Source organism: Mesocricetus auratus, unplaced genomic scaffold (genome assembly GCF_017639785.1).
Source record: "Mesocricetus auratus isolate SY011 unplaced genomic scaffold, BCM_Maur_2.0 Super-Scaffold_4256, whole genome shotgun sequence".
In the NCBI taxonomy this organism is placed as follows: Eukaryota; Metazoa; Chordata; class Mammalia; order Rodentia; family Cricetidae; genus Mesocricetus; species Mesocricetus auratus.
Window position 1 is genome coordinate 94,930,469 of NW_024429182.1, and position 64,013 is coordinate 94,994,481.

The 64,013-nt window shown below is 36.6% G+C and overlaps 5 protein-coding genes across 5 annotated transcripts; 1 reads left to right on the plus strand and 4 right to left on the minus strand.

Moving 5' to 3' along the window:
- Nucleotides 1-1,686: 1,686 nt before the first annotated feature.
- On the minus strand, nucleotides 1,687-2,649 carry LOC101832372 (olfactory receptor 52Z1-like). The gene has a single exon (XM_005074150.1). The coding sequence runs from the start codon at nucleotides 2,647-2,649 to the stop codon at nucleotides 1,687-1,689; it is 963 nt and encodes a 320-aa protein (XP_005074207.1).
- A 16,221-nt stretch (nucleotides 2,650-18,870) lies between these two features.
- Nucleotides 18,871-19,820, minus strand: LOC101832111 (olfactory receptor 52Z1-like). Its single transcript, XM_013116276.2, is given in 2 exon segments — nucleotides 18,871-19,388; nucleotides 19,391-19,820. Coding segments are annotated over 2 exon segments (948 nt in total).
- A 17,713-nt stretch (nucleotides 19,821-37,533) lies between these two features.
- Nucleotides 37,534-38,499, minus strand: LOC101831853 (olfactory receptor 52Z1-like). The gene has a single exon (XM_005074149.1). The coding sequence runs from the start codon at nucleotides 38,497-38,499 to the stop codon at nucleotides 37,534-37,536; it is 966 nt and encodes a 321-aa protein (XP_005074206.1).
- Nucleotides 38,500-51,571: 13,072 nt separating this feature from the next.
- Nucleotides 51,572-52,525, plus strand: LOC101836367 (olfactory receptor 51A4-like). The gene has a single exon (XM_005074099.1). It carries the CDS (start codon nucleotides 51,572-51,574, stop codon nucleotides 52,523-52,525), a length of 954 nt encoding a protein of 317 aa, XP_005074156.1.
- A 2,053-nt stretch (nucleotides 52,526-54,578) lies between these two features.
- LOC101836113 (olfactory receptor 51I1-like) lies at nucleotides 54,579-55,523 on the minus strand. Its single transcript, XM_005074098.1, has one exon. The coding sequence runs from the start codon at nucleotides 55,521-55,523 to the stop codon at nucleotides 54,579-54,581; it is 945 nt and encodes a 314-aa protein (XP_005074155.1).
- Between the last annotated feature and the right edge of the window lie 8,490 nt (nucleotides 55,524-64,013).

The following is a 64,013-nucleotide window of genomic DNA, read 5'->3' on the forward strand; positions in this document are numbered from 1 at the left end:
CATGGTAGCTTCCCAGGGCTTTTTTTTTCATCTTTAAATAAAAGAAGTTAACAAAGAAACAATGAAAAAAAAAGGACCACTACCCACAAATGCACACGCACACACAGACACACACACAGAGATAGAGAGACAGAGATAGAGATAGAGAGACAGAGAGAGATAACAATACATAAACAGAGAAAGAGACAGACAGACACACACACACACACACACACACAGAGACAGAGACAGAGACAGAGAGAGAGAGAGGGAGAGAGAGAGAGAGAGAGAGAGAGAGAGAGAGAGAGAGAGAGAGAGAGAGAGAGAGAGAGAGAGAGAGAGAGAGAGATGCATTCTCCTTGTCTCCTGGCTTGTCTGGGTTCTGAGTGAACCATTCAGTCACTGACTCTCAAGCCCCTTCCCGCACCTGGGATCAGGAACATTCATTTTCTCTCTGTGCCAATGCAATTGCTTTGAAGGTAGACAGTTGCAAAGAATGTCTCTTGCTGAAATCTGTTTTTGTAAACAGAACTCATTTTAAAACAAGATTTATTTATTTTTACTTATATGGAAGTGTGTACATAACTCATGTGTGTGGGGGCACTGGTGGGGGTCAGAACAGGGTACTGGATTCCTTGGAGTTACAGGTAGTTCTGAACCATCCAAAATGTGTGCTGGGAGCCAAACTCCAATTTTCATCAAAATAGCAAGTATTTTTAACCTCTGATCTTTATTTCTAGTCTCTGGCCATTTACCTAAAACTGTATTAACATGGCTACTCAAGAGAAAACTGAAAACAAAAACCCAATTCTCAGGGAAACATTTAGACCAAAGCTTATTAATAATCATATAAAACTAAGATAATCGTTGTAAGTATATTTTCTCTTCTTCATTATGAGCATTCAGAACAAAATTAAATTGTATCTACCAAATTTGTTAATACTAGGCATTTCTGTGATATACTATTTCAAAGTTCCCCACAAAAACCTTAGGGTTATAATGGGTAATTCAAGGCATGATGCCATGTACTATATTCTGAAACAAATCTCCCAGCTAGACATTCCTTATCCTGAAGTCTCATACTAGAATATCATTACAAATATATTATTCTTGCTTGATTTGATAACTTATGTTATGGAACTGGTGGCAATTTTCTAAGAAATTAATTTTGAGAATGTCAAATTTATGATGATATTAACATAATTTTGTCTTTAAAACTTTGTTTTCACTGAATTCAAATATAAAAACATACAAATATATTTGTTGAACAGAGTGAATGATTCTGTGAGTAAATACATATCACTGTGGACTATGCTGAATAAATTAAACATTTCTCTCTATGCATACTTTGCATTTTAGAACACTAGAGAAACCAACCACACTTATTAATTACATATTTTGAACAATTTTATGAAGGAAAAATGTATTAGATATAAATAGATGTCATAAAAACTAGTTTGACTTTTCAATATAAATTCTGGATAATTTATCACATTATTAATTACTTAATTAGACTAGCACACAATAAACAATAATACTGATTTGAACCAAAGCCATAATTATAAAGAACTTAACATCGTTTTTTTACTACAATTGCTATTTAATTGCATCTTAATGATATAAGAATGTTTTCACTAAATCATCAGATGCTCTTAATTTTTAATGTTTTTGTGAGAAAACAAAAGAAATAAGTTGCTTGGTTTTATGTCAACGAAGTACTTTATTCAAAGAAAAGACCTGAACAAATCTCTCCTTAATTTGCTTTGTCTTCACTCCATAAATGATGGGGTTGAGGGAGGGTGGGAGAACCACATAGAGGTTAGCAAGGAGGATGTGAACATGCGCTGGTATGCTGTGACCTCCAAAACGGTGAGCAAGGGAAGAAAAGAAAACTGGTGTATAAAATAGTAGGATAACACAGACATGAGAGCCACATGTACTCAGAGCCTTGAGTCGGGCATCTTGAGAAGGAATTCTAAACACAGCACAGAGTATAAGGACATATGAGATATTGATCAGTATCACATCTAGGCATATGGAAAATAGAGCCACAACCATCCCATAGTAAATATTGACCTTGATACTGTCACAGGCCAACCTGGCAATGCCCATGTGTTCACAGTATGAGTGATGAATGATGTTCCTCCCACAGTAGGTGAGCCGATAAACAAGGAAGATGAGGGGAAAGCATATGAAGAAGCCTCTAGTCACCGATGCAGCGCCCATTCTGCTGATGACAGATGGGGTTAGAATGATGGTATATCTTAGTGGATAGCAGATGGCCACATAACGGTCAAATGCCATGGATAGCAATATACCAGACTCTGTCACAAAGATGAAGTGGAGAAAAAACATCTGGGACACGCAGCTAGCAAAAGAAATGCCCCCAGCCTGGAACCAGAATATTGCCAATACCTTTGGAATGGTAACTGTGGACAGAAAGATATCTGCCAGGGCCAACATTGACAGGAAAAAGTACATAGGTTCATGAAGACTATGCCCAGTGGAGATCAGCAATATTAGGAATGTATTGCCTACAACAGCTACTATGTACATTGAACAGATGGGGATGGAGAGCCAAATGTGTGTGTCTTCTAGTCCTGGGATCCCAATCATTTTGTACCAGATGTCTCTGAGATTGGTGTAATTTAATGAGGTTGAAGATGTCATCTTTTATTCTGCTGTCTAATACTGCAGATAGTGATGGAAAAATTAGGAATTATGATTAATATTTGCCCTAATTTCTTGAGAAAGTAATCCAAAAATTGCTTGAGATGAGATTATCAAAAAAGAAAAAATAATAAAAATGGAAATGATTTTTCAGTCAATCATGATTAACAGATAATAAGGCAGGAACATTTTATGAAAATGAAAATAAACCCATGTTTTGTATTTATATTACTGGCAAAAGTTAAATCTATACTATTTGTAAAAAACTTAAATGTATTTGACATGGATTCTGGAAACTTTTATCAACAATTTACATTAACATTAAAATGAAAGTTTGTGAAAGACTTTTGTCTGATTGATAATTATTAGTGATTGATCACATTTTTCTTTTCTAGAGTTTTAAGATGTAGTCAGGACACAATCATGGCCCTTTGGAAGATGAGCTTGATACTGGTGCCTTAGACCACGTGGTCATCCTGACACCCTAGGTCATGCCCTTTTGGATACGAAGACTATTGAGTCAATGATAACTAACCTCCACACTTTAATATGAAACACTTCATCAAGGAGTTGCTCTCTAGTTTCTTTAGCAATCTGTATAGAATGAAATGAAACCAAGACTATACGTAGTCCTTACTGTGTATAATCATGCATTAGCTTACCATTGTGATTTCACAGCTATGCTCTTTTGTTTTATGTGATTATAATCTGTGTGTGCTTCTGGTGAATAGCCACTAATCCTATTATAACAGTATACCTTGTTCTCTCTTGCAAGCATCATACCTGTACCACAAGTCCCGCATATCCTTTTTAAAATTTCCTTTGTGCATTCTAGCATATGTCTTGACTTTGCTGTTAATTTAATAATTTTACCTAATGTCACAATACCTCCTTTATATTAATATTGTTGTCACCATAATTAATTAATGTGTCTTCAGTATTGTTGTGTTGAATTAATTTTGAAATAAAACTCTTAAACCATCATGAGTAAATTTCAAAAGAATTAATGAGGCACAGGTCATCTTATGTTGACAAGTATTGGTAACATGAGAATTTAAACAGCAGAGAGATGCCAGACAGGAGACCTTTAAGAGGATCATCATTAAGTAAAAAAAAAAAGCAGAACTGGATGGAGTCAAAGCATTTTGGGAAATTTTCTTTTTCTTGATTTAGGCCAGAGAAATGAGTTGTCCATGAATTTTCAGAAACAATGGTGAAGAGACAATTACAGAATTAAAATTATATCATAAGAAAAATTAAATGGAAATGGGTTTTGTACTTCTATTGAGAAAAAATTCCAGAAAAACACAAGGGACAAATTGGAAGATTTTCAAAAACTACATGCTTGATCTAGCTCTTTTAATAAAACAAAAGCAAATACTAACTTCAAAATGGTTTGTAAACAATATGGCTTCTAAAAGAGATTGAAATCAATTTTATAAAGTGTTGTATGGCACAAAATACCTATTAATAAATCTTTATCTATTAGTAGTGAAATATCTAGAAGACATGATACATAAGACTTTATTTTTCTGAGGTAATATCTTGCTTTACGTCCAAGACTGCCTTAATGAAAACTTCCTCTCTTGTCTTTCCATATGCTGAGATTATAGAAGTTTGTAAGCATGCACAGTACCAGAAGAATTATTTTTAGTAGAACTAAGGTCATTTCAACAGGAAAAGAGATTGCACAGGTTCATCTAAGATCCAGCAGGTACTCATTCCCTTTGGGATACAGGAACAGTCCACCATAATGACAAATGGATCTCATCACAGGAAAAGAACAGCACTTTAACTTGTAGTTAATGTGTATCTGGGTGGACTGGTAAATAAATCTTCAAGATGGGAACTTTGGTTGTATCAAAGAGTAGTGATCTAATTTGTTCAACTGCAACTATTGATAGCATATGCTATTTTAATAGCCAAAAATAGACTTCCCTACCCAATCTTAGATCAACTAAAACAGCTCTCATGGTAGAGTGCAATATGACAAGCAGGCATGACATGGCAGACACATAGTCTCTTCCATTTGAAGTAGGGCACACTTAATCTGAGACTAACAATGAGGAGATAGACTCTGAAGGCAGCAGCCATCAACTCTCCTGCAGAAAACACTGTATGTTGTTACCTCCTCTATGCTGCAGTTCTTGACTCCCAGACGTTTTGTGAGATAGGTTGTCTGTCCTGATAGGTACCTAGAACTCATAAAGGGTCTGATCATATAGCTTTTACAGTCTCAAGAGATTCAAGACTCAGTGGAGTTGAGGAAAACAAGAAAGTATTTATAGTCCCATAAGTACTTTCATTAAAGCAAAACAATCAAGCAAATGAACAAACTGACTGAAAACAAAAGCCATGCTGATTGTTTAGCTTGTGTGAGAACATCATTCTGAGACAGCATGGATAGACTAACAAAATCTCTATCAAAGGCAACAGCCCACACTATGACTGCTCTAACAGAAAGAGTAAAGAAAGGTCAGAAAATGTTGCGGTCACAACCTGCTGAGGTGAAAGTAATGCATAAATTTATCATCATCTGTTTCCTTTGTGTTGTGAGAATCAACCTGAGAGTTCAGTGCATATAGGTAAGTACTATGCCACTGAGCACACACATAGTCATCATTCAGGAATTCTTTCCTGTGTTCAATTTGAGTATACCATATCTATATCCTGACCTACCTAACTCTTTACCTGTCTACAATTTAGTATAAGAACAGATATGTAGGGAAAACACCCTGCACTATCAATCTGAATGGCCTTAGGACATCTTAGTTTAAAACATGTTCCTATATATCAGTTATTTAAACCCTTAAAATATCCAGTGTTATTATTTTTCCACAAAGTAGGAAATGGCATCAAAACTCAGAAATTCATGAATCATAATTCACCTGCACAAATAGCAAGTAAACAAAGTGAAAATTATGCAGACCACTTTGCTGAATATTGTTTTTGTAAGGAAACACTACAATCAGTTAAAATTTAGGGCGTTCTGGCTCCAAATGATATGACAGACTTTGAAGATCCCCCATGGAAGGCCTCACTCTCCCTAGGGAGCACAAAGGGGATGGGAGAGGGAGTTGATGGGGAGCAGGGGAGGAGAGGAGGGAGAGGAAACTGGGATTAACATGTAAAAGAATCTTGTTTCTAATTTAAATAAAAAAGGAAAAAATTAGAGCAATCAATAAAATAGAAATTAATTCTTTAGTATAGCAACAAAACAACCTATTTGAAATTTGAAAGCATTCAGTATATTATTTCTTTCATGAGAAATCTATTCAAATATTATTATATGGATTGTCACTGATGAATTTTACTTATGCTAGATGATGAAGAGTTAACAGTATATCATGCGTGATCCAGAATCACAGATTTATAAAAAAGACTTGAATTTGATTGGGATGGCAGAAATGCATATGAGAATGCTTAAACAAGATTACAAAGATTAACACCTCCCCAGTGAGTAAAGATATATGGAAGAATTTGGATGTTTCCTAATTATAAATGTTTAGCCTTTCTACTCAATTGTCAACAATAAAAGGAAATGGCAAACAATTAAATATTAGAAAATTATATTAAATTACAAATTCAAAACACAGCAAAAGGAGAGTGAACCAAAGCCTCTTAGTTAGATCTTTTAATAATCTAAAATCCAAATAGATTTGATAACTATTGGCTAATATAAATAAAATGTTAAAATTAGTTAAAATTAATTTCTATAATTAAATATTCAATGAAAAAACCTTCCCATAAGATTTAATTTTTTGGTTCTGTTTCTCCATTATAGAAGAATTCTCTAACTTAGAACAACTGATATATTTTCAGACTCAGGCCACACAAGCTCTACACTAATTGGAGCAAGTACCCAGAAGCTGCTGTGCTCTGTGTATGCAGATAAACCACTTACTGTTCTTATAAAGCTGAGAAATGTATTTTGAATTTATTTGACAACTTGTCAAAAGAATATTTTTTCATGTCATTAAATGGTATTTTTCTGAGGTCACTATACCTGCTTAGAAGGCTAAGTAGTTGTACATATAGGTAGGGGCATTTGTTTGACCAGTCCCTCATTGTGTGTAGGCCTCTCTGTAAAACTGTTTCACGTCTCCCTTTAGTCATAGTTATGACAGTCACCCAGCCACTGCTTTCTTCCCAGGGTCCTCATACAGTGATCTCTTCCTTTTGCCACTAATTCTGCCCCTCATTCTTTATTGTGTCCATGTGTGACTTGTTTTCAGAAATCCAAATTTTTCTACCCAGGTCATTTACGGATGGTGAAGTAGTTCACAAGTTGATGGTGTCAGTGTACTGAAGAAACAGCCAGGTAATAGTGCATTAACAGACAGGTTTTCGTTTGTTTGTTTGTTTTTTTTTGTATTTGGGGGGAAGGTTTCCTGTTTGTAGCCAAGGCTCTCTTGAAACTCTTTGTAGAACAGGCAGGCCTTGAACTCATAGAGATCTGCCTGCCTCTGCCTCCTGAGTGCTGGGGTCAAAGGAACAAATTCTTTAGGATTATATTGCATGGAAGATTGTATTTTATTTCATTTTTCTTGTTAAAATAAAATATAGTACATATAATAATAAATTATAGAAAGAGCTCTAGACCTGAACAGAAAGAGTAGAAGCCTAAATATTATGAACACTATTCATGCATAATGTTTTAGACAGTAAATAACATATAAGTACTTTTGCTCTTCCAATCCTTTATAATGAATCCTTGCATATATAGATCTCATGGGTCTTCTATTAAAATTTTAAAATAATGATTTTATTTATTCTTTCACATTCTTTCCTCCCAACTCTTCTGAGATCATCCAATTTCTCTCCCCCTTCTCTCCTGCTCTGTCTCCCTCTTTATCTCATATAAAAGATATACTTATAGAGTCACTTGGAATTAAACAAACAGTCCTGGGCATGGGGATTGCTCTGGCATTGATCAATATACAAGTAGGGGGTAACTGACTTTTCTTCAAAAGCAGTCAGCTTCTCATAGCTCCTTTGTATGTGTAGGACTTTGTGCCCACAGACCCCCTCCTGTGCATTTTTTTTCCTGATTCACAGAACCAAAGTATAGTCAAGACTGTTTTCTTTTCTTCCCATCATTACAATGCAATCAAAGCTTTAAGTAAAATGAAAGGACTGAACAAAACAGTTTTGTTTTTTATTTAGAAACAATCTTATTTTACATACCAATCCCCCATTCCCTCTCCCTCCCATTCTCTCATGCCCCCACAGACACCCCCAAACCACCCCCATCCACTCCTCAAGGATAGTGAGGCCATCTATGGGATATCATCATTTGGGGATGGACTAGGCCCTCCTCTGTGTATCTGGGCTGCAATAGTATTCCTCCATAGGTAATGGTCTCCCAAAGTCCATTTGTGCACTAGGGATAAATACTGGTTCCACTGTTAGAGGTCCCATAGACTGCCCAGGCCTCCTAACTGGCACTCAAATTCAGAGGGCTTGGTTTGGACAATGTTGGTTCCCCAGCTTTTTGAATGGGGTCCCTGTGCTTTCACTAGGGCAGATCAGCTGTTTCTGTAGGTTTCTCCAGCATGGTCTTGACTCCTTTGTTCCTCCCTCCTCCCTCTATACAACTGGATTCCAGGAGTATGGCTCAGTGATTATCTGTGGGTACCTGCTTCTGCTTCCATCAGATACTGGATGAAGGCTCAAGGGTAGCAATTAAGATGGTCATCAATTTCATTATAGGGGAACAGCATCAAAGATGGCCATTCCACTATTGCCTACATTCTTACTTGGAGTCATCTTTGTGGATCTCTGAACATTTCCCTAGTGCCAGATTTCTCTTTAAACCTATGCTGGCTCCCTCTATTATAGTATCTTTTTTCTTGTTCTCCTCTATTTTTCCCCACACACTCAGTCTTCCTAATCCCTCTTGTTCTCCTCCTCCCTCCTCTTCTCCCCTTCACTTTTTCCTGCATCCTCCCTCTTCCCCAGTGCTCTCAATTTGCTCAAGAGGTCCTGTCCATTTCCCCTTCTTCAGAGGACCATGTATTTCTCTCTTAGGGCTCTCCTTCTTTCCTAGCTTCTCTGGTGGTATGGATTGTAGGCTGGTAGTCCTTTGCTCTATCTCTAATACCCATACATGAGTCAGTACATACCATGCTTGCCTTTCTGTTACTGGGTTACTTCATTCAGGAAGGTTTTTTTCCAGTTCCATCAATTTGCCTGCGAATTTCAATTTCTTTGTTTTTTTTCCTACTAAGTAATAATCCATTGTGTAAATGTACCAAACTTTCTCCATTCATTCTTTGGTTGAGGGACACCTAGGTTGCTTCCAGGTTCTGGCTATTACAAACATCACTGCTATGAAGATAGTTGAACATATGTCCTTGTTATATGAATAGTCATCCTTTTAGTATATGCCCAAGAGTAGAATTGCTGGATTTTGAGGTAGACTGATTCCCATTTTCCTGAGAGACCACTATACTTATTTCCAAAGTGACTGTACAAGTTGACACTCCCACCAGCAGTGGAGGAGTGTTCCCCTCTCTCCACATCCTCTTCAGCAGAAACTTTCATTGGTGTTTTTGATTTTATCCAATCTGGCCAGTGTAAGATGGTATCTCAGAGTTGTTCTGATTTACATTGCCCTGGTGGCTAAGGATGTTGAGAACTTTCTTAAGTGTATTTCAGTCATTTTAGATTCCTCTATTGAGAATTCTCTATTTAGTTTCATACCCCACTTTTTAACTGTTTGGTGTTTTGATATCTAGCATCTTGAGTTCTTTTATATATTTTGGAGATCAGCTCTCTGTCAGATTTGGGGTTGGTAAAGATCTTTTCCCATTCTGGGCCGCTGTTTTCTCTTGTTTATTGTGCCCTTAGCCTTACAGAAGATTCTCAGTTTCAGAAGGACTCATTTATTAATTGTCGATCTCAGTGTCTATGCTACTGGAGTTATGTTCATGAAACTATCTCCTGTACAATTCATACAAGGGTACCTGCCACTTTCTCTTCTAAGAGGTTCAGTGTGGCTGGATTTATGTTGAGGTCTTTGATCTATTTGGATTCAAGTTTTTGCATGGTGATAGATAAGGATCCATCTGCAGTCTTCTACATGTCAGCACTTAATTATGCCAGCACCATTTGTTGAAGAGGCTTTCTTTGTTCCATTGTATATTTTTAGCTTCTTTGTCAAAGATCAGGTGTGTGGGTTAATATGTGGATCTTCAATTCAATTCCATTGGTCTATTGTTTATTTTTTGTACCAATGTCAAGCTGTTTTCAGGACTATAGCTCTATAATTGAGTGTGAAGTCAGGGATGGTGATGCCTCCTGAAGTTCCTTTATTGTACAAGGTTGTTTTGGCAATCCTGAGTCTTTTGTTTTTCCATATAAAGTTGATTATTGTTCTTTCAAGTTCTATGAAGAATTGTGCCTGTATTTTGATGGGGATTGCATTGAATATGCATATTTCTTTTGGCAAGATTACCATTTTTACTATGTTGATCCTACCCATCAAAGAGTATGAGAGATCCTTCCATTTTCTGGTATCTTCTTTAATCTTTTCCTTATTTGGTTAGTGTGACCCCAAGATATTTTATGCTGCTTTTGGCTATTGTAAAGTGTTATGTTTCTCTGGTTTCTTTCTCAGCCCTTTTAACATCTGTATATAATAGGGCTACTGATTTTTTGAGTTAATCTTGTATCCTGCAACTTTGTTGAAGGTATTTATCAGCCATAGGAGTTCTCTCGTAGATTTTTTGGGGTCCCTTATGTAAACTGTCATATCATCTGCAAAAAATGAAAGTTTGACTTCTTCATTTCCAATTTTTATCCCCTTGATCTCCTTTTGTTGTCTTATTGCTCTAGCTAGAATTTCAAGTACAATATGGAAGAGATATGGAGAGAGTGCAGAACCTTGTCTTGTTCCTGATTTTAGAGGAATCGAGTTGAGTTTCTATCCATTTAGTTTGATATTGGCTGTTGGTTTGCTGTATATTGCTTTTATTATGCTTAGGTATGTTCCTATTATCCCTGATCTCTCTAGGACCTTTATCATGAAGGACTTTTGGATTTCGTCAAAGGCTTTTTCACCATCTAATTAGATGATCATGTGTTTTTTCTTTTTCAGTTTGTTTATATGGTGAATTGCATTGATGGATTTAATATATTGAACCATCCCTGCATCCCAGGAATGAAGCCTACTTGATCGTGGTAGATGATTTTTATGATGAGTTCCTGGATTTTATTTGCCAGTATTTTATTGAGCATTTTTGCCTCAAAGTTCATGAGGGAGATTGGTGTGTAGTTCTCTTTCTTAGTTGTACCTTTGTGTGGTTTAGGTACGAAGCTAATTGTAGACTCCTAAAAAGAGTTTGGCAATTGTTCTGCTCCTATTGTGTGGAACACTTTGAGGAGTATTGTTATTAGCTGTTCTTTACTTTTTGGTAGAATATTCAATGAAACTGTCTGGCCCAGGTTGGTAGACTTTTGATGACTGCTTCTATTTCAGAAGGGGTTATATGTCTGGTTAAATTGCTTATCCATTCTTGATTTAATTTTATTAAGTGATATCTGTCCATAAAGTTGTTCATTTCCTTTATATTTTCTAATTTTGTAGAGAACAGGTTTTCAAAGTATGACCTGATGATTCTCTGGATTTGCTCTGTGTTGATTTTGTTAATTTGCATGCTCTCTTTTCACTGTTTGGTTAGTTTGGATAGGTGTTTATCTTATTTATTTATTTTCTCGAAGAACCAACTCTTTGTTACATTGAATCTTTGTATTGTTTTCTTTGTTCCTGTTTTATTGTTTTCAGCCCTCAATTTGATTATTTCCTGGTGTCTACTCCTCTGGGGTGAGTTTTCTTCTTTGTGTTCTAGAGCTTTCAGGTGTTCTGTTAATTCTCTAGTATGACTATTGCCCAATTTCTTCATGTGGGCTCTTAGTGTTATGAACTTTCCTCTTAACACTGCTTTTAAAGTTTCCCATAAGTTAGGGTATGTTGTGTCTTCAATTCTCATTGAATTCTACCAAGTATTTAATTTCTTTCTTTATTTCTTCCTTGATACAGGAATGGTCTAATTGTGCATTCTTCAATTCCCAAGATTTTGTAGGGTTTCTGCAATTTGTGTTATTGAATTCTAACTTTAAAGCATGGTGACCTGATAAGATTCAGGGGTTATTCCAATATTTTTCGTATCTGTTGAGGTTTGTTCCTTTTCCAAGTATGTGGTGCTGAAAAGAAGGTATATTCTTTTATGTTTGGATGGAGTATTCTATAGATGTCTGTTCAACCCAATTGGACCATAACTTCTGTTAGTTCCTTTGTTTCTTTGTTAAATGTCTGTCTGGTGGTCCTGTCTAATAGTGAGAGTGGAGTGTTGAAGTATCCCACTTTTAACTTTAGTAATGTTTCTTTTATGAATGTGGGTGCCTTTGTATTTGGGTCATAGATGTTCAGAATTGAGACTTCATCTTGATGGACTTTTCCTGTGATGAATATGAAATGACCTTCTTTTTCTCTTTTGATTGATTTTAATTTGAATTGTAAGTTCCTAGATATTAGGATTGCTAAACCAGTTTGTGTCTTGGATATTTGATTGGGAAATCTTTTCCCAACCCTTAACTCTCAGGTTCCATCTGTCTTTGAAGTTGAGGTGTGTTTCTTGTATGCAGCAGAAGGATGGATTCCTTTAATGTACCCATTCTTTAAACCCTTGTCTTTTTGTAGGGGAGTTACTACCAATGATATTGGGGGATATTAATGACCATTGCCTTTTAATTCTTGTTTTTTTGGATTTGTTGTTTTTCTTTGTATGGTGTGTGGATTTCCCCCTCCTCCTTATTCTGTTGGTGTTTGGTAAAGCCTATGTTTTTGTAAGTTTAGTTAACTTCCTTGGGTTGAAGTTTTTCTTCCAGTACTTTCTGTAAGGCTGGATTGGTGGATATGTATTGTTTAAATCTGGTTTTGTCATGTTTGTCATGGAATGTCTTGTTTTCTCCATTTATAGAGATTGCAGGCTATTCTGGTTATAGTAGTCTTACTGGCATCTGTGGTCTAATAGTGTCTGTAGAACATCTATCCAGGACCATCTGGCTTTCAGAGTTTCCATTGAGAAGTGAGGTGTAATTCTGATAAGTCTGTCTTTATATGTTACTTGGTCTTTTTCCTTTGCTGCTCTTAATATTATTTCTTTATCATGTATATTTGGTGTTTTGATTATTATGTGGCAAGGTGACATTTTGTGCTCCAGTCTATTTGGTGTTCTGTAAGCATCTTGTACTTTCATAGGCATGTCCTTCTTTAGGTTGGGAAAGTTTTATTCTATGATTTTGTTGAATGTTTTCTGTACCCTTGAGCTGTACCTTCTTCTATACCTATTATTCTTAGTTTTGGCCTTTTCACAGTATCCCTTATTATGGTAAGGATTTCTTGGACTTAAGATTATTTTGGTCAATGACTCTGTTTCCTCTAGTGATTCTTCAACAGCTGAGATTCTCTCTTCCTTGTCTTGTATTCTATTAGTTATACTTACATCTGTAGTTCCTGATCATTTACCTAGATTTTCTATTTACAGAATTGCATCATTCTGTGTTTTCCTTATTGTTTTTATTTCAGCTTTGAAGCTTTGAACTGTTTGAATTGTTTCCTTCACTTATTTGGTTGTTTTTTATTCCTTGACTTTTCTTGCTTTCTTCAAGAGATTTATTTATTTCTTGAGTTTTTTTGGGGTTGTCTTTTACTCCATTTCCTGTATTTTCTGTTTATTTTTCTTCCATTTCTTTAAGTGATTTTTTCATTTCCTCTTTGAGGGTCTCTGACAAAGTCTAGTGTGTTGGAGTTCCTAAGTAGGGTCTCATCGAAATCTGGACACAGGGGATGCAGAGTAAAAGCAACTGTATGTCAAACTTTATTTTTGTAGAACTTTAATAATAAGCTCATGCAAGATGTCTCATGATCTCAAACCCACAATACCACACAAGGCATCAGGAGATGTCTCCCCCCATGAGACAATGTCTCTACTATATTTAAAGTACTATGTAGCAACATGAACTTCCCTATATCTATAGAACAATAGAGCAAAGTTCACTGACCCTGAGAGGCACTTCCTTACCTTGAGCAGTATATTTTGGCAGATCATTTTAAGCATGTCAGCAGAAGTATCTTTCCAGCTATTCTTGGTGTTCCAAGTCACATGCTATAAACTACTCCTCATTGGACCCAAAATGAGCCTTCACCTCGCTAAACCAGCTTTTAAGGTCCTTCTCTTCTGCTTCACCTGTGCTCATATGTTCAGGTCTTGCTGATGTAGAGTTCCTAGATTATGGTGGTGTCATATTGGTCTTTCTGTTGTTGAATGTATTATTATACTGTCGTCTTCCTTTCACTTCTTCCAGTGGGTATAGATGGGGTTACCCTCTCCTCACATCTGGTGGGTGTAGGTGGACCAAGACTTTGATGCTGGCAACCCTGGATGATCTGGCCTCTCTTGGAGCTCTCCTCATGTGGAGGGAATTGGCGGGCCAAGACTGAGATATGGGCAGACTCCAGATGGTCCAGCCTACTAAGATGTGGGCAGACTCTGAATCACAAAACAGAGTGTAAGATGGACACAGACAACCTTTTTACACTCAGAAATTTGATTTATGTTAAAAAGACAGTTTATTTTCTGGAAACTGACACTTCATACTTCATGCTTGTATGAACAGGAATAAACTCAATATTAGGGAATTCATAATTCTGCAAAGGAATAATATTGCAGCAGTATTATTTAACTCCAACTCAAAAACCACATGAATAATTTTGTCATAAACTTAGACATTGATCCTTTTGCTTGAATCTGTTGTTATGGTCAATGTAGCCAGGAATGCTGAGAACACCGCACGGAATGTGGCTAGTTTAACAGGTACAATATACCAGAGTATGCATGAAGAACACTGCACAGAGCATGGTGAGTATTCCCTGTGATGTAGTCATTGTTTTGGTGGGTCACCTTTAGCAAATGAGCATAACTCACTGCCCCAGATTCTAATGAAAATTTGTGCATATTAGAAATTAAAGCTGAACTTCTGTGTACAACTATATTTGAATGAGTTCATTGCACTTAACTCACACATGCTTTCCTGGTGGGAATCAAATTATCACAGTATCTACTCACTTAGCTCTTTCTCAATATTCAATGCATAGCTTAGAAGTTCATCTTGTTTAGGTTCTGGAAGGTGACCTTGGAGAAGGGCTAAGCAGAGCCTCTTGAAACTGCCCTCCAGTGATACCGCAGGCTCATCAGTGGGTGCTGAATGTGTTCAGCAGTAACTATCACAACTGCATGTATAGAGGACCCTGTGGAGTCTGCTAAGCTCTGACTGCAGGATGCTGACCTCAGCCTCAAGCACTGACATGTTGCCAACTTGTACCTTTTTGATTTATTCCTTAAATTTCTTATATTTTCTTTTGGTGCTGTGATTAAAACAACTAGAAATAGATTAACCCTTAAGATACTAATTTTAAAGCTTATCATGCATAACCAGAGAGCAATTAATTTAAGTACTTCCCATAGAGCCTTATTTTTCCCGTACACTCTATTGCATCCCCTGTGAAGTATAAAATGTTTCAATTTGGCTGAGAAAAGTTCACATATTTCAGTTATGCTGAACTCTGGGGTGTTTTGTGTCTTGGCCCTCTAGTCATTTGCTCATATACAAACAAGGAATTGGCATCCTGATAACCTGGATAATGTACAGATTCCTATTTTTGGACAGTCTGTTTTCCGCAGGTTTAGATCCTCAGTGATTAAATTCTCAGCAATGATAGTAGTGACCATAGAAGTCTTTCTAATTTTTATCAATTCCAAGAAGTTTCTTAGTAGATATCAACTTTGTTGAAAGACTTCTGTAGGCATATATTTCATTTGTAGAGTTGGGCAAATGTTTTGAATATGTATGTTTTGAATTTTGAAAAATATAGAGTGTGATCTAAATTCTTTTTTGTTATATATATATATATATTATTTTTAAACTTAAATTTAAATTAGAAACACGGTTGCTTCACATGTCAATTCCAGATCCCTCTCCGTTTACCTCCCCTCCTCCCGTGCCCTCCCATCAACTCCCCCAATATCCCCTCATTTCTCCAGGGAGGGTAAGGCCCTCCATGGGGGTGTCCATAGTCTGTCATTTCATACAGGGCAGGGCCTAGACCCTCCCCAAGAGTTCAGGGTAAGAGTGCATCTCTCATTGTTAGATGGGAGTCCAAATTCCATTTGTATACCCAGGATAAATACTGATCTACTACCCAAGGGTCAATATTACCTAGGCCTCCTCACTGACACCCATATTCAGGGGGTCTTGATCAGTCCCATGCTGGATTTCCAGGCATCAATCTGGGTTTCAAGAGCTAACCCTTGTCAGGTCAGCTGTTTCTGGGGGTTAAACCAGCCCAGTCTTAACCCATTTGGTCATCAATCCTCCCCCTCTCTCGCCGGATTTCTTGAATTCAGCTCAGTACTTAGCCATAGGAGTCTGTTTCTGCTTCCATCAGCCACTGAATGAAGGTTCTGTTTCCCAGACTCTCTCGCCATGGGATTGTAGGCTGGCACCCCTCAGATCTATGTCTAAAATCCATATATGAGAGAGTACATGCCATGTTTCTATTTTTGTGATTGGGTTACCTCACTCAGGATGGTTTCTTCTAGTGCCATCCATTTGCCTGCAAATTTCAGGATTCCATTGTTTTTTTTTCCTGCTGAATAACACTCCATTGTGTAATTGTACCACATTTTCTCTATCCACGCTTTGGTTGAGGGGCATCTAGGTTGCTTCCAAGTTCTGGCTATCACAAATATTGCTGCTATGAACATAGTGGAACAGCCATCCTTGTTGTATGAATGGACATCTTTTGGATATATGCCTAAGAGTGGAGTTGCTGGGTCTTGTAGTAGGTTTATTCCCATTTTTCTGAGGAATCTCCATACTGATTTCCAAAGTGGCTGAACAAGTTGACACTCCCACCAGCAGTGGAGGAGTGTTCCCCTTTCACCACATCCTCCCCAGCATAAATTGTCATTGGTGTTTTTGATTTTAGCCATTCTGACAGGAGTGAGATGGTATCTCAGAGTTGTTTTGATTTGCATTTCCTGGATGGCTAAGGATGTTGAGCACTTTCTCAAGTGCTTCTCAGCCATCTTAGACTCCTCTATTGAAAATTCTCCATTTAGTTCTGTAGCCCACTTTTTAATTGGATCCTTTGGTGTTTTGGAGACTTGCTTCTTGAGTTCTTTGTAAATTTTGAAGATCAGCCCTCTGTCAGATGTGGGGTTAGTGAATATTTTTCCCAATTCTGTGGGCTGCCTTATTGTCTTGCTGACTCTGTCCTTTGTCTTATAGAAGCTTCTCAGTTTCAGGAGGTCCCATTTATTAATTATTGTGTGATCTAAATTCTATAGCTATATATACATTTTCCTTGTCCACTTCTAACAGATAGAATGCAATAAATATTGTCAAACAGCCACCCCAACTCCATTGTCTTTTAATACTTGCCCAAAAGGAAAGTCTAAAAATATTTCCTGTAAGTAATGAAAAACTACAACCAAAAAGTTAAACACACTTTAAAGATACAATGAAATCAAGCAAATCTAAACTGTACATAATGCATTGGATAACTGAATATTCGATATAGATTGTATAACATTATAATAATTGTATTTAAGGTTATAATTTTAGGAAGAAAACAGTAATATCTACCTAAATGACCATGAAATAATACAGTAATAATTTAATATATCTTTTGTAAAAGAGAAAATTCATAGAGTATTGTTTTAAGTTTATCTTGGCTAAAATCTTACCTTAAATATTTCTACAATGTGTCATTTTAATTGGTCTTCTTTAATTTTATGTAAATACGACACATATGTTGGTCTATATGGGTCTGAGTTGATGCATCCATGTATTTGAGATCATATAACATATATCATTTTACATTAACTCATTTCTCTGTAAAAGATTCAAAGCTTAATTTCCATAAAATTGCTTAGGTCCAACTTCTGTTGCAATCCTACTATACTAGAGTTGTAAGAAACATCTTAAGAAACAGGCACAGGAGATTCATGACAGTATTTTTTAGTTCACCTTCACCTTCAGTGCTGTGAGCACGCACACACATTAGAGAGCTACATATGTATTTGAGTGACTATTTGAGATCATTCTATATTTATTAAGTTTGTTTTCTTATGTGCCCTGACATCTTAGCATTGCATTTACTTCCAAAGGGATACCATTTACTACTGTTCTTAATTGTAAATATGCACAATGATGAAAACTCTGCAGTCCACACTGCCTTTTTTAATAATCAAGAGGGGAACTGCAAGTATTTCGTTTATTTAGGGAGAAAATGTTTGATTAATTTCAATAGTTCAATTAATCAATTCATTAATGAGGTTGAATTATCTCTATTGCAAACTCCAGCTCTTACTTTTAAAGTTTTAAATGTTGCATGCTCTAAGATTGCTTGAGAAAGGAAGAGAAACAAAAGTTTCCTTCTGATGGAAAATTCAGTATTCAGGAGATACAGACTAATTTTCAATTAATAATAAAATAATAGATACATTAGTTTCATCTTATGCTTGACACTTGTGAAGCTAAATATTCAAGAGCCCACGAAGAGTAATAGTCATAGCAATATCCAAACATTTAAAATTCTAATCCTGAACTACTCAAAGCATATATGATTAGGGACGAAGCCACACTGCTAATGAAGTATTATATTTTTATATTCCCCCATTTTACCTTCTCATGGGCACCCTTATCTGTTGAGAGGACTGGATGGGGGAGGTAAGGGTCATCCAGAGGAGGGATGGGTGGTAGAACTTTGGTTGGAATGTAAAATAAATTTTAAAAAATAAATTTAATAAAAATAATACTGACAAAAACAGTAAAACAATAGAGGACAAAAATATGGCAGGATGATAATGAACATTTGGTTTTCAATTGCTTAGTTTGTGAGTATGGGCTCTATTCTTAGTTCTTCTGGAGATATTACAAGTGACCTGAATATAGAGCAGAAATTAAGCTATCTCAGACTACTTTTTTTCTAAACAAGAGACAAATAATAAATAGGAACTCAACATTGTCCCTTTTACTTCAATATTACTATCTTTCTCACTTTCAATGCTGCCATGACATAAGAACTCAGGAACTACTTTAGATGTATGTAATTTCTAGAAAAAAATTTAAGATGAAACTTAACTGTTTATGTCAAAAACATGCCTTTCTGAAAGAAAACATCTGAAAAATCCTGTCTTGAATTTGCTTTGTCTTCACTCCATAAATGATGGGCTTGAGAGTGGGAGGTACTACCACGTAGAGGTTAGCAAAGAGAATGTGCATGTGACGCAGTATGCTATGGCCCCCAAAACGATGAGCAAAAAAGGTAAAGAGAGAAGGTGTATAGAACAGAAGGATGACACAGACGTGGGAGCCACACGTACCCAGAGCCTTGAATCGGGCATCTCGAGAAGGAATTCTAAATACTGAATGAAGTATAAGGATGTAAGAGATGATGATAAGCACAATGTCTAGGCCTATGGAAAATAAAGGTAAAGTCATTCCATAGTAAATATTGACTTTGATATTGTCACAGGACAACCTAGCAATGCCCATGTGTTCACAGTATGAGTGGTGAATGATGTTTCTTCCACAATAGTTGAGCCGATAAACTAGAAAGACCAAGGGGAAACAGATGAGGAAGCTTCTAATCACAGACACAATGCCATTCTTGCAATGACTAATGGGGCTAGAATGGTGGTATACCTTAGTGGAATGCAGATGGCCACATAACGGTCAAATGCCATAGCCAGCAGTATGGCAGACTCTGTCATCAACATAAAGTGGAGAAAAAACATCTGAGACACACAGCTAGAAAAAGAAATGCCACCAGCTTGAAACCAGAAGATGGCAAGAACCTTTGGTGAGGTCACTGTAGATAGAATGATATCAGCCAGGGCCAACATGGAAAGGAAAAGGTACATGGGTTCATGAAGACTGTGATCAGTGAAGATCAGAAATATTAATAGGGTATTACCTGCAAGGGCCACTATGTACATTGAACAAATGGGGATAGAGAGCCAAGTGTGTACATATTCTAGCCCTGGGATCCTAATCATGGTGTACCAGATGTCCCTGAGGTTGGTGTGATTTGAAGACATTGCCTTCTCTTCCCAGTCCTCTGTCCTCAGATACTGGAGCTTGGAAATGAAGAAAAATTGAAATTACAAAATGTATGGATTTTTTAGATTATCATGCAATATCACTTTGTGGAACTTATTACATGGGTTGGCACACATGATTCAGTGAATGCTAGTCAGTTATAGCTCATTAATGGGAAAATAAAAACGTAAGGTCTTGACAAAAGTGATGATTATAATGAACAGAATAAGTTTTAAATATTGAAGTGATGGTTAGAAACTGTGCTAAACTTTTATGTTTAAGATCAAATACACAAATCCATGGATGTGTTAAAGGTTTTCCATATCATAGCTGGTTTTGTTCAGTTGTTCATTTCTTGATTCCTAATAAAAATACTCTTTACTGAAGTTCTAGAATTGTAGTGGTCAGGATACTCCTTACTGTTTTCCTCGAAGCACAATACTACTGCGATCCATGCTAACCATCATCCTGGTACTCTAATATAAACATTTGAGTAAAGTGAATGTTTTTACTTACTCTAGCAATGTACTTCTAGAAAGTATCAGAAATATATAAAATCTTTGATTTGCACAGTCTTATATTTACTAACTGTAAAATTGGAATGTTCTTGATTTACATCACAATCCATATTTGTTTCAGCTTAAGCAACATTATGCAGCACTAGCATTTTTTAGAACTAAGTCAGTATATGATGTGCTCTTATTTTCTAAGCACCACTTCCCCCCACAGGGTGCCACCTACATTGACTTTTTTTCTTCCATTAAATATTCTAGATCATGTTTAAATTTTAGTATTTTCTTCTTTATTTCAACTTCTCATCAAACATGAACAAAGAGAAAGGAAGAAATTAATTCAGAGAAAACAAAGTGACAAAATAATTAAGTCACAAAATGAAATAATTATTGACCAGACCAGGAGCATCTTATGCTAAATTAATAATTGAATATAGATCAGCATATATTCTACTTCAAATATCTTTCCCTATGGAAGAACTAAAGTACATTAATGTAAACAACCACATTTCTAGTTAGGTCAGGATCAGAATGGTAGGAGACATTCATTTGTGCATTCATGACAGAAATATATGTATTCCTTATCAAGGGCAAGTGCACAAAAGGTAATGGCTGGGTTTTAATATTATGTGTTTATTGTGAAAAGTGGTAAAAATGAAAGGCTAGTCCTGGAAAGAATAAGAGAGATGAATAAAAGGTTTCTATCAAGAATATATATCACTTTACACACAGAGACAGAGCTATGAGAAATAAGATATCATCTGATTGGATAAGTAGACTGTGACCATAAAGGTTCAGAGTAGGGCTGGAAGATGAAGGGTTTTTTAAATTTAGTTTTCTGTATTAACTAGTTAATGAAATTATTATTACAAAATACTTGGTGTGTTTATTATGTTTTATCATTTCAATGAATTCTCTTCTTTTTTTAACTTGAGGCACATTACACTATCTGTATCTGTCTGGCCTGACACTTGCTTTCTATGTAGATCCATGTTTCTGTCTTCTGAATGCTGGGATTAATGACATGTGGCCCCTTGCCTTGCACATAATTTAATTATTTTCTTTTTTTTTTTTTTTTTTTTTTTTTTTTTTTTTTTTTTTTTTTTTTTTTTTTTTTATATTAATATTTTTTTTATTTTCCATTTTAAATTTAGATAAGAAACAAGGTTGCTTCACAAGTCAGTACGAGGTCCCTCTCCCTTTCCCTCCCCTCCTCCTGTGCCCACCCCCCATCCCCCCCCGTTATCCCCTCATTCCCCCAGGGAGGGTGAGGCCCTCCATGGGGGTGTCCATAGTCTGTCATTTCATATAGGGCAGGGCCTAGACCCTTCCCCAAGAGTTCAGGGTGAGAGTGCACCTCACATTGTTCTATGGGAGTCCAGAGACCGTGTGTATACTTGGGATGGGTACTGATCTGCTGTCCAAGGCTCAATAGATTACCTAGGCCTCCTCACTGACACCCAGATTCAGGGGGTCTTGATCAGTCCCATGCTGGATTCCCAGGCTGATGCCTGGGATTCAAGAGTTAACCTTTGTCTGGTCAGCTGTTTCTGGGGGTTCAACCAGCCCAGTCTTAATCCCTTTGATCATCAGTCCTCCCTCTCTGATACTGGCTTTCTTGAGTTCAGCTCAGTACTTAACCAGCCAGTAAATGAAGTTTCTGTTTCCCAGACTCTCTGGCCATAGGATTGTAGGCTGGCACTCCCCAGATCTATGTCTAAAATCCATATATGAGAGAGTACATGCCATGTTTCTCTTTTTGTGACTGGGTTACCTCACTCAGGATGGTTTCTTCTAGTGTCATCCATTTGCCTGCGAATCTCATGATTCCATTATTTTTTTCTGCTGAATAGTACTCCATTGTGTAGATGTACCACATTTTCTCTATCCATTCTTCGGGTGAGGGACATCTAGATTGCTTCCAAGTTCTGGCTATTACAAATAAAGCTGCTATGAACATAGTGGAACAGACATCTTTGTTATATGAATGGGCATCTTTTGGATATATGCCTAAGAGTGCAGTTGCTGGGTCTTGTGGTAGGTTTATTCCCATTTTTCTGAGGAATCTCCATACTGCTTTCCAAAGTGGCTGAACCAGTTGGCACTCCCACCAGCAATGGAGGAGTGTCCCCCTTTCACCACATCCTCTCCAGCATAAATTGTCATTGGTGTTTTTGATTTTAGCCATTCTGACAGGAGTGAGATGGTATCTCAGAGTTGCTTTGATTTGCATTTCCCGGATGGCTAAGGATGTTGAGCACTTTCTCAAGTGCCTCTCAGCCATTTTAGACTCCTCTATTGAAAACTCTCTATTTAGTTCTGCAGCCCACTTCTTAATTGGGTCCTTTGCTGTTTTGGAGACTTGCTTCTTGAGTTCTTTGTAAATTTTGGAGATCAACCCTCTGTCAGATGTGGGATTAGTGAATATTTTTTCCCATTCTGTGGGCTGCCTTTTTGTCTTGCTGACTGTGTCCTTTGCCTTACAGAAGCTTCTCAGTTTCAGTAGGTCCCATTTATTAATTGTTGATCTCACTGTCTGTGCTACTGGTGTTATGTTCAGGAAGCTGTCTCCTGTACCAATTCTTTCAAGGGTACCACCCACTTTCTCTTCTAAGAGGTTCAGTGTGGCTGGATTTATGTTGAGGTCTTTGATCCATTTGGACTTAAGTTTTGTGCATGGCGATAAACATGGATCGATCCGCATTTTTCTACATGCCAGTCTCCAATTATGCCAGCACCATTTGTTGAAGATGCTTTCTTTATTCCATTGTATATTTTTAGCTTCTTTGTCGAAGATCAGATGTTCGTACGTGTGTGGGTTAATACCCGGATTTTCAATTCGATTCCATTGGTCTGCCTGTCTATTTTTGTGCCAATACCAAGCTGTTTTCAGGACTATAGCTCTATAATAGAGCTTGAGGTCAGGGATAGTGATGCCTCCGGACGTTGCCTTGTTGAACAGGGTTGTTTTGGCTATCCCAGGATAGCCAAATTTAATTATTTTCTAATGGAAATAATGCATTTGTCTTTTTCCTTGACTTCCAAATCACACACTCATACAATTAATAAACTTACACTTTGACCCTCATTAATAAATACTAAATTTCATAATGGCACAAGAATGTTTATAGCATATCATTTTTCCTTTTAAGTAAAAGGCATCAGTGAGCATTGATGAGAAGAAAGATATGGTGACTGATAGTTATTCCTCTTCTCTAAGAGTTGCTAGATGGTCTAAGACTAAGCAGGACCAGAAACATGACATCGCCAACACAGCAGGGTAGACAACTGAGTTTACATAGTCACATGAAAGAATGGATTTTTGCATTTTGTAACTCAGTCATGAAAGACAGTCTATAAATTATCTTGAAGTAAGCAATGTAGAAAAATAGCAATGCCATTAACCAATATAAGAAGTAAGGTGAGAATTTCAGGAATTAGAATAATAAACCAAGTGTATTTTTATTGAGAAATAATAGAGAAATTTTTTGTTTCTAAAAGGAACTAGATGGATGAATTCAGAAGGCTGTTTTAAGCCTTCATAATTGCTCTGTAAAGAGAATTCTCCCTTAGCTATATATTCCTCTGGCTTGGCTGATGCCATCACTATTGTGGCCTCCTAATATTCTCACAGTTCAGCCTAATAGTGGTTTTTATCTTATTTTTATTATTACATGGCTATCACCATCATAACCCATCATTATTAGATTTATCTTCAAAAGTACTATATTGAAAACAGGAATAAGAGGAAAGTATGAAATCATGGTCAGTGTTTATAAAACTTTCAAAGGATTAATGGGGCCAGGCTTTCTTGCACTGCAGTGTTGGAAATGTCATATGCATGACAACAGTAAGTCACCATGACTGGTGACAGTGAGAAGATAATCATTTAAGTGAAGAAAGGATTAAAGGACACTGGGCATTTTCTTTTAAAACAAAAGAGATGAAAGCCTCAGATTTGTCTGTGTCAGAAGAACTAAGTGATGAAAAAATTTAAAGGAGGATCTGAACAGATATTTTTTGTGAATTAGAAGTATATTTCAATGAAAGACAATTCAATGAATATGGGTATTCTACTTCCTTATTTGAAACAAAATGAAATACAAGAAAATAGTAAGATTCGTGTGTGAGATTTTTGGAAATACTACAATTGAAACACATATTTACAATAAAATAAAACAATATTTATTTATTCCAAATCTTATAAGAAAAATAACTTAAAAATGATCTACCATAAGACAATACCCAATGACTTCTATAACTCATTAGAAATATATTTTTCATCCATTTTAATTGCTACTGTATTCATTACAGCCAGATTGGAAACAGTTTAGATGTCCATCAACTGATAAATAGATAACAAAAGTATGCTACATTTACATAATAGTGTGTTATTATTCAGCTGTTTAGAAAAATGAAATTATGAAATTTGCAAGTAAATGGATAAAGCTAGAATCAATTATCCTGAGTGAGGTAATGCATACTGCAAAAGAATGCTGCATGTTTTCTCTTATATATGGATATCAGTTTTTTAAATCTTTATATGTGTGTGTGTGTTTCATTAGAACAACAAAGAGGTTAGATCACTATTAAGGTACCAAGGGTTAGGAGGGAATCTTCCAAGAAAGGGCAAATAAAACATGCCACCATTATAAAGAGGAAACTATAACAGGAGAATTAAATGGAGAGGGTGATGGCAGTATAGGGTAAAGGAGGGAATACGGAGAAAGACAACTGAAACTATAGGCCTCTAGAAGGCATTGGGCCATACTGTTACAGAGACTTCCTAAAATACATACATATATGAAAGAAATTTTAAAAAGTCACCATTTAATGGTGTATATATTGCCCCAAGTAGACATTTTATGCCACCAAGTAAGACTCCCAGTGATAGAATGGCTACATCTTGTTTCTCTGTTGCCCAAAGATGCCCCATAAACCAAGTCCTAATCCTCACAGGCTAATGCCAAGACTGATGGTTAACCTCTACAACCTAACAGCAATTCACTTTTGCTGAAAATGCCACTCACTTATACCATCTAACAGAGAAATTAAGCTGGTGTCTAAATGGAAGCATCACCCCTACTGACTAGTTTCCATGCTACTGAGGGTAAAAATGCATGCTGCTATAGTATACAGCTAATCACGAATAGCACCCAGCTGCACTATCCTATGACCAACTACAGGGACCTGCCTGCAAGATATATTGATGCCATAGTGGCACACATGTTATGGGAGTATACAAACATGTTTGATTAGATTAATACACACTTTGTGAGATGGAACCCATGTCTGACATTTCTGAAGTATCTAAGAACTCGAGACACAATAGGTTATGGACCCTAGGGGAAAATGTATTGCTATTATTCTGCTAAAGTAACATAGCAATGCAATGACTCCTAATGATATGTTGCTATACCCATATGTCAGTACATTATTCAGCCTGCATCAGAGAAACTTCTTAATTCAGTTGATGGTAATTAACACAGAGACTCACAACTGGGGACAGTTCAGAGAGTAAGAGACTTTGGAGTAATAAGGCCTAAATAGATGTCTTTATAAAACTGTTTCTTCCAGGCTCGGGAATCTATGAGAAAGAGGAGTTATAAAGATTGTAAGTACTATAGGTGATGGATGACTTCAAGAAAACTACATCTTCCAGGCAAATAGGACTGATACATCTATGAACTCGTAGAGACTATAACAGGATGCACAAAACTGTAAGGGCTAAAATCAGAGAAAATCCCAGGAATGAGAAGAACAAATGAACACAAAGTTCTACCCATAACCAAGAAACTAATTTGTACCTGTCAGAAAAGGGGAAATGAGTTTTCTTTAAGAGAATGACACTGGCTATGTCAACCATATTTTATGGCAGGCCTCTTGTCCAGACGTTGGCCAACACAAAGCAAACTATATTTTTTTGTGAGTACTAGTTTAGTTTTAGACATCATTTTCTTTGGGTGTGGCTTTTTTGCCTTATTGTTTTTGGTTGATTTTCATGGTGTCTTTTGTTTGAATTTTTATGGATAGAGGGGTGGAGGAAGATCTAGGAAAATTTTTGGAGGATAAAGAATATGATAAAATATAAAACATAAAAATTTTAAGTAAGCGAGACTAGGAAGGGAGAGGAGGCTGGGAGTCCAGGGAAGCAGCAGTTCTTCCAGCAGCGTCAGGTAAACAGGCCAGCTTCCTGGCCTGTGCTCCAGTGCCTGCAGATCGCCTGGGACCTGCACAGAGCTCCCAATCCCGGCGGGAGCCAAGCACCCCAGACTCCGGATCTTCGCTCACACCAACGAGACCAGGAAACCAGAGGACCCAGGGAGACCAGGGGAGTAGCTGTTCTGGATCAAGTACAACAGGACCCAGCATAGGGTCCAGGGGACCATGTAAGAGGATAAGCGCCCCAGATTCCTGTTCTTCTTCTCCACCCACGGGACCAGCATTCAGACAAGGAATAGAAGAATCACCAGATTATTGGACTTGCTAGCACCCACCAAAAGGGAACTCTGGTACCCAAACCAGTAAGGGGCTCTTTCTGCACCCACTAGAAGAAGAGATGGGAAAGAGACAATACAAAAACACAGTCAGCAACAGAAAAACAAATATGACACCGCCAGATTCTAGAGACTCCACACCAGCAAGACCCCAACATTCCAATGCGGAAGAAGCAGAAGAGAACGACCTTAAAAGCACTTTCATGAAAATGATAGAGGCCCTAAAAGAGGATATTGGAAAATCCCTCAAAGAAATGGAAGAAAAAACAAACCAAAAAATGCAAGAAATGGAAGAAAAAACAAACCAAAAAAGGCAGGAAATGGAAGAAGAAATGAAGCAAAAATGTAAGAAATGGAAGAAAAAACAAAGCAAAAAATGCAAGAATTGGAAGAAGAATCATACCAAAAAAGGCAGGAAATGGAAGAAGAAACAAAGCAAAAAATGCAAGAAATGGTAGAAAAAACAAAACAAAAAATGAAAAAAATGGAAGAAGAAACAAACCAAAAAAGGCAGGAAATGGAAGAAGAAACAAAGCACAAAATGCGAGAAATGGAACCAAAAACAAACCAAAAAATGCAAGAAATGGAAGAAAGAACAAACCAAATAATTCATAAAAGGCAACAAACGGACGAACAGATAAACAGAAAATTGCAAGAAGCAATGCAAACACTGCAAGGGTTGAAAACTGAAATAGAGTCATTAAAAAAAACACAATCTGAAGAAAGGCAGAAAATAGAAAAGCTGGTCAAACAGACAGGCACTACCAATACAAGCATTACCAACAGAATAGAAGAGATGGAAGAGAGAATCTCAAGTGTTGAAGATACACTAGGAGAAATGGATTTATCAAACAAAGAAAACCTTAAATCCAACAAATCCTTAACACAAAACATCCAGGAAATATGGGACACCATGAAAAGACCAAACCTAAGAATAATAGGTATAGAAGAAGGAGAAGAAATCCAGCTCAAAAGGGGCAGAAGGCATATTCAACAAAATCATAGAAGAAAACTTTCCCAACCTTAAGAAAGACATTCCAATGAAGGTACAAGAAGCCTACAGAACACCAAATAGAGTGGACCACAAAAAAAATTCCCCTCGCCACATAATAATCAAGACCCCAAACATACAGAATAAAGAAAGAATATTAAGAGCAGCTAAGGAAAAAGGTCAAGTAACATATAAAGGCAGACCTATCAGAATTACACCTGATTTCTCCATGGAAACTCTGAAAGCCAGAAGGTCCTGGATAGATATTCTACCTACACTAAGAGACCACGGATGCCAGCCCAGACTACAGTACCCGGCAAAGCTCTCAATCACTATAGACGGAGAAAACAAGATATTCCATGACAAAACTAGATTCAAGCAATATGTGTCCACTAACCCAGCCCTACAGAAAATTTTGGAAGGAAAACTCCAACCCAAGGAAGCTAACTATAACCAGAAAAACATAAGCATTAGAGAATCTCTCTCTACCAACAGCCAAAAGAACAAAGGGGTGAAATTCCACACATAATTCCACCAACAACAACCATCGCAAATCGAAGAAGGATGAGCAATCATTGGTCATTAATATCCCTCAATATTAATGGCCTTAACTCACCCATAAAAAGACACAGACTAGCAGATTGGATTCGAAGACAGAACCCTTCCTTCTGCTGCATACAGGAAACACACCTTACCCTTAAAGACAGACATTACCTGAGAATTAAAGGTTGGGAAAAAATTTTTCAATCGAATGGACCCAAGAAACAAGCCGGGGTAGCAATCCTAATATCTAACAAACTAGACTTTAAAATAAAATCAATCAAAAGAGATGAAGGAGGTCATTACATACTCATCACAGGTGAAACCCACCAAGAGGAAGTGTCTATTCTGAACATCTATGCCCCAAATACAAAGGCTTCCACATTCGTTAAAGAAACATTATTAGAACTTAAATCTCATCTAAAGCCCCACACAGTTATAATGGGAGATTTCAACACAACACTCTCACCACTAGACAGGAATACCAAACAGAAACTCAACAAAGAAGCAAAAGGGCTAATAGAAGTAATGACCCAACTGGGATTAACAGATATCTATAGAACATTTCATCCACATAAAAAAGAATATACCTTCTTCTCACCACCACATGGAACCTTCTCAAAAATCGACCACATACTTGGCAACATATCAAACCTCAGCAGCTACAAAAAAATTGGAATAACTCCATGCATCTTATCAGACCACCATGCTTTAAAATTAGAATTCAACAACAACACAAATTGCAGAAAACCTACAAACTCATGGAAATTGAATAATGCTCAACTGCACCATCTCTGGGTCAAAGAGGAAATAAAAAAAGAAATTAAAGACTTCCTCGAATTCAATGAGAATGAAGACACAACATACCCAAATCTATGGGACACTTTGAAAGCAGTGCTACGGGGGAAGTTCATAGCACTAAGTGCTCACATGAAGAAACAGGAGAACAGTTATACCAGAGAATTAACATCACAGCTGAAAGCTCTAGAACACAAAGAAGCACACTCCCCCAGGAGGAGTAGACGCCAGGAAATAATCAAATTGAGGGCTGAAATTAATAAAGTAGAAACCAGGAAAACAATACAAAGAATCAACGCAACGAAGAGTTGGTTCTTTGAGAAAATCAACAAGATAGACAAACCTTTGTCCAAACTTACCAAACAGCAGAGAGTGAACACGCAAATTAACAAAATTAGAAATGAAAAGGGGGACATAACAACAGACTCTGAGGAAATCCAGAGAATCATTAGGTCATACTTTGAAAACCTGTACTCCACAAAATTCGAAAATTTAAAGGAAATGGATGACTTCCTGGACAGCTATCAATTGCCAAAACTAAATCAAGAACAGATAAGCAATTTAAATAGACCTATAACCCCTATGGAAATAGAAGCTGTCATCAAAAGTCTCCCAACCAAAAAAAGCCCAGGTCCAGATGGCCTCAGTGCAGAATTCTACCAGAAATTCAAAGAACAGCTTATACCAATTCTTCTCAAAGTGTTCCACACAATAGAAGCAGAAGGGTCTTTGCCAAACTCTTTCTATGAGGCTTCAATAACCTTGATCCCCAAGCCACACAAAGATACAACTAAGAAAGAGAACTTCAGACCAATATCCCTCATGAACATTGATGCGAAAATACTCAATAAAATACTGGCAAATCGGATCCAAGAACACATCAAAACAATCATTCACCACGATCAAGTAGGTTTCATCCCAGGGATGCAGGGATGGTTCAACATACGAAAATCCAGCAACGTAATCCACCATATAAACAAGCTGAAAAACAAAAATCACATGATCATCTCACTAGATGCTGAAAAAGCCTTTGACAAAATCCAACACCCCTTCATGATAAAGGTCTTGGAGAGATCTGGGATAACAGGGACATACTTAAACATAATAAAAGCTATATACAGTAAACCAACAGCCAACATCAAACTAAATGGACAGAAACTCAACGCAATTCCTCTAAAATCAGGAACAAAACAAGGCTGTCCACTCTCTCCATACCTTTTCAACATGGTACTTGAAGTTCTAGCTATTGCCATACGACAACAAAGGGGGATCAAGGGGATACAAATTGGGAAGGAAGAGGTCAAACTTTCACTGTTTGCAGACGATATGATAGTTTACATCAATGACCCAAAGAACTCTACCAGGGAACTCTTACAGCTGATTAACATCTTCAGCAAAGTGGCAGGCTACAAGATCAACTCAAGAAAATCAGTAGCCCTACTATATACAGATGATAAAAGGGCTGAAAGAGAAATCAGAGAATCATCACCCTTTACAATTGCCACAAACAACATAAAATACCTTGGGGTAACGCTAACCAAACAAGTGAAAGACCTGTATCGTAAGAACTTTGAATCTTTAAAGAAAGAAATTAAAGAAGCCCTCAGAAAATGGAAAGATCTCCCATGCTCTTGGATAGGTAGGATCAATGTAGTAAAAATGGCAATCCTGCCAAAAGCAACCTACAGATTCAATGCAATCCCCATTAAAATCCCAGCACAGTTCTTCACAGACCTTGAAAGAACAATAATCAATTTTGTATGGAAAAACAAAAGACCCAGGATAGCCAAAACAACCCTGTTCAACAAGGCAACGTCGGGAGGCATCACCATCCCTGACCTCAAGCTCTATTATAGAGCTATAGTCCTGAAAACAGCTTGGTATTGGCACAAAAATAGACAGGTAGACCAATGGAATCGAATTGAAAACCCGGGTATTAACCCACACACGTACGAACATCTGATCTTTGACAAAGAAGCTAAAGAATAAAGAAAGCATCTTCAACAAATGGTGCTGGCATAATTGGAGACTGGCATGTAGAAGAATGCAGATCGATCCATGTCTATCACCATGCACAAAACTTAAGTCTAAATGGATCAAAGACCTCAACATAAATCCAGCCACACTGAACCTCTTAGAAGAGAAAGTGGGTGGTACCCTTGAACGAATTGGTACAGGAGACAGCTTCCTGAACATAACACCAGTAGCACAGGCAGTAAGATCAACAATCAATAAATGGGACCTACTGAAACTTAGAAGCTTCTGTAAGGCAAAGGACACAGTCAGCAAGACAAAAAGGCAGCCCACAGAATGGGAAAAAATATTCACTAATCCCACATCTGACAGAGGGTTGATCTCCAAAATTTACAAAGAACTCAAGAAGCAAGTCTCCAAAACACCAAAGGACCCTATTAAAAAGTGGGCTGCAGAACTAAATAGAGAGTTTTCAATAGAGGAGTCTAAAATGGCTGAGAGGCACTTGAGAAAGTGCTCAACATCCTTAGCCATCCGGGAAATGCAAATCAAAACAACTCTCAGATACCATCTCACCCCTGTCAGAATGGCTAAAATCAAAAACACCAATGACAATTTATGCTGGAGAGGATGTGGTGAAAGGGGGACACTCCTCCATTGCTGGTGGCTGTGCCAACTGGTCCAGCCACTTTGGAAATCAGTGTGGAGATTCCTCAGAAAAATGGGAATAAACCTACCACAAGACCCAGCAACTCCACTCTTAGGCATATATCCAAAAGATGCCCATTCATACAACAAAGATGTCTGTTCCACTATGTTCATAGCAGCTTTATTTGTAATTGCCAGAACGTGGAAGCAACCTAGATGTCCCTCACCTGAAGAGTGGATAGATAAAATGTGGTACATCTACACAATGGAGTACTATTCAGCAGAAAAAAATAATGGAATCATGAGATTCGCAGGCAAATGGATGACACTAGAAGAAACCATCCTGAGTGAGGTAACCCAGTCACAAAAAGAGAAACATGGCATGTACTCTCTCATATATGGATTTTAGACATAGATCTGGGGAGTGCCAGCCTACAATCCTATGGCCAGAGAGTCTGGGAAACAGAAACTTTATTTAGTGGCTGATCGAAGAAGAAGCAGACTCCCTTGGTTAAGTACTGAGCTGAACTCAAGAAAGCCAGTAACAGAGAGGGAGGACTGATGATCAAAGGGATTAAGACTGGGCTGGTCTAACCCCCAGAAACAGCTGACCAGACAAAGGTTAACTCTTGAATCCCAGGCATTAGCCTGGGAAGCCAGCATGGGACTGATCAAGACCCCCTGAATCTGGGTGTCAGTGAAGAGGCCTAGGGATTCTATTGAGCCTTGGGCAGCAGATCAGTACCTATCCCAAGTATACACACGGACTTTGGACTCCAATAGAACAATGTGAGGTGCACTCTCACCCTGAACTCTTGGGAAAGGGTCTAGGCCCTGCCCTATATGAAATGACACACTATGGACACCCCCATGGAGGGCCTCACCCTCCCTGGAGAAATGAGGGGATAACGGGGGGGGGAGGGCACGGGAGGAAGGGAGGGAATGGGAGAGGGACCTGGTACTGACTTGTGAAGCAACCTTGATTCTTATCTAAATTTAAACTGGAAAATAAAATAAAAAAAAGGAAAAAAAGTGAAAAAAAACAAGTAAAAATAACTGAACAAGTAAAGAGTGTAAGCTGAGGTCTGGAAAAAAATTTTTAAGTAAGTAAATAAAAACTGAAAAATCCAATGCTTCTAAAAGGGACCTAATTGAGAAAAAATATTGTGTAGCACAAACAATAATCCATTAGAAATGAGGGATCTATGAGATGATAAAATGATGGTTTTGTTTTGTTTTGCTCTGTAGGTAACCAATAATCCTGGATCAAGGAGCAATCTACCAGAGAGACAGGATACTACCCCAGGAAGAGCACAGTTATCTAGCAGAATAAGGATATGTATGTAAATGGGTCAATGAAAGTCAAATGAAGTCAAATGAAAAAGTGTGTCTTTGGTCAAGAAAACATTTTATCCTATGAATTTTATACTGGTTAGGTAAGGAGTTCTGTTCTTACTCCTTCCAATTTGTTTACTCTCATTCATAGTCAAGCCTCCTTATTTAGAGTTTCAGCTCTTATTGTCACTCTAGTAATTTCCTCTCATAAGTACTGGGAATCCTGAAGTTAAATTAATGTGTGTTAAAATGCTACACTAAAACTATTGGATGTTCAGGAATGAATTGGTGATGGAGAGTGTCTTAGATACTGTTAATAAAATTGGATGCTGAGGTAATTAGCAGATACAGCATGATCCTCAGAGTTCTTACTTCAGGCTATGTTCCTCACCCTCTGTCATTTCTTGCTGATCTGAGTACTGCCCAGAACACCTATGCCTCAATGGCAATTTACATCACTTCTCCTTGAGCTACTGCTATGCTCATGAAGGTTACAACCTTCTGCAACTTTGAGGGGAAAGGTCATAGATAATCATAAGCAACTCATTTTACAAACCCCTAACCCACCTTCCAGTGATAGCCACATCAATCAATCTTGATCTTGCTCTTTTTTATTTAAAACATATTTTTCATTTTACATACTAGCCCTAGTTCCCTTTCCCTCCCTTTTCTCCCACCCTCTTCCTCCCCCTTCCTCCACCCATCCATTCTTTAGAGGGGATAAGATCTTCCTTGGGGAGTCAACAAAACCTGCATACTAAGTTGAGGCAAGACCAAGCCCCATTCCCCTGTTTCAAGGTTGAGCAAGCTATCCCATCACAGGGAATGAGATCCAAAAAGCCAGTTCATGCACCTGGGTTATTTCCTGGTGCCGTTGCCAGCTATCCCCCCCCCCTCAACAGATCAAGTCCCATAACTGTCACCCACATTAAGAGGGTCTAGTTTGGTCCCATACAGGTTCCCCAAATGTCAGTCCTTAGTCTGTGAAACTTGATATTGTATTTTTTAAGAATAAAATTACATTGAAGGGAGGCCTTATCATTTCTGAGGAGTGGATAGGAGGGCGGAGTGGAAGGAAAGTAGAGGGATTGAGAGGAGAGGAGAGGAGGGAGGGAGAACTGAGATTGGTATGTAAAATAATAAAGATTGTTTTATAAAATAAAAAATTAAATGCAATTCAATTTTTAAAAAAAATTCCTCCCGCCGGGCGGTGGTGGCGCATGCCTTTAATCCCAGCACTCGGGAGGCAGAGGCAGGCGCATGTCTGTGAGTTCGAGGCCGGGCTGGACCGATAGCCTCCGAAACAATACAGAGAAACCCTGTCTCGTAAAAACCAAAAAAAAAAATCCTCCTATGTTACAGTATTGCTAATTATACTTCTGTACCATTTGCTTTATTTGTCATATTTCATCTTTCCTACCCATCATCACAATTCTATGCTGCTTTGAAACAAATATGATGTGTCAAAAACAAGTGAATAAAAGCAAAACAAATTAGCACAATGAATAAAAACCATCATGAAAATCTCTTAGAAGTTCAGCTCTTCTTGTCTGGAGAACTGAGCCTCCTCATTTCACCAGGATTCCTTTTGTGCCTTTTATTTTTCTTTTTTGATGAAGGGAGAAGACAACCCATTTCCTGTTTAATTTCTAAAGAACCTGAAATCTTAAATTATAAAACTCAATGTAATAAGTAAACCAAACAAGGGCTTGTGGTGTAGAATCAGGTACAGACTGTGATTGGCTATGGCTGAAACAGAAGAGGCCCACATTTTCCCTCTACATTTTCTCATTTGGAAACAACTCATCATTACAGTCTGGGGAAACTTTCTGTTATGGATAGTATATGTTACAAAAACATAAACCGTATTTCAATGAAGCCTTCATCTGATTGAAAGAACATTCTGGGTAGATGTTCTGCCACCACCATCTATACTAGATACTGTTTCATGAGGGCGAGACATGTTCCCTTTCCTTATCCTGCTGCAGCTAAAGGAACTTTCTTAAAGAAATGCAATAGCATGAGCAGGCATGGCTGAAAAATGTGACATTTCTCTTCTTAGAAATCAGGATGACACACAGGGACCACTGTCTAAAAGAAGTAGTCACCAACTCTCTAATATGAGATTCTAGACATGCTTATCTTTGTTCTTAAGGTAAGCAATGTGTACTCACTGATGCTATGTGAGATAGATCTTCTCTCATGGATTTAGGTACATGAACTCATCCACACACAGGTTATATAGCATTGTCATTCCCAAGAAGCATAACCCTCAGTAGAATCGAGGTGTCTAGGAAAATTACCCATGGGCTTATGTGCATGTATATTTCATTAAAACTATATACCTAACCAACTATCCAAAACCCAAAATACAAATAAACGAAAACACAAAAAAGAAAGACTAAATGGTGGATTAGGGTCATAGGAGATTATCATTCATATGCAGTCTTCAGGGATTAACAAAAATATCCTTCCTGCACTAGCAAGCTACACTGTGACTATTCTCCCTCCAGAATGACCTAAAACAGGCTGACCTAAAATATGTTTATTTTTAATATTCATCATGAATATCCAAATAGCAATTAATTAAGGACTATATCCTAAGTATTTTTCACATCTAAGACCTTTAAAAAAGCCTTACCTCTGTTGTTTCTGCAAACTATCCTGTGTCTTGTGAGTTATAAGTTATTTCAACCTGATTGGGAAAACTCACTTATTTGGGCCAAATAGAGGTGAGTATTTTTCTGTAGAGATACATGCATCTTCCTGTCTCATCACTGACAACTAATATGGTTCAAAAGGGGCAATCTCTGTCTGTCTTTCACAAGAATCAATAGTCCTAAATTATTGTCCTTTCAGTGAGGAACAATTCTAAGTAAAGAATTAGAACATAAATGCAAAAACACCAGCAAATAAAAAGGTTAAATGATTTATTAGGTGATTAGACATTTGACAAGAATGAGAACATATGTTAATGAGTGTATATAAGATTCTACTATATGAAGGAAAACAACAGGAATATTTACAGAATAGTGGGATAGTATAATATTACCACAATGTATCTGTTATGCAAAGGAGACAATCCACAGAATTTAAAGTATTAAACTTATTTTCTACTAAAATGGTTCCTTAAAAATTTTAAACTTGTAATGAAATTGTATTTAATATTCCTTATTTTATGCAAATAAAATAAACATATTGTTTCAAATGGATATATGCATTCCTATATACACATGATTTTATCCATATTTGCTTATTTTTCTGAAAAAAATTATAGGATTGTATTTTAACAAATTCAACATGAACATTTATATTTTTAGTTCATGCTTATTTTCAATGCTGTGAACGTTGAATTTGCTAAAGTAGTTTTACAAGTGAATATATGAAGCTCTTCTATATTCAACTAGTCATCATTTTTAATGTTCTCTAACATCCCATCATAATTTTTCTATGATAAGCACCTGTTACTTTTACTGCTAATTGCAATAATTGCTCTATGAAAATTCTTCAGTTTACAGTGCCTTTGCAACCTTCACATTTATTTACAGAGAAAATTGGGGACTTTGTTTTATTTCAACTGTTGTAAATAAAACAAAGTGTTAATGTGGTTAAGATTTCTCTCTCACTCTGATAGTCCTTATCCTGTATGTACAGTGAAGATACATAACATTTCATGATCTAAGATTATGTTCTGTAAAAGAAAATAATACAATAAGGAGTAAAATCTCTAAGATTATCATACTCATATTCATTTTTCAGTTACCACTACTACTATTACTAATAGACAAAATTATTATTTTCATATTATACCTGGCACTAGTTGAGGAGTTTTATGTAAGACGTTCCTGTCTTTTTATCTATCCATCCATCTCTAAATACAAAATAGAGATGAACAATAATGACAGAAGACTAAATATAATGACTAAAATCAGACATCTTAAATACAAAACTTGAACTTGAAACCCAAATGGTCAGTGACTGATCTAGTGTGATAACTGCACAGGAATAATGTCTTAGACATGTAGCACCTTTCACTTCCCAGTTTTAGAAAAATGGGATGAAATGACAAAAATATATAGGATTCTGTATCCACTTGTTTGGTGTCTGAACAAGGGCTATATCATTTATTTCCCTGTTTTATATGTTAAAATAAAACTAAAAGTTTTTGAAATATATAAATATGTATGTTTTAACACAGACAAAAAATAGTACATGAAATAATGTGTCCTCATTTAAGTGTTGTTCTGAACAAGATGTAATCTGAGTAGAATTCACCTTTGTCTTGATTGCCCAAAATTGCCATAATGACCTTCACTAATGCTCTCTTGATTTAACATTTACATTGTCACTTCAGATACTCATGAGTCTATAGTTCATGGAAAAATTATAAAGAACTGACCAAGATGTTTTGTTTGTGTCAACAAAATGTCTTGCTTAAAGAAAAGATTTGGATAACCCTCTGCTGAATTTGCTTAGTCTTCACACCATAGATAATGGGATTGACAGTGGGTGGTACTACCACATAGAGGTTGGCAAGCAGAATGTGCACATGCAGTGGTATACTGTGACCCCCAAAATGGTGAGCAAAGAAAGAAAAAAAAGCTGGTGTGTAGAACAGGAGAATAACACAGACATGGGAGCCACATGTACCCAGAGCCTTGAGTCGGGCATCTCGAGAAGGAATTCTAAACACAGCAAGAAGTATAAGGACATATGAGATCATGATCAGTACTACATCTAGGCAGGTAGAAAATAGAGCCACTATAACCCCATAGTAAATATTGACCTTGATACTGTCACAGGCTAACCTGGCAATGCCCATGTGTTCACAGTATGAATGCTGAATGATGTTCCTCCCACAGTAAGTGAGCCGATAAACAAGGAAGATCAGGGGGAAGCAGATGAAGAAGCTTCTAGTCACAGATGCAATACCTATTTTGCTAATGACTGATGGGGCTAGAATATTGGTGTATCTTAGTGGATAGCAGATGGCCACATAACGATCAAATGCCATAGCCAGCAGTATGGCAGACTCTGCCACAAAGATGAAGTGGAGGAAAAACATCTGTGACACACAGCTAGCAAAAGAAATGCCCCCAGCTTTGAACCAGAAGATTGCTAACATTTTCGGTGTTGTGACTGTGGACAGAAAGATATCAGCCAGGGCCAACATGGAGAGGAATAGGTACATGGGTTCATGAAGGCTTCGTTCTGTGATAATCAGGAATAATAGCAGTGCATTACCTGCAATGGCCACTATGTACATTGAACAGATAGGGATGGAGATCCATATGTGTGCATCTTCTAGTCCTGGGATCCCAATCATGCTGTACCAGATGTCTCTGAGATTGGTGTGATTTAAAGTAGTTGGAAATACTGTCATGTTTACTTTGTCTGCTAGTTCTGGACCTGCTAAGGCAAAACAACAACAACAAAACAAAAACAAAATGAGAAGAAACAGCCTTGGTTATTTTATTAGATTAAATGTGAACCCTCACAGTTGGCTAAAATTATTATCTTATGAAATGTTAATCTCTTGCAATTCAGACGTCTTTAACAGGAAAGTAACCAAAGTTTTATAAAGCTTTGCTAATTGGAAAATGCTACAATGTTAATTATAGATACAAACTTTAAGGTAGCTTGACATTGAGACCACACCACTAAATGCCTTATGTTTTCTTCTTTGCTTAAGACTTATGAGGCTCCAGGAGGCTTTGCCTATTGTTATTCAATTCCCCTATTGTTCACTTATTATGTTCAAACACAGTTCTCTTCTTCGAGTTCTAAAGATGTAGTTTTCAGAAACCTGTTGTCTTTGGAGAGGTCATAGCTATTGAATAAGTGTTAACCACTACATACACAGTATTTTTTATTTAAATTAGCAATAAGCTTGCTTCAATGTGATTCCCAGCTCTCTCTACCTGCCCTCCTCCCCCACGCCCCCGCCAGCTCCCCCAACCCCCCCAATCCCCTCTCCATTATTGTAATGTAAAACTTTTAGTAAAAGAGTTGCTTTTTTCCTTACTTAAACAATTTATTTAACAAACCAATGATATAAAAATACAGGTAATCCTTGTTTTGAAGAATGCTATAACAGTTTTGTGTTTTGATACTGGATCTGTGTGTTCTTTTTGGCATGACAGTAGTGCACAACGCTCCAGCTAAACCAGGCGTCTGACCTTTTGTCTTCTCTGGGCCATTGTGAATTACAAAGTTCATGCTTAAGAACTGTGCAACCAAGTTTCAATAAAATCACACACAAAACACTGTCATCGTGTTTTAAGCAATATTATGAGCGTCAATTGGACCACAATCAAAACTATGCATGGCTATGTAGTTTGTAGATCATGACTTGAACACAGTGGTAACAACCACTGAACTGAGTGAGCACTTATATATTTCACTATTAGAAGTCAGCATGCATACTCTTTCACACACGAGTTTTCTTTCTCTCTCTATCCTCACCTGTTTTAACTCTTGTTCACACACTTGCATTCTAGTTTATGTTTATATTTCATCTTATAAACACATTTCAATGATAATGGAGAAAAAGCTATAGAAAATAAGAAATTGTTGAATCGTAAGCAAATAAAGGAATCAAAATAAAAATCTTAAATTCACTCTAGTATGGTACTATGTTGAAGAGATAATCAGATATAGATCATAAATATATTCAATTAGAAAGATTTCATTCCTGTCAGAGAACTGAAAGCATAGACAAACAACTATTTCTCCAAATAAATCAGAATAGAAATGTTTGGATATATTCAATGTGTCAATAAAATAGAATAAAAATTCATAAAAATATTGTCATTAAATCTATTTATCAGAGACACTTCTGAGTTACAAAGGAAAACCTTGTCCTTTGGAAGGAGAACAAAGTCAAATGAAAAGCATACTAAGGGCTAAACAAAATGAGACATAGGATTAGACACATAGATTGTAACCCTAAGCTTCAGATAGATGGCAGAATGTATGGCTTTTGGTTTAATCCTCGATGCTAAGAATGATTTATTAAACCTTGAGGAAATACAATATATATTATGTTGTAATGCAAATAATGTTTTATCATTTCAAAGTAAAGTTGTCAAAGGGACTATGTGCTTCCTTTTGTTCTTTTCCAAGTACATACTGATACATTATGTAACAACATATTTTACATTTTATTTTGTTAACGCATCCTTTGATTTAATGATAGTTATGAGTATGTTTTCAGCATATAACATAACAATTTTTTGTTGAGTAAAAAGTTGTTCCAGTTGAAGGGAAGATAAATGGAATTACTGCTATTGCTTCCCATTAGCAATAAGGATGACTCAAGAGACCGAAAATAACAGAACCATGGCATTGACACCAAAACAGTGTTTTGGTAGATGTGTGTATACGCAAATGCATAAGATAGAAATTTCTTTGCAGTGGCCGGGCGTTGGTGGCGCATGCCTTTAATCCCAGCACTCGGGAGGCAGAGGCAGGCGGATCTCTGTGAGTTCGAGGCCAGCCTGGTCTACCGAGCAAGTTCCAGGACAGCCTCCAAAACAATACAGAGAAACCCTGTTTTGAAAAAAAAACAAAAAAATTTCTTTGCAGTAAATTAATGTGTGATGAATAAAGCTCATAAATTATTTTAGCACAATTAGGAAGAATGTAGTGACACCATTAATTAACATAGTAGTAAATTGAGACTTTAAAGGAGTAAGTTGTAAAGTTAAGTTGTCCTTTTAAAAGAATTGTTAGGTTCCTATTAATTTTGTTGATAAACAGAAGCATTTTTGCTTTTTATATACTGTCACCTTCATGAAAATATTGATTATATCTAATTTAAAGGTTATATAAACTGATTAACTGCCTATATGAACTGTTATTTAGCAGATGTTTATGGAGTTCACTTTTTTTGCACAGCATGTATTACACTGTGAAGAATATTAAAAGACAGGGCAAATAACAGCTTGGGTTTCAGACTCTCAACTTACTGTATTAAAGTGAGGTTGTGACAATGGTTATGTCCTTGGGTTGACACATGATTAAATGAGGGTGACTCTTGTGAGGAAGTAGGAAAGTATATTTTGGTTATTCAATAAGTAATCATTTCTACAACTGATGCATTAATCATACCAGATAGAGATAATAGAAGCCAAACCATATGTCAGATTCCATCCTATCGTTCTTAATCAGGAGCAAGACCATTTGTGGCTTTGAAGGTTCAGAATTCACCCTAGGACTATTCTAGGATCTATCTTACACATACTAAGGCTATCAGTCCATTGGAGAAAGTACAAATGGAAGTCAGATGGCTCTTAGAAAGCTGACAGGGATATATATATATATATATATATATATATATAGAGAGAGAGAGAGAGAGAGAGAGAGAATGCATATATAATTGCTTCTCATATTATATGATGGTTATGATTTCCCCTCCCTCTGTCTTCCTCCTGATTCCTCTACACCTCCTGTTCCATCTGGATACATCTTCTTTATGGCTCATTAGGAAGCAATCTTCTTAGGGATTATAATGTAATATAATATAATATATATACTATCTCTTAATTTGTATTTTTGTCTTTACACAGTAGACAATATTTTGTATGTCTAGAAAAAATATGTGATTCAATCTGAAAGTTGACCAAATGTGAATAGTGCACTAGAAAGACAACTGAATATCTTCTCACTCTTAAAAATCACCCATGCACTTTACTTGTGAGTTGCATCCTATTTCTTCTTTTCCACTTGTTCAAAAATTTACCCAACATGAAAATCAATGTACAGTGCCACATCAAACATACATTGAGGAACTAAACAAACAAGTAAATGACACTTACCATGAGATTCTCCAGCAATGAGGATCAGATGTCTTCACCTACTCCACTAATGCTTCATTAGTTAATATGTTCTTCCATTTCTGGTTTGGATATCATGAGGTAAACTCTGGTGCCTTTAATATTTGAAAACACAGTGATGCCTCTGTGGGAGAATATTAAACTATGTCATGGAATTTTTCTAAATTTATAGGAAGCTTACCTTGTAATTGAAAACATTGGGATGAAAAAACATTCTTTTCTGACTTATTCATGCTTTAGGAAAACTAAAAATACATGCCCCATATACTGGAGATATTTTCCATCATGATAATTACCTATCAAAAGATATAATCTATTTGTCACCGAGCTCTTGAATGACTGAAACAGTAATACCCTACTGTTTTAAGTGTTCAGTTACAACCATCAGAAATACATTTCATGAGTGTGATGCTTGCTTCCATTCTTAACCTCAAAACAGCTAAAGTCACTGTCTGGACAAGTGCCACACCTGGGACAAGAAAAGTTGTCAAACTGTCATCATCCCTTTCTAAGGAATCAGGACTATCTATAATCTTATACTTGACACCCAGAGGACACTGCCTGCAGACAGCACTATGAACTGTCTACTTTCTAACAACGCCTATTGTTGCCTCCTCTACTCTGGAGCTGCAGACTCCCTGGTCTTCAACAAGGTGTGTTGTTTCTCATCAATTATGTCCTACTGCTCACACAGAGACTGGTATAAGTTTCGCAGTCCTGAGAGACCAAAGACTCAGTAGAATTGAGGGATCTCAGAAAATGTCTGTTGTCTTCTGAGGCCCAAGTCCTTAGGTTGGAAAGTCAAAACCAAAGCAAAACACAACACTAACCAAAAGATCCATTATATCAAATAATCAGACCTCCAGAAAGATCATCTCTCTCAGACAATTCTGAGGGTTTAGTGAACCTATGAGAGCCAGCAACATACATAATAAGTGTTTTGGCAGATATAATTTTTAAAATGTATACTGTAAGAATGTGATTGTCAGGGTATATGAGCCTACATTTTGTTCTATCATTGTACTCCTTATGGATTTATAAATAATTCACTTAAAATTTGTTCCTTGACTTTTAAAATTGATTTTAATTACTTTATGTATGCATATAGGCTCTATTGTGGGATCCTATATCCTATTCTGGAATAAAGATATATATGGAGATACAGCAGTCTTATACATAAAATGATAAATAATAAATAAAAATAAAATCTTCCATTTTGAGGAATACTCATACAAACAGTTGCCCTGAGCTAGTGTGAGTTCACTGACTCCAGACTGACAGTGGGGAAAACTACATAGGACCATACTAGGCCCTCTGAATGTGGGTGACAGTTCTGTGGCTTGGGCAGTCTGTGGGGCCCCTGACAGTAGCAACAGGATTTATCCCTAGTGCTAAAACTTTCTTTTTGAAATCCACTTTCTTTGGAGGGATATTTTGCTCAGTCGAGATATAGGGGGGAGGACCTTGGTCCTGCCTCAAAGTCATGTGCCAGACTTTGTTGACTCCCCATGGGAAGCCTTACCCTCTTGAGGCGTGGAGGGAGGGTGGGGTGGGGGAAAGATTGGGGGAGCAGGAGGAACAGAGGGAGTGGGAGCACAAATCAACATATAAAATGAGGAAAGACTGTTTTAGAATTAAAAAAAGAATGATAAAAAATCAGTATCACATAAGGGGCTGAAGAAATGGCTCAGTGGTTAAGAATACTAGTTGGTCTTTCAGAAGCTCAGTGGTTAAGAATACTAGTTAGTCTTCCAGAGACCTTGAGTTTAAATCCCAGCAACCACATGATTGCTCACATCTATCTGTAATGAGATCTGGTGCCCTCTTCTGGTCTCCAAGGATAGGTGCAGACAGAACACTGTATACATAATAAATAAATAAATCTTTTTTTTTAATGTCTTATCATGGAAACTGCAGTATGACATAGTGAGTCACACAGTAAACCCCCTTGTCTATATATCATTACCTGTTTTTTTCTTGGAAGTGTTCATTGCTTAGAGTCCTTGGTCTTGTTTGAGTGGTTTGAGGCCTCTGGTTTCTACTACACCATCGATGCTGGGTCCCCATTGAGATTCGTCTTGGATATCCTGTTGCTGCCCTGTGTTATGGAGATCCTGCAGCTTTCTGTGGGTCTGATGGTCAGGCCCCTACACATGCTCCAGCAGATCATAGATGGGGTGGATATTGGGGCAGGCCAATCCACAGCCCTGCTTCTGGCCATGCAGCTGCAGGGATGGTCAGCCTGTCAGTTCTTCTGTCCTGACCACCAGAGTGAGCTGCCCAGCATTGTCCAGGCTACTCCAGTCCTGCATCAATGAGAGAGGGGTGGGGAGAATGCTCCAGCTTTCACATTCTCAAGGGGCGGCTCTACCCTCGCCCCCACCTACACCGTCAGAGCCAGCTCTACTCTGTTGCCCAGGTGAGGTGCAAGGACGCTCTCCTGATTTATGCAGCTGGTAAGGGGCAGGAACAGCCCTCCTGCTCTCCTGATGCCAGGGTGAGTTCTTCCACCTGTCTCAGATTTTGCTGAGTGGAGAGTGGAGTTTGTGGGAAGAGAACATCTCTCCTCTGCCCATGCCACTGCATGCCAGATAAATGGGTACAGCTCTCCCTTGCTCATAACATCTGTCCTGGGTTACCCTCACCTTTGAACATGCATGAGGGGCAAGGCCCATTCCCTGAGTGCTGCAGCTGGTGAAGGGGAGTGCCTTCTCTCTCCCCTGTCACAGACTGTTATGGGCAAGGTGTAAAGGGGGGGATCCTCTCACCCTCCCTACATCTCCTCATGACAGACCAGTAGTGGGGACAGCTTTTTCATGCTTACAACTTTGGGGTGGCTCATTTACACCTAAGCCAACAGGATTGGCTCCATTGTGTTGCCCGGGCAAGGGCAAGACCTGTTCTTTGGAGTGTTGTAGCTGGTGGGAGGTCAGGGACAGCTTTTCAGTTCTATTGATCACAGGGCCAACTTCCCCATCTGCCTCAGCTATTGATAGGCATGGATGGGGAGTGGGGTTTGGAGGACAGAACAGCAACTCTCACATATCTATGCCACCAAAAGGCAGATGAATAATGTGGATAACTCTCCCATAATCAAAACTTTGGGGCTAGTTCACCCACATCTCTACTAACATGATTGGCTCTATTGTGCTGCCCTGGCAAGGCACAGGCTTATAATCCCCAGTGTTGCAGCTGGTGGGGGTTAGGGTCAGCTCTTCCACTATTATGACCACAGGGACAGCTTTCCTACCTGCCCCAGGCATCGATGGGTGGGGCAGGGGAGACCACTCTCTTCTGCCCGTGCCTCCTCAAGACAGATGAGTAATAGGGACTGCACTCCCATGCTCACAACTTCAGGGCTGGATCACACACAGCTCCACCAAGAGGGTTGGTTCTATTGTGCTGCCATGGAGAGGTGCAGGGCCTATTCTCTTGAGTGTTGCAGCTTGTGGGGAACAGGAACAGGTCTCTCACTCTTATGACCACTGGGCCAGCTCTCCTACCTTCACAGTTCTTCTGTCCTCAGGGTTTGTTCACTGTGCTCTCAAGTCATCTGTGCTGTGCTGCCTAGACAAAATGCAGGACTAAATTTCCTGTGGGTTGCTGCTGGTCAAGGGGTCAGCTTCATTACCATCTCAGCCCACCCTCTCTCCCCCCTCTCTTCAAATATTCCTGTGTCCACAGAACCTGAATCATTTTGCCTTTTTCTTCCATACTACATCATGCCATACCTCTGCTCAATCTAGTTGTGCTCATCTGGCTGGTGCTACAAGGTACAAGGCAGGTCCGTGTTTTCTCCTTGGAGCCCAGGACAGATGTTCTCAGGCCCACTTGTGGGTCTCTTTGTCCCACGCAGATTGCCATGACTCTAGGCTGGTCTATGTTTCCTCATTTCCAAGAGTTTGCTATAATGACCAACCACCTAGCACCTCCTGGTTGGTGCATTTGGCTGAGTTCTACCCATTCTGGCCACATAATGTGGTGTGGCAGCAAAACTAGTTTCTGTATATATTAGCCAAACGTTTCTCTACAGCACTATTTCACCTTCAGAGAAGGTAATATTGCCTTTGTTAAATCTGAGCAACACAGTTACAGTCATATATAAGAAGAGACATCTATGTAGGGAAATTACTTTAAAATAAATTCTCATATGTATAACACTTACCAGTTACAACACACTTTCATATATCATTATTTAAGTCAATATATATCTATTTACTATTATTTTTCCATTGGTTAATTACTGACATCAAATTCAAACACAAGTAAAATAATTAATCAGTACAAATAGCACAAACTAGCTTTAAAGTAAGTGTGGATTTTTGTGCGAAATAACATTTTTTGGACAAGCTTACACAGTTACACAGTTGGCAGTAAAAATTTAGAGTAACCAATACAACTGGAAGTAATTCTTTTTTTTTTTTTGGTTTTTACGAGACAGGGTTTCTCTGTAATGTTTGGAGGGAAGTAATTCTTTAATAAAATAATAAAACCACATTTTAAAATTGTAATGCAACAAGAATATGATTTTATGTTTACAAAACACTATTAAATTGTATAGGGTTAAATAGATTATTATTATCCATAGATTTCCCTTTTGCTAAATGGACAAGATGCAATAGTCACTGGAATAGTCAACTGAGATAGAAACATAGACTAAAAGTAAGGACAAGACGCTGATTTGACAGCAATTGGATAACAATGCATGGATATGTGCAAGCATATTTGCAGATTTTTACAATTGATAATAGATAATAGTGTGGAACAGTAACTTAGATTTTAATCAAAATTAGTAGTCTTTTAAACAACATGAAAGCTATACAAGACAAAGATAGACTTAATTATTTAAAGAATAGGTCAATATTATTATTATTATTATTATTATTATTATTATTATTATTATTATTATGTTGGTTTTTACGAGACAGGGGTTCTCTGCATTGTTTTGGAGGCTGTCGGTCTAGCCCGGCCTCGAACTCACAGAGATCCACCCGCCTCTGCCTCCCGAGTGCTGGGATTAAAGGCATGTGCCACCACTGCCTGGCTATAGGTCAATATTATAAAATTGCAACATAACACAAAGGAAAGTGAGCCAAGACTTATTCACTAGACCCTATTTCCTTTTAAAACGCTATTTTGCCTGATGCCACATAACTATTTGTAATTAAAATCAATTTCACGTTTTCAGAAAAAATTCAGAGCAATAACTTCATTAATACATGTTCCCAAATGCAAGTTTCAGATTTCTACAATATTATGGTAACAGATGTCTTTGAAATGAACAAATCAGGGCTCATGGTTAAGAACACCTCCAGTTTAGACACTCTCTCCGCATAATGTCTGTCTGTGGGTCTTTGAACCTGACTCTACTACTTCTGGAGGAAGCCTCTCACATGTCGACAGTAAAAAGCACCTATCTATATCAATTTTTCCCCCAGTCTTGTTTGGTTCTACCTTAGGTCTCTGAGCTAGCCAGTCTCTGATTCCTGACCATCCAGGCAGTGTTGAGCATGGGCTCCCTCTGGTGGTATATGTCTTAAGTTAAACCAGACATTGGTTGACTAATCTCACAAATTCTGCACCACCATTGTCTCACTACATCTTTCAGATAGGACAGATTGTAGGTTGAAGGTTTTGTGGCTGGGCTACATATTTTTTTATAACCTTTACATTTATATTTTAGCATCATACAGAAAGTAAATAATACAACATTGAAGAGAGTATAAAAGACTTACAAACATAAGAAGTATACACCTATATACAAATATTTTGGAGTTAGTTTCATGGATAGATAGATATGAATTAGGAAAATAGATAACTAATAATTTTATTGGAAGAAAAAAATAGAAAAAACATATTGATACCATTACTTCAATCTAAATGGACATACATACTATCAAAAATGTATAGTATCTCAATGTTGTGAAAGAATATGATACTGGTGAATGGTTATTAAGATTGTAATCCTCATTTTCTCAGGAAGAAAATGAAAAATGATCTTTAAAGATTTTCACTTAAAATTTATTCAAAGTAAGTTTAGACAACAAAATACCACATATGAGAAAATAATCACTTATAATTCAAAGCTTGAGGCATATTAGCAATAGACAGTAGTGACAAAAGGGTTCTATCAGTGAGTGTGTGACAAATACAAAGACTCTGATATATTGGAGAAGGTGTCAGTTCCAAGTAATTTGTTTTGTGTTTTCTCATGTTTTGTGTGCTGAAGCCACTCTCTCATGGGGATATTTTGATAGCCTCCCTCTGGTACCCTCTGTCTGTTTCTACATGTTGTGTCACAAATAACTCTCATGCCAAGCAGCTTCCCTAGTAGATGCTTTAAGCATCTCCTTAAGAATCCAGATATCTTTCACCCATGCCCAGGTGGGTAAACTGGAAAGAACAGAGAAATGCTGGGTCAATAAGAGCTCAGGTTTTATGGTACGGTGATCCCACAGTGTGTTTTATAAGCACAGCAGAAATGAAGCCTTTAGTTCAGGATTTTCCTAACTGAACCATTTTAGAATGAAACTTGGAATCCTTAGTGAATGAGAGAAAAGAGAGTTTGGCAATGGCGAAAGCAGAGACACCTAACAGAAGAACTGAGAAAAACGTTGCGGCAGTTGAGGGTTCAAATAAAGAGAAGTCAGAAAAGAGAAATGGCAGATTAATATCTTGATTGGCTACTTGAAGGAAGACTGGGGGAAGTAGATATTTTAAAAGGATTTGAGCTAGGCTTGAAGTGAGTCATAGCAATTTGAAAGTTGAAATGAAGAAATGACTTTTACATCTTCAAAGAGAAACTGAAGAATAAATAATGTTTTGGCTAGTATGGGAAATCCATCATGAAGACACAGGGAAACCAGGGCATACGCACATGGAAGTCAGAAACTGAGTAAGTTGACAAGCTTTAAAATGATACGTTTTAGATGACACCTTTTCCTTATTTTAGTTTACTGGAACTTACTCTTTGGTTTTAGTGCTCCTTACCAACTTATGATTCCCCTAAACATTTTACACACTAGAACTTAAACTAGATCTTTTTGTTACTAGTAAATTTATGTATAGGCAACAATAAGAAGAAAAAAATTAAATCAAATGTGGAAAATAATTATATGGACAACACTGGACATTTGGTGGGAATTTAATGAATAGAGTAATTATCATGATACAAAACATCTAAGGATATTTTAGTTGGAGGCTGCATGGAAACTAAACATTAGTAAATTGTTTTGAGTACTCTCAGTTTGTGAGCACTTAATCAAAAGGTGGCAAAAAGTCTAACATAAGAGTGAGCAAGCTGTGTCTAGTGGGTTATCACATCCAATGTGATCATACCTGAAAAGAACTAAAATCTAATCAAATAAGTTGAAATGAAACATACCTTCATGGAAATGGGTCAGTGACATGTCTACAAACAATAGCAAAAAAATGAAATAGGCTTTGCTATTGACCAAGCATATTGTGAGTTTTACACTAAACATTATAAGGGTGTGGATAATGACCTCAATATCTAGTGGAGTTTGAGATATGGTCAGTGCTAAGCACAGAAAAGAAGGAAATACAGACAGTAAATTCCAACATGTTCAGGAAGAAAGTTAAACAAAGGGAGAGACTATTAAATATTTGTATAGTAACCTGCAGCTATGTGGTTACAAGCATTTGTATTGGTTTAATATAGGTGTGTTGTGTAGTTTGTAAGAAAGTTTCTTAAGTGTAGTGAGACTCAGTGAGACGAATGGCTGACCATGGTTAGTTTGTCATGTGATTGGATGTTCCAATCCAGCATGCACTGTAAAAGCATTTATTTAAGTTTATCTGGCATTCTAGGTAAACCAATGAGAAAGTTGCATTACGATAACCTTGTCTTAGTGTCTTACATCCTCTGAGAACCTTCTTCTCTCAGGCTATGCATATTCCTTGTAACTGTATCACAAGAACAGACAGATTTTGTAAATCTCACTACCAGTTCTTGATGCCATAAAAATGTGAAAATGTACCATAGCCAACAGATGCAGGGCAACACAATAGAGGTCTACATAAGAGTGGTTACATATACTCACTGAGAAAACTCTCTTTAAAGACATATTTGCACTTCAAAAATATAGTATTTTTATATTTCTAAAATAATACAGACCTCAGATCTTGCTAAAGGAAATTGAAGTTTCTTGTTCCAGTCTTTCCGAATGTGTCTCCCTCTCCCTCCCTCCCTCCCTCCTTCTCTCTCTCTCTCTCTCTCTCTCTCTCTCTCTCTCTCTCTCTCTCTCTCTCTCTCTGTATGTGTGTGTGTGTGGTGCATGTGTGTAATGAGTGTCTATGTATGTACATGTTAGTGCATGTGTGTCAGTTATGTTCACTTTCTTACTCAGTCTCTCTGCTTTTTATTCCCACTAATCCTGGAATTCTCTGACTCACTAAACTGGCCAATGAGCTCCAGGGATCTGCATATCATGTTTCTAGTCCGAGAAATTGGTATCTCCATGCTCTGTATATCCAGGTTTTTTTTAAGGTTGATGGTAACCCTATCTGAGTGCCTTATGCTTGTGTGCTTGTTTGCACTCACGGACAGAGCTACTCCCCAATTATACTAAGTCTGTTTCCTATGACCTTTGCCCTGAGAAAGAATGCATTATTTCTTTCTATTTAATTGATCCTAAGGTGTTATTTAAATACTTGATCATATTTATTTTTAGTATAATTTTACAAAAGCACTGTATTTGAATTCACTTCCCTTTGTATCCTGTTCCTACTTCTTTAAAGATAAAGATATAAACTAATATCCTTTCCTTTAATGATTCTGATTTGAAATGTTTGTTAAAGTATTATTAATTATTAACTAGCACATTACTTGTATTTTGGCAAACAGATGTTTCCATTTATTCTAAGAAACTATTTGTTGGTGTCCAATCCTGTTTTAGCACTGGCTAAGAAAACTAACAGTCACTGTTTCAGTTATTTTATCACTTTCTCATATTTTGATCAACATCCCTTTTTGAAAGAATAAACCTACCATTCTAGAAGAAAATACCAAATGACATAGAAGTTCATTGGAAGAATTAGGGTCAGTAAATGAAGTTGTCCATATGACTTAAGGATTATGACAGTTATTGGAATAACCCTACATTTTATTTCTGCAGAAGAAATAGCAGAAAAAATATTAATGTTACCAGAGACTTGAGTGTTGCCAAGAATGATGCTGATATGTGGGAAAGCACAAGGACTATTTTGAGAGTTCTGATAAGTTTAGTGCAAATGAACCAGACAGACACATAATTAGATAACATGCAATTGAGATTTTGAGAATACTTTGTTGTCACCATTGAGACACACAATAAATTATGTCCTTAATTTTCATTTATACTTGATCAGTGTTATTAGATTGGGTGTGCTAAACCAAGGGAATCCTGCTATTTCCTGCATGTATTAGCAGTTATTCATTTTCCAAGCTGAAGACAACTATTCAGATAGGCTTGGTAACCTTATTTTTTATATAAACATGGAAGAATTAGTGTTGAGCCACAGGGACATTATGAATTACCTATTGTGTTAAAATATATCATTTTTGTCTTACAACAGAAACCTTTGGAAGCTGACATATGCTTGATAAGACACATCTTTATGGAGATTACAAATATTAGCTGGTTCCAGCCACCTACTCTTCTTCTCACAGGCATCCCTGGGCTAGAAGATGTGCAGATATGGTTCTCTATCCCACTATGTGTCATGTATCTAATAGCCCTCCTAGGAAACTGTACCATCCTCTTTGTTATCAAAACCACCCCCATCCTGCATGAGCCTCAGTACATCTTCCTATCTATGCTGGCAGCTACGGACGTGGGTCTGTCTGTATCAACTCTGCCTACAGTGTTGAATGTTTTCCTCCTGAATCACAGAAAAATTGATTTCCACTCTTGTTTGACACAGATGTTCTTTATCCATACTTTCTCTTCCATGGAGTCAGCCATTCTACTGGCCATGGCTTTTGACCGGTTTGTAGCTATTCATAATCCATTATACTATACTGTGGTTTTAACACCCCCTAGGATTATCAGAATGGGACTTTCAGCTGTTGTTAGGGGTGTGGTGTTAATGGCACCCTTACCCATTCTTCTAAAGCGGTTACCTTTTTGTAAGGGTGTCATTCTATCTCATTGCTACTGCTACCATCCTGATATTATGAAGCTGGCCTGTGGTCCTGTCAAAGTCAATATCATCTATGGATTGTCTCTAGTCCTCTGTTCCTTTGGAGTTGACTCTTTATTTATTCTCATCTCTTACATCTTGATTTTGAAAACAGTGTTGGGTATTGCCTCAGGTGATAGTCAGCTAAAGGCGCTCAACACCTGTGTCTCCCACATCTTCACTGTCTTTATATTTTATGTACCACTCATTGTTCTGGCCCTAATTCACAGGTTTGGTACATTTACATCTCCTCTCCTTCATGTCACTATGGCTAACCTCTTCCTCTTTTTGACTCCTGTTCTGAATCCCTTGGTTTACAGCTTAAAAACAAAACAGATAAGGTCCGCAGTGCGTAAAGTATTCAAAGATAGGAGAAACTTGCTCAAATAGTCATATATAGCCTTAGAGAAAGAGATGCCCTCCTTTTATGTCCTAGTATACCTGCTTCTCAGAAACATGCTTTTATTTCAAGATATTGTGAGAATTGAGAGATTAATGTCTTTTAAGAAAAAGATGCTATTTTGATTAATGTTGAAAAGAAATACTGATCTGCTGCATTGGGAAATGAGAGTAAATTATGAGATTCAGTGAGGGATATGCATATCTTTTGTTTAGTTAGTTCTTTTAAAGAAAAACATGATCTATGCAAAATTTGAAGGGATAAGTAATGTTACTCATCTTTTGGAAAGCAAAAACAAGCAACTAATATAATGGGGAAATGTCAGTTTTTGAGTCTTAATTTATTTGTTAACTTTAATATAAAACATTGCAAATAAAATTTTTCTTTTAAGTTTTAAATAATCAATCTAAAAAACTAAAGTCAGAAGAATCAAAGACAGCAGCATATTCTTAGTTGCGGAAGTACAACAGAATGTTATACTCAGAAGAAGTAGAGTATAATAATGGAAGTTCCTCTGGAGGAAGCATGACAAAGGTCAATAAAAGAGTGGACCCCTCAATGTCCATCAGCTTTTGCATTTATTTATTTATTTATTTAACTAATAAATAAAATTGATTTATAGACTGATTCTACTAAGGTTGCTATTCCAGGCCATTGCAGTACTTCACTTGAGATGGAAAATGCCCTCACTCTGATATTACTCCCACAAGACAGTTATCCTGACAATATTTTAGGAAATTATTCCATGTACATATTTTGAATTATTCAGTACTTGGCTACTGTTAGAGTTTTATATTTTAAGTCTAGTATAGTCTTGAATCAATGGACTATTCTGAGAACCTAAGATTTGGTAACTTTAGAGTATGAAAGAAATGATAGGCAGGTTGGATCATAGAGTGCTTAACATATAGATTTGGTTAAACTTGTCAAAGCAAACACACATTGTGTCAATAATTTGGAAATAAAGATTTAACACAATCATATTTGTTAAAAAACACTTTTATATAACCCAGTAAATGTGAGTTTAAACTTCAGGTGAGGTTCAGTGTTTGGAATTCTACTGCATATTACATAAAGAAGAGCTAATATTGGCATGTAGAAAAGTGAAAGAATTTAAGATAAATTTAGGAGATGCAGTTGATTGGTATTAATGAAGAAGAAATTTTAAAGATATGTAGAGATGACCGCATTATTTTTCACTCTGGAAACATAAAAATACACTCATCAGTTGTATACAGAGGGAATTTGAGAGGAAAAATGCATTTGAAAAAATTCATGAATTAAACTTTGTTCTCCATGGATTTGAAGACTGTACTACAAGGAAGATAGCCATGTGTGCATACCCATCAGAAGATCAGACAAGCTTCTCAAAGTGACTATGCAGTGTTCTATAACTGTGGAACAAATCAAAGTTACAAAACTAGTTAGCAATGATATGATCTATAGGAAAGTGGAATTTTTCTTCTAAAGAATGTGGATATATATGTGGAGTATTTTGTGGGAAAAGATACAAAATTCACTGCTATGACTCACACACTCTATAGCAGGGGTAGTTAAAATTGTCTAGAAGATTGATATGAATTTTTTCTCATGAAGATACTTTTAAAAAGACGGGGGATATTTTGGTCAATAAAATACAGTAAAACTATGAGGAAAGAAAACAAAGCCCAAAGTTAAAGAATAAGAATGGGGATTTAGTTAAGCTTCTGAATTTTAAAATTCTTTAATTATAACCCTCATTTGCTACTATAAAATATAGTGAACTTATTCATGAATAGAGACTAACAAAATATCTAGCCAAGAACATTTTTCTACTGTTTATTTTATGAAGTCTAAGAAATACAGGAGAAAATACAAGTTTTGTGTATATAAATACAATGTCTTTATTTATAAAATCTATAATTTCAGTGTTCTATCTTACTGTCATATCTATATACAGTTCCAAGTTGTAAAAATACAACAAAATAAACAATCATGTTAACTATGACATTGAGAATTGTTCTTTCCTTCACTGAAGCTGTTTGAATTACGTTTCTGAATTTTTCATCTTATCTGGATCTTCAAGGACTTTCTCAGGGCAGAATGAATTTGCTTGGTCTTCAGGCTATATACAATTGGGTTGAGCATTGGGGGCATGAAGAGGTAGATATTTCCCAGGACTGCATGTGCTATTGGGGAACTTCTGTGGCTGATTCGATGCATTACTGTTATTGCCAGCAAAGGGCCATAGTAAATAAAGACAATAAATATATGAGACAAACAAGTGTTGAGTGCCTTCATCTGACCTTCTCTGGAAGCAATCCCCATGACTGCTTGAAATATCAGAGCATAAGAAATGGCTATGAACAGAAAGTCTACCCCAAAGGAAAATATAACTAAAACAAGTCCATAAAAAATATTGATTTTGACTTGTCCACAAGCTAGTTTCATGACATTTGGGTGGATACAGTAGGAATAAGACAGCATCTGCCCCTTGCAGAATGGTAGCCTCTTGAGCAGAATAGGCAAGGGAGTCATGAGCGCTACACCCCGCAGAAAGGCTGCCAGACCCATCTTGGTGACACGTGAGTTGGTAAGTATTGTGGTGTATTGCAGGGGGTGACTGATGGCCACAAAGCGGTCAAAAGCCATAGCCAACAGAATTCCTGAGCCCACGGAGGAGGATGTATGGATGAAGAAGAGTTGAGCAAGGCAGCTATCAAATGTAATTTCATAAAGGTCAAAGATAAAAACTTTTAAAACAGAGAAAAGTGTGGAAAAAGACAAGACAATGTCAGCCCCTGCCAACATTGACAAAAAATGGTACTGGGGCTCCTGAAGACTCCGTTCTGTCCTCACTAAGTAAATTACGGTACAGTTTCCTGCCATTGTAGTGATGTACATCAGGCTTAGGAGTGGTCCTAGCCACATGCGGGCACCCACCAACCCTCTGAGACCAGTGAGGATGAAGAGAGAAGGTTGAAATGTGGTGGTATTGAATTCAGACATGGGCAATGGTGAGACTCACTGTGCAAACACTTTCTTTGACATTGAACCCTAGAATGAAGCAAAAGTTAAGTGTCAAATATAGGACTTTGAATTCAGGAAGTTCTAATGAGCAATCGAGATGTCACCTGTGAAAGACAAAGTATAAGGGTGAGGGGCTTATTAGGAGTAAGATGAATTTAACAATTCTACCAAGAGACAAGTGTTCCCCTGAAGACATTACTAATCTCCAGGTAGAAATGTACCAGCTAAGACGGTAGTGAAAATGAATAGTGAATTTTGTGGTCAGCCCATTCCCAAACCAGCTTGATCCAGGAGCTTAGGAGGGAAACTATGAGACAGCAAACACAAGTAGAAGTACTTTACAAAAGAATGGCTTCAAATAAACAAACAAACAGGAGGTTGGAGTAATGGTTCAGTGTGTCAGAGTACTTGTTGTGCTAACATAAGGATGTGATTACAAATACCCAGAAACACGAAAAAAACACACACACACAAAGAATAGTGGCAGGTTTCTGAAACCTCAGCATTGTGGGATCAGGGACAGAACACAGGTCAATGGGACTTATAGGCTATACTCCAATCTTCAGGTTCTGCTAGTGACCTTGCCTCAAGGAAATATGGCAGAGGGTGATAAAACAGGACATATAATGCCATCCTTGATATTCTGTGTGTGTATGCTTATGCACAGTGGTATGAACATATATCTTCATGGTTACAATTATAAAACCAGGAAAAGTCTCTCTGGATAGCATAGTACCCAGTGCTCCTATCTTCTCACTGTAGGAGACAAAATCAGAGTTGGAAACAAACATCATTCCCCCCTACACCCACACACACCACACATACATGTGTGACACTTATTTGTGTCTTGAGATATACTCATTTTGACATGTTTGGAAAGGAAATCTTCCTATTTGTATAACAGCATATTTACTGATATTGTATACTGTATTTAACACTTACAAGAGGTTCTCACTGTTGCCTATGATAACTATTTAAAAATTTCATTCAACCAATACCAAAATGTAGTTGTTGACAATTTAATTTTTGACATATTGTTCAACTCTTCTCTTTAACGAATTGTCTAAGTTCTTTTTACACATCTCAAATTATTTATATTCTATAATAAAAAATTCCTTCATCTTGAACCTTAATTCCCATTCTAAGTGCATGCTGATTCCTTGTCTTTGATAGTATTCTGTAAATGTTATGTAACATACTTAAATGCATCAGAATGTAAACACCTATAATATTTAGTATAATTTTAAGGTATGTATTTATATTATTTGTTTATTTTGAATTTTATATAAAGTAAATATATATCATCTATCATGTGTCATTTTATCTTCCTTAGTCTGCCTTTTCCCTCCATGGTAAAAAATGTAATTTTAAAGCATGTTAGTATACCTTAAACTAATTCCAATAATTTGATAATCATTTCTACTAATTATTGACAAAGAATTACAAACTTAAAAAGTAATCTCATGTAACTTGGTGATATATTTGTCCCTCAAAACATATCCTTGTTTGCCATGTGCTCTTGCCACCATGATGTTCGCCTGTTTGTAGAGACCCACACAGTCATAGGCTGAACCATGTGAGGTCCAAAACCAAAGTAATTATTCTTTCTAAATTGCTTCCAGTGACTTTGATATCTCTACACAAAATTAGCCAATATAGTAATTCTATAAGCATTACATAAACTCTCTATGTTGTCCACAGGTGGTTAAAGAAAGCAACTGTTTGTTGCTCACCCTTCTATTTTCTTTGAGCACAGTAGCTGGAGTATTCCATCTTTTCTTTAATGGCACCCATTTTATTTGAAGTAAAAGTATAATGTCTTAGCCACAGCATAGATTAGCTTTGCATTGTTGTGACAAATACCTATGATAAAAGGAAAGGTTTAACAGGTTAGAGAGATGGCTCAATGGTTATGAAACTTGCTGCTTTTCAGAAGACTCAAGTTCAAGTCCCAGCATACACATTATGGCACACAACTATTGATAACTACAGTTACATTGGGGGTAACACCCTGTCCTGTCCTCCATGGAATCCAGGCATTCAGGAGATGCACATATATGTGTTCAGGCAAAACATTCTTACAAATAAACTAAAGTAAATTGAAAGAAAAATATTTGACCATATAAAATATTTCCTCTGTGAAAATTTATGTTTCTCAATTTCCATTAAAAAGTTAAATGCTTTGAAATGTTTCTATTTTAATGAACTGTGCTTCTGTACTTTTAAATGTCTCTTTTCCTATGGGCATTAAGAAACAACTACTGTCAATATCAATAGTCTCTTCCTTCATAGCTAATTATATTTATTCTTTGATTCTGGATGATTTTCAAAACATAATTTAATCTTTAACAATGTGGTTCTCAACCTGTGGTTCTTGGCCTCTTTGACAAACCTCTAGCTCAAAATAATTTACGTTATGATTAGTAGCCGCAGAGAAATTGCAATTATGAAGTAGCAATGAGAATAATTTTATCTTTGGGGTTCACCACAAAATAAGAAACTGCATTAAAAGGTCACAGCTCTAAAATTGCTTCCAGACAACTTTGAATATAGAAAACCTGAAACTAAATCTACAATCTACTTCCACAGTTAGATTTCTTAAATGTTTCTATGATCTGTCCATCTAGCAATCTCTACTCATTATCATAGCAGGAATTCATTACGTCTAGCTTACACTAAATATATCACTGTAGATCAGTAGTTTAATCAATATTGAATTTTCTTTTTTCTAATTAAATAATAAACGAGCATAACTTGAAAAACAGCACTGAATCAACTAAGCAGTGCACATGTAGGCTCACAGAGACTGCAGTGCCAAGTACTATGGCACTTTTAAAAATTTTATTTTAAAAATAACATTATAGAAGATCTCAAATCAATAAAGTTGTCTATGTGAGAATTTTATCTCTGTTTTAATCTCTTCTTTAACTATAGATAAATGTTGATTTTCCCTTCACATTTTCAACAAATGAAAATTAATTAAACATACACTAAAATGACAAGAAAGTGTCCATTCATTTAAGGAGTAAATTCTACACTTTTCTATAACAAAAGATAATAAAAGTAGATAAGAGATAAAAGCAACTGTTCAATACTTATGACAAATTTTTTTAGAACACAAGCTTTTTTATTTCACAGAACCACAGAATTTCCAAGTTCATACAGGAATACATAAAACTGGTAAGAACAAGAAGAGAAAATGAAGTCAAAGTTGGAGTAATTAAAATTCTGTTTCCTGAGGATGGCTATCACTGACATCATTTTCATTTTCTTGTCTCTCTGCATGTGCTCTCCTGTCTACTTACCTTGGCACATGTAGAATAGAAAGCAGGAGGCTGAAGTCTCTTCTTTAGGGATATTAAAGAAACTATGTAGGAGAGACTTCATAATAAATGTTAGTCTAAATCTAGTTTCCCTCAAGGGCACTGTCAAATTGGCAACTGTCCTTTGGAATCCATTTATTCATCAGTTCATTAACTAATCACATATTCCATGAACAGACCATTTAGAGGCACTCTTCTATAGTTTTAGAATGTACCTATAAACTATTTTGTTTGAAAGATAATTTATATTAATTTTAAAACTTGCCATAACATATAGCTGTATAATCATATTTAAATTTTTACAGGTAAACCAAAAAAACCTATTCTCAACCTTATCATAAAGGGCTTCAAATCTTTGAAGAAAATAATTAAACAAGAAAAATTTAAACACCATACACAGGTGCGAACAGTTTTACTATGCACATGTGATTATAGACTTAAAGTGTACGCTAACAGTTGAAGATGTTAATGCAAACATGTGAATGAGAATGATAATAGAAGTCATAAGAATCATGCATAGTGAAAAGAATCCCAGACAAATGAGTGAGAAACCAAACGCCAAGGGACTGATCTCTGATAAAAGTGCAAGAGTCAGGTGAATCATAACTCAACTGAGAGGAAGAGAGTGGTTCATAGGAGGAGAATGTTGAAATGGCAATGACAACATTGAATATACTTTACAAAGACAATATTATAATGAAATTTTTCAGTTACCAGAGATTTTAAAGTAAAATCAGTGATGTGACCTCATCTTCATTTTTAAAATCCATTGACTCAAGAGGGTAAAACAAGATGAAAAGACATACATTTTAAGTTTATTTTAATCTACCAAGGAACAACCAGAATTAGGATGTGTTTGCTTACATGACTAAGCGTGAAAGATCTCCATCTATATTTTGAATAGTTTCAGTGTGTTTTTTTAACTTATTGGTACAACAAATTCTCATAATGTGCTTAATGGTTTTTGTCCAGTAATGTGTAAGTCATTCCCTGTATGAGCATATAAATATTGCTCAGAATAGACTAAAACAAACACAACAATGCTATGCCTTAATAAAAAAGAGATTTTCAGTATAAAGGAAAAAATCTGACAATTATATTTATATTACATTTTCTCATTGCTTATTCTCCATCCATATCTTAGATAGAGTTCCAAATACTCCAATGTCTAGATTTACCTCAATGACTATGGTTGGAGAAGTTGTGTGAGCCTGGCACTGCAGTTCTGTCTGAATTGTCAATGCAATATTTATTGCTATGACTGTTATTCCCAAAGGCATTTGATTGTAATTTCTCTCTTCCTCCCTCTCTCTTTCTTTCTCTCTCCACTTAATCACTTCATTAATTAATAAAATATACATATGAATACACATGTACACACCTATTTTTCGACTAATTTTCAAAATAAAGGATGTGAGACAAGAGTTGGGTAGGGATAATCAACAATAGGATTATCAAATAAACTAATCATATTCTGAGATGACTGAATCAATAGAACAAAAACATTTAAATCAATAGACTTTAATTTTATTAGTAATGATAAGAAAGAAGATAGTAAAGGTTAAAATAGATCTTTGCTCTAGATATGAATCATGAAAGATAAGTATCAATTTTGAATCATTAATCAGGTATCAAAATAGACTATCAATAAGTTGCTAAATATTATAATGTGTCTGTAGTTCATGAGAATAACAAAGAAAATGAGGACAAAACTATAAGCTTGGAAAAAAGCCTAAAACGTGATTTTTTAATGTGGCTTTTCAGTTGAAGCATTGAAATAGTAGCATAGTCTAGTCACATAGATCATTGGAGCAGATTAATTGGTTTTTATACAGAGATACGTAGCTTTCTTTCTGAAGGGTGTTATCAAGATAACTAAATGCAGAGAGGCAAGATAGCTTAGCTGAAAAAGATATTACCTTCTGAGCTTAAAGAACTGAGTTCCATTTCTTGGACCCACATGCTGGAAGGAGAAACCCAAGTTTTGCATGTTATCCTCTTATCTTCAGTTGTACCAAATAAATAAATATCCAAATAAACTTAACTATTTAAAAAGAAATCAACAAAATGGTCAAATTCTGATCTTTTCAACAAATCTTGTTGGTGAAACAATATCCATGTAGAAAAAACAGGAGGAATGTTAATTTAACACGAGGAGTTAACAGCCAAGACTTAATTTTAAAACAACAAAGCTTTTAGAAGATGTTCTTTTGTATTTTAGAGCTCTTATTGTGAATCCATCCTGATCTAAGCTTTTCTAACATATGTGTTTAGTAAGAAATTTTTTAAAAGTGCAATAAGTTAGTATATACACTGTCTTCTAAATAGTAGCTACTGGAATTCTTTAGACTATATTAAATTCATTCCACATTTAGTTAAAGAACATGGATACAGTGAGTAATTTTAAAGTGTCTCCAAACTTACATGATATATTGTTGAGGAAAACCTGTGACCCTGGCTGTGCCTAAGTGTTTCGTCAGCTGAGAGTCACGAATGTAATACTCTGTGTAAGATAATGAAAAAGAAAATATGGTACTTTTTATAACTAATTTAATTTTTAATATTTAGTTTATTTTTATTCATTTGTGTGTGTTTATGCACGTGTGTGCCTATGTGTGCATTCACATGTATACACATGCTTCTGTTACTGTATGCCACTTGTATGTGGGTGCCTGGGAAAGCCAAAAAAAATCCATTCCTCTCAAGACTGAGCTACATTGATTTAAAACTGGCTGTAAGCTATTGAATGTTGGTTCTGAACTCAGAAGAGCAGAGTGCAATTTTAAGCCCCACTCATCTATTCAGGCTCTTATACAATGTCTGTATGATACACAGTAAAAACTCAATGTGGATTAACAATTCTAAGTCAAAATATATTAAGACAAAGACGACACGTTAGAATTTAATAATAAAGATAAAATAATAACTCCTTATGCTACTCACATGGTGAAATACTGAAGGTAGAAGATAATAACGGGCATTTTCCAGGTAAAAGTGCTTTTTTTCATAGTTAACATTGTTTTTTTCATAAAATGTATCCATTTACAAGCAGTTTTAGAGTTAGTTTTATACATGTTGTGACTGTACATGTCAAATAGCTTTCCTGTTCAATACTGTAATTACAGATCAGAGTCAGCCATCACATTCATATTCATAATGATGCTACATATGATTGAATGGCCATGGCCTAAAGCCAAACACCATTACTCCATCCATTGCTAATCACATATTACAGATATTTATTCTCAAATCTAATGTTTTGATGTAGTGATTATGATTCCTTGTTTGTTACCTGCTCCTCACATTTGCCTTTGCTTCTCCTCTTATGTTCAAAACACAAATATTCAAAGAATTAACTTCATGTCTATCCTTAGAGTCTGATGAATCAGGAAAACAATGTCCTCAAAGTGAATGATATGAGATATGAATAAATCTGTACTATTATGAAATAGAATTAATAGTCCACCCTGCCTAAACAGAACATGTCTTTAAGCTGTCTTATTACTTCTTCCATATGTTAAAATAAATGATTTGTCAGGCATTCACAATAACATTGTGAATCCAAAGATAAGGAGGGCTTAAGATTCATTACTATTAAGCATTTTTTTCTTTCTGAATCACCTCCCATATCTACTTCCCCTTTATTTTATTGTTATATTTTCATTATTTAGCCTGAGAATAGTTTCCAAATCACAAGGAAAAATAAATGCAAGAGGTTGTTTTGTATCTTTTCTTTGTCACAATCCAATGAAAAGGAAGACACCTGGCACTGAACAATTCTAGCATATTCAAGTGTAATCTTTGTGGTTATTTACCAGAAATGCATTCAAAAGAATATTGACTGTAGAGATATCACACACACTCTACAAACAAGTGAGAAATCCCTCTAAGAAAAAAATTGTAATTTATCTTCAAACACAGGGTGGTGACTGCTGATATCTTCTCGCAGATCTCTTTACTTTTGCTTGGAGAAGTCAGAGCCAAAAATTTCTAACTAGAAGGATGCATCGAGCAGAGAAGGATGCATCATGTAGAGAAGCATCATAATTGAAGCTGAAGATGGTAAAAGTGTTTGAGACAGAATTTCTTTTTACTTGTGATTCTTATGCTTCTAAAATGATCTCTTTCTCAGAAAAGAAATGCCATACCCAATGCTTGTCAAAACATGCCCCCTCTAGCCAGTAAATGCCTAACAGAGCAGAGGCAGGTGAATGCTTTTGGAATTGGGAACAATATCAACCTTCAATATTTTATTCATGGAATTCTCTATTTTCCAAGAAGCTCTTGGCTCCAGCTCTCACTGTTTTCTGCCCCCTTCATATACCAAGTCAAACCAAGTTCAAGCCTCATGTATTATTTCATTGCAAGTTTTGTTCTAACTTTTGTACTAGAGTAGAAGTTGGCTTCTGTTTCTGATACACATGAAATGTGTCAAACAGACATTAAAAATTTTATGATCAATGACCTCAGCTATTATTTAGAAGCTTATTTAAATTCTTCTCTTCATTTTATTACTTTTTTCAGATTATAGAATTATTAATAATTTCCTGTTCTCTTTCCTCCCTCCAGACTTTCCCATTTAGATTGCCTTGCTCTCTTTCAAATCCATGGCCTCCTTTTTAACTAATTGTTGTCACATGTATATATGCATATATATGTACATATATATTCCTATATACACCCCACTCAGTCTGCAATGTTACTTGTACATATGTTTTCAGGGTTGACCAATACACATGGTCAGCCTTGAAACTTTCTTAATGCAGATTTAGAATCTTGATGTTTTGCTGCGTGTTCATTTATCATCAAAGACAGTTGAGTTTTGCTTCTTTCTGTGCCTCTAACCTTGACCAATGAGTGACAAGTCTTCATTTGTGCCCACCTCTAACAGTTAGTTCATTTATCTGCTATGGAAAGTTAGAGAAGAGATAAATACATCTCTGTTTTGTAAGTCAAGATGCCAATGTCTACATCCAGCATGCAATTGGAAACAAGAACAAGGTTTAAGGAAAATATCAATTCTCAATGAGTGACATTAACAACTTAGGCTTTAAAAATATCTTTTTAGAAAATACACTTATCTAGTTTCAGTTATCAATAGAATTTTGGGAACCTAAATTAATTTGAAATATATAGTCATATTTAT

Coding starts and splice junctions, on each gene's coding strand:
- LOC101832372 (XM_005074150.1), bottom strand. CDS start 2,649: ATGACATCTTCAACCTCATTAAATTACACCAATCTCAGAGACATCTGG.
- LOC101831853 (XM_005074149.1), bottom strand. CDS start 38,499: ATGACAGTATTTCCAACTACTTTAAATCACACCAATCTCAGAGACATC.
- LOC101836367 (XM_005074099.1), top strand. CDS start 51,572: ATGGAGATTACAAATATTAGCTGGTTCCAGCCACCTACTCTTCTTCTC.
- LOC101836113 (XM_005074098.1), bottom strand. CDS start 55,523: ATGTCTGAATTCAATACCACCACATTTCAACCTTCTCTCTTCATCCTC.